Consider the following 70,497-nt stretch of genomic DNA (forward strand, 5'->3'; position numbering starts at 1 on the left):
TTGATTTTTCTTTTTCCTCCTTCTTTGAATGACACCGAGTAAAAAAGTGATCTGGTTCTGTAGCATTGCTGGGATTCCTTCGTTTCTTTTTTTCAGGGGAAATAGGACTTGGCAATAGCAACAGTTATGCAGAAAAGGAGGGAAGTGAGCAAATGTGCAGAGAAAAATCACTGGACAGAAATCTCTCCCTTGGGCTACTAAACATATTGCAGATGAACTCTGCATAAAAGCTCTGTATCGCTTGGCTCTCTGATAGCAATTGTGATCAACCTGCAACCAAGCAGCTTAAAAGACTACTCAGCAGCTGCATTTGCTTGGTGTTCTCAGAGGCAGCCATGAGTCAAAGGAAACAAACCCAGACTGTGTGACTCTGTGCAGCCTTCTGCTGACAATTACAATCAAGATGGATGGGAGATGTTTCTGTGATTTTTCTCCTCCACAGAGGGTCCCTCTGGAGACCACACATGCACTGCTGCAATGACACCATGGCAGGTCAATAGCAGGACAGAAAACTGTGGTTATTGGCCAGTCCGAGATCATCATCAGAGCTGATGCAATGCCACTGAACAAGGGATGCAGACCTACTGCAGAGCAGAGTCATCTAAAAAATACTGCCCAGAGGCTCTGTTTCCACAGAGATGTTCCTTTTCCTCCCTTTCCCCTCACTCCCTGAACAAATCTACGATAAAAATATCCAGACCTCTCCGTATTTAACTCTGACACCAAACACAATGGCCATAAAAGGAGCTTGATACCAAATGTAATATAACAATGCCTTTAGATTGCATTACCACTACATCTAAATAGCAGCCACATGAATGATTGCAGTGCACTAGTACAGTTACAGTGCTAGTTTAAACCCCCTGGGTACCAGCATCAGGCTGGATGCAGCTTGGGACTCGTAAGGGGTAGTTTACATTTATTAAAGTATATTTTTTGGTGGTGTTTCAAGTCCCACTGAGCTTTGGGCTATTGCGGTTGGGCTAGTACCATGACCAGAAGCTAGACAGTTGATAGCATCATGGGTCAAGATTGACATATCAGCAATGCTGATTTAGGCTAAGTGAGATTCTGACCTATTGTCTGGTCACACTGATACAAATCAAAATTAAGATATGTTTTTTCCAAATGAGGATCCACAAGAGAAGACTTGGACGCACAGTGTCCAGGCGTCATCACACTGTGCTCTAAAACAAGAGTTCAGCAGGCAGCTGAACAAGCTTCCGGTGGCAATCAAGACCAGTGTCAACTGTTGCTCCACCCTACCTTTCCTCCTTGTAGCTCATCCCTGGGACCCTCTGCCAAAGGGCTGCAGTGCAGTGTACATCTGAGAGGTCCACCATCCACCATATCCAGTTTAAGGTCTGCTCTTCTTCCTGGTGTCCGTGCTTTCCTGTCATGAGGTAAATACAAGCAGGCTCAACCAAAACCAGTTTTTAATGGGAACTGAAAGAACAACAGGAGCTGTTATAAATGTTGCCCCCAGATATATTGCATGTCACACTAAGGACACTAAGGCCATCAAGGGATGAAGCACTTATAGTCCACACAGATGAGGGAGAAGGGAAGGACATTAAAAAAGGTCCATGATGAGAGATATCCTACCACATTGTCTTTTTCCAGCACAGCAGAACACCAGAGGATGTTCAGAGGGGGGCTCTTGTGTCAGCATCAGACTTGTCTACAGGCAAAAAAATACAAGCTGAGTTACTCAGACACAGGCTGTTCACCCTGTGTTGCCAGGGTACTGCAGCCAGAGCAACAGCGCAGCAACCAAAGCATGCATGAATAATGACTACAAGCTTCAAGACATTGCACACAGTCCCACAGCTGCCAGCGAGGCCAGAGCTGCACTGTATGTGGACTGAGTGAAGCTGACTTGAAGAGCTCCTGCTGACCCCTCCCTGACAACACAAAGATGAACCCATGCAACCCATGTGCTTGGCTGTTACCCGTGGGCCACAGTACTGTGTATTGTGCCGTTTTGTGATTTGTTGGCTTCCTTTTTCCATGGGGTTTCTACTACGACAATTTCCACTGGGTATACTGCCCAGCACTGGTGAGATGTCCACACGCTGATATTGCCAGGGAAGTGAATTTAAGCCAACACAGCAACCATTATGAAGAGTTTGGGGAGGACAGTGCAGGGGTAAAACAAATGCTTCTTAATATGGATAGACAAACATTGCTGGTAGCAAGTGTGCTGCTGAACACGTTACCTTTCCATGGCTCAGGCCTGCCCATGTAAAATATTGCAACCGAGGCTCAGTATGTGGCTTTAAATGAGTCAGCAGGGCTATGATTGCAGGGTCTGTAGGCAGACCTGGAGCAGCTTTTCGTTAGCTACTGAAAGCAAGTGAAATGCTGGAACGTAAGTCCCAGGCACTGTATGCACAGATGGTACGCCAAACCTGGCTGGCTGGCTGTAGCTTCATTGCTACTGGTACCCAAAGAGATGGGGAAGGTCTATTTGTGCTGTGGTCACATATCAATCTGACTGCAGAGGAGACTCACCCTAAATCTCTTTGTGCTCCAAACTGCAAATGCATCTTTTCTTTCCTGCTCTGTTTGGGGACAGACTTAGGAGAAACCAGGCTGCTTGGACAGTAAATTATTGGAGGTGCCAAGAAGAGTACAGTGTTTATAGTATATCTGTTCATTGAGTACCCTGTGGAAACCTGTGTTAACCGAGAATGCTCGATATTAAACAGCAGCATCAATAAATAGCTGCGAAAGGGGAGGCCTGTCTTCCAGCCCCTGCAGTGTGTCTAAAGGCAGCTTCTGTCTAGTTTGCTCTCCTGGCTCTGCTGGTTTTGCAATCTCAGCTGGGCAGCGGCCCTGTTTCCAAGGGAGAAACAGAGAGTGCCCTTCTGCAGTCTAGCCTGGAAAATCTAGTCTGAAAATTCAGATGGTTGGATATACTTTTATAAACCATTGTTCTGGTATTACTGCATTGGATAATTATTGCTAATACATGTCTTCCTATAGCACAGTGACATCTACAGTCCATGTTTAAACATGGAGGATAATATTTTACTAATGTCATATTGTTATGCAGGCTAGGGCCCTCCTGCTTAAAACGAAAAGCTGGCGTTGTCTGGGATGTCTAAGTGCTGTATTGAAGGATGCTGCCAACTGAGTGTGCTCAAGCTCTGGACCAGCAGGACGTGAGCCAGCTCCAGCCTAAAAGCTGTATGATTTATTACTGCTGTTCTGATCCTGGCTGATGACACTTAGGCTTCCCATAATAAAGATACGAAGCTTCTATATGCCTGATGACCTTCCTTTTCTATATAAGTGTATTGATGTTCAACTCTTGTTAGCGTCGGTAGTGTGTCTCAGATGTTCTGTCATGACTTCTAGTCCATGCTATTTGGACATTTTTGCCCTATAGCACTTGCTGGTTATTGACAGAAACAGCTCCATGAGATGTGTTTTCCTGAGGTATTTTGCTGTTCCAAGGAACCTTATTGCCCTTCCATTTTCCTGGGACAGGCAGCCTCTCTTTGCATATCTTGCTGTATTAACTCTTCCTCCCCTCTTTCACCTGTACAAACTTAACTTCTTGCCTTGTTTATTTAGCATTAACTCATCAGTATGGGTTTTTTTTCTAAGTTGCTCAGAGCCATCTGTCATACTTTCTGCTATATAAATACATAGTCAGATCAAAATGTCATCTGTGCAAACTTTAGACCCAGCTGTTAAAAATATAAATACAGAGAAATCTTGTGGTTTTTGGTGAAACACCTGAAGCTCAGCCAGCTCACACCATGCATGGTCTGAGACACAGACAGTGGCTATGACTAAAGAGTTGGATGTGAGAGATCTTTCAAGAACTTAGGTCTGCGTGCACTTTCCAGCTTTGGCCTGACCTTATATCGAGTTAAGAATAGGACAGTCAACATTTTCCTCTGCGCCTTCCATAGCTTGGTTTCTGGTAGGTCCCCAGTCTGGACAGCAGGGAAATAGATACAGGGCTCAGGAATTTTCACAGACTGCATCTGCTGTTCATTTGAGATGCAGACAGTGTCTCCCAAAGGAGGTGCTGAATGAAAACAAGTATGATCTGTTTTTTTCTTAACCCACTCGTCAGATCTGTGCTGACACAGCAGTCATGGAAAAAGCATGGACATTGATCATCTGTCCTTACACTTCTCTTTGTCAAAAGCTGAAAATGTTCCCTTTCTATATATTTGATTAGGCCTAATTCCAGTAACTGACTGGATGGAATTCAGGTGCTTGTGTCCAAAACACGTGAACATGCTGCTCAGCTGCTGCCTGACTTCTTGGGATGAGTAAATTCCATGGGCATCTCACATTTTGTCCTGGAAGACCTAGAATAATACCTTTGCACCCACCTTCCTGAGCAGTCTGAACAATTTGGCATCTAAGTCAATTCTGAGCTCAATCAGAAGCCAGAAAATAGGTGCTTCTCTGCCTGTATTTTTGACATACTCAGCCCTGCTGGGGTTCTCAAAATACATGAAGAGAAGGTGCTGAGAGTAGGATCAATACATCATGAAGCAGTGACTCCCTTTTTTAAAAATGGTGGTGAGGTGGCCTTTGCCATACTATCCAATTAGACTGGATGAGGGTTGGGTTTTTCTTCTTTTCAAAAGCTTTTGTTCTATGATGTCTTCATCATGTGAAGCAGCAGTGCCTATTGGTCATAGTATAATTCTTGTTAGGGTTCCTCAGAAAGGCATGGAGCATACCTCCAGCATAACTGAAGGGATGTGGAAATACTTAGTGGTAAGCAATAAGGGTTATATTTTTGGCAAAGTTCTTTAATCATAATAAACACATAATATGGTGGGTAAGGAAAAAATAAACTTAAATTACCTGCTCTGATCAGAGCTCTTTCACTGCAGTGTTCCTCCAAGATTGTTACAAAGTGCAGTGAATCTTAAATATTTCCAAGAAATTGCCTTGTCCAGTCTTTCTTATTATCTGCACGTTTAAGAATCTGGAGGCAGATCATTTGAGGATAGTCATTCATAAAAATCAATACATGGTAAGAAATTCAAAGTCTTGAGGAGACACATCAAATGCTGAGTCCATTGCCGTTGGTTTGTCCAATTATAAAACATAAAAGGTTCAAAAACTTGGTAAAATAAAGAGCTTTGCTTCATCTATGGTAAAGGAGATGAAATATTAAAGTCATAAATCTATTTACCTCCATAAGGAGTGTAAACATGTAGCTGGAAGGAAGGAGGTCAGGAAATCCTGCTCTCCCCATTCATTTTCAATGTTGATGCTCTCCCCATTCATTTTCACAAATGTTTATCGGATTTGGGAGACATTGATTTGGATCTCAAAGGATAAAGTTGTGAAAGTCTTGGAGGCCCACAAGCATTTAAAGGATGTGTGCATCAGCCATATCATGGAGCCATTAATAATTAGGTAGCAGAAACTGCATCTATATCTCTTCTGGCATAACTGTGCAAAACCTCCTTCTGGTTAATGTGTAGCCTTAGGAGACAAATTGTCACATTACCTATGCAAATTTTTTACCCTTTAGTTTAAGACTTTGAGAGTAGGAAGGATTAGACCTTTTCTCCATAGTGTTATGGGAAATTTAGTCTGTTGTTGTAAATGGTATTGGAATAAAATGGATTTTTCTCAGATTCCCCAGCTGAATTCCTAGTTGCTTGTTTTCTGGTCCTTATTAGTTTGTGCCAGTCACAGTAATTTCTATTTCTTTCCTAACTTTTTGTAATGAAAGAGAGCAATTAAAGTGTCAATTACATCTTGTTGTTTTTCCCACAAATCTGCTCAAAAGACAAGAGCAGTAAAACAGTAGAGAGGCTGAGGCAGCGCATGCTTGAGTTTGAAATCACTGCCATGATTTGGCTTCTGCTGACAGTAGACAACGAATTTTGCAAATTCGGAGTGTAAAGGGACAAAGTTACAGTGAAGAGCCTTTGTTTTTGTACTCTGTGGTCCTCAGGCCTGAAGATTATCTTGTCCGATTTCAAGTAGGACAGGTCAGAGAGGGAAATATTATAGCTGCCCCTGGTCCAAAGCCCTTTTAAGGCAAGGAGGAGAGTATAGAGTTTAAGAAAACTCAGCTAAGGAATAGTGAAGAAAGGAAGGTTGTTCAAATGCTGCATGCTAAGTGTCATGCCAAGATTTTCAAAGTCCTTAGGAGTTGTTAATGCATAACTTACTAAATAACTGTATGCACCTAAATCACTTCACGAGTCTTTCCTTAGGAAAATTTTTGAACTACTTCTGCAATTTCTTGTTGAAGATAGATATTAACTTTACATTAACTCACGCTTTAAAATTGTCCATTTTTTAAAATATATAAACTTCACAATCTCATTAAATATAGCTTCTATCCCTAAATTCAAAATGACATGTTTTTTAAGTATAGGTAAGTTTGAGTGTTTCCTTTTCTGTTGTCCTTCCAAAACAGCTGATCAGACAAATGGGGAGGTGAAAGTACAGGTCAAGTCAGGTTGACAGGAGAGGTCAGAAGTCTGTGGTTTTATCCAAATTAGAGATGATGCACTGATGATCTGTAAAATTTTCCACGACCAAATAGTGCCACTAATCACGGATTTTCTCAGAATTTGCTTTATCTACTATTCTAAAATGTGCACAGGTTGGTTTATATTTACCTCATGCTAGGTCTTTTTTGGTGTGTGTAGGTTTTTTGATTTTTGTTTGTTTGGTTTTTTTTGCTGTTCCATATTTTCATAAACTTGTCTATTTAAAGATTGTCATATGTGGAACAGTCACACTACTCACTGCTATGCTTGCTTTCTCTATGGAGGTCTTGCCTTGAAATGTGTACAAATTTAACTGTTTTGTTTGGGGAACTGTAATCAAAAGAGAACCTGGGGTGTTATCCAAAGCACAATTTTAACTGTCAAATTTTGCTCCATAAATGGCAATTTACTCTTGGAAGAAGACTAGTGATTCTGTATTCCAATAAAATCATATGAGCAAGAGGCAAGTAACTTGCTTCTCTGCAATAATAATTTATAAATGCAGAACGATTTTTGCATCTAGGTTTCCAGTCTAGTCTGACTAATCCATTAAAATATATTTTAGTAGGAGATTATATCTCTCCTGGAGTTAGGAAGTATCTGAATATCATGAAATAGTTCTGATGGCTGAAAACCTAATCTGAATTTGTTTTGTTATTTTATCCTTTAAACTAATATACTTTTTAAAATGAATTTTAATTTGTTCTACTAGAGTGGTACAGAAGAACCCTGAAGTCTTAAAATAAATATCAGAAAAGAACATGTTGGATTCAAGAAACAAAATTATCCAGAAACTTTTAATAAAGGTTTTTTCTTTTAAATTCTAGTCATCTTTTTCATAAATATGTCTTAAGTGGAGTATAAATATGTGAATGAATGCAGAGTTTTTGATTTCACAGCATTCCAAAGGTTCCAAAATTAGGACCAAAATTAGGAGAAAGTTTTTAGCTAATTCTTAATTCAGGCTTTAATGCTGCAGTTTGTTTTTGGCCTAGCTGAAAGACTGGGACTCTGATATCTCAGAACTGCTAGCCTAATCTGCAATGTTATGACAGCTGCTATATGAAGCATATCCACATTCATAAATCATTTCATGAATGTCATTGCCGTTTTAAATAAAGAAACCAAGTTAGCTGTCTTTTATGGTTACTTAAGGTAAAGTGGGACATACTGTCAGATTCCCGTTCAGACTTAAGTTTTGCTATATGGTAAATGTCTAACTGTGAACAAAAAATATACAAGAAGCAAGCAGTCAAACTTTTTGTAAGTTACGGCAATTGCAAAGAAACAGAAATCAGCAAGACTTTCATTCAAGAGATCTTATGCAGAAATGACTAATCACTAATTAATGATTACTTTAAAAAGAATCTACTAATAAATATGATGTATGAAGAATATAAAGCAAGGCACCGTCTTCTTGATAGAAGGTGAGGAGGATAGAACAGGAGCTATGCAGCACAAAATGAAGGCATTTTCCACTGTGATTCTTTGCCCTCTTCAGAACTAGAAATTATCTAAAATATTTTCAGATCTTTCTAAAACAGCTTATTATTTTCCAGTCTAAGTTCTGAAAAACCGACACTTACGGTTTCCTTGGTAATTGAAAGCATGAGTACAAAGTACTACTTTTCTTTTAGCATGATAACAGAAAAGATGTTGGTACGTCAAAGGATGTAGCTGTTGCACCATATTTGTTCAATTGGCTGACCTTCTTTTGGTCCTATGCACCCACTTAAACCTTAAGGATTTACCTACCGTGCAAAAGATTTTATTTACCTTTTTCAGCACATGTCTGTATTTGTTCTAAGCCAGCATTTGACCCTCTGACATTGATGCGCACCAGGCAAATGTAGCCAGAATATTGTGGCAAAGAATTATTTACTTTGAGTCACGCCAGTGAAAATGTTGCTTTGGAGTATCTGTAGAGGCTTTTGAATATCACACTGCTGTGAAACAAGACTCCACACTTTGCTTTCATGAAATAACATGCCACAATTACTCTGTGAAATATATAAAAACTATCTTAACTTTCACTTTCTCTTAGGCTCAGAGACTAAAATTCTAGGGCACTTTTGGATGCAAATTCAACTCTCTTAGAATTTCCCTATTTGAACAAATTCAGTAAACATCCTCAGAAACTCATTAGGTCTAGAAGCAATGGATATGCTTTATAACTGAAAATAGAAAATTCTTTCAAAAATACTTTAGTAAAAGGATTGAAGTTTCTTTACAAATTTGGCCAAATACTGAAAGACTGGCAGAGGTAAGGAATTTTCTTGCTAATGATTGGTGGAAAGACAAAAGCGGCCAAACTGGGCAAAAATAGGTTTGCCTCTGGCGGACTTTCTCTGCTTAGGTGGGGCACTTATTGAGTATATACAAGACATCCTGTAAAAATGGTGATAAGAAGTATGTGGTAGAAGTATATTTTATTCTCAGGAGCTCAGTGGAAATTCTTATGTTAAGATATATCTGTATCTGGGTGTGAGTCCTGAGCTTAAACCATAGAAGGCTGGTGGCCATAGGCCTGGGACAACTATAAGGTCAAACTTGATTGCAAGTATAGGTATAGGTACAGCCTAGATGACTAAAATGAACTTATTATTGAAAGATATGCAGAAGTGCAATACCAACACCCATTTCCTCAACTCTTCCAATTCAAGAAGAAGCTTACAAGACCTTCTTAAGAAAAAAAGATTTTTTTCTTCTTTTTCAAATTTCTAAATGTTATTTCCAGATAATGAATGTGACCCTTCCTTATGTTTCAGAGCCTGAAATTGCTAATTTTTCAGTTTACACCACACAATTAAAAATAATATGTGTTGTTCCTAATTCCATGCCTGTTAAACAAGTCCTTTGATGTCTTCAGTATACATACTGAAAATAAATGCCATTTAGAGGAAGGTCTTGCTTTGCATATGTGGGCTTCATTTTGAGCTTGAGCTCTGAAGCAATATTTAACGGGTAGGTATGACAAAAGCAGCAAACATCTGTAAAATCAGAAATGAATTACCAAGCTTGTGGATACATAATGAGATCCAGTCCACTGATTTAGTTTCACACATTTTTGATGCAAGGCCAGTTTCAGAAACCTTAGCTGGCACAAGCTGACTTCATCGTGAAGTCTCACTGAAATAGCAATGACTACTTAGGGACTTAAGTGCCATTCAGTGTGAATAAAGCTATCAGATTTTAAGGTGTGAGTTGGGAAAATGCAGTGTGGAAGGATCAAATAAATCTGTCAGAGAGAACTGTATTTGGCTCAGTAAAGGTGCTTAAAGTAAGAACAACTTTTTCTGCTAACTAAAGCTGAGTTTTCAAGAGCAGGGTTACTGAAGAAAAGATAGTTGGAATCCTCTTTCTTCATTATTTTCATAGTAAGAGTTATATGTCTTTAGATTTAAAAAATTTAGCCATGAAACATAGCTTTTCCTCTCAGATTCAAGGAGAAAGCCCTTTCCATCAAGTGTTTTCAAGTGCCTTCTTCCCCTCCGCTTCCAAAGAGCTGTTTTTGCAATTGTATGACAAAGGAGCAAGTCAAAAAAAAAAGGTCATCTAAATATTGTAAAAAAGTATGACTCACATGAGCTGAGAATTAACATTTGCATTTTATTTCCAGGTCACAGGCTTGGTGAGGGTGAGGACGGCTAAGAATAATCATTAGGGTTAAGCATTTTATTTGTTGCTTGAATGCAGTCATTCCACAAATCTGAGTTGCAAATCAGTCTACCTCTCCATGTCCGCTCCCACTTGTTTGAGCCAAGTTAGAGTGTAAGATGACTCAGAAACAAGACTGGTTTCAGAGAAGGTACACGATTTAAATATAAGCAGGTAGAACTTAATTCACATAGTCAATCAGGAAGGATAGTTCTGTGCTGGCCATAATAAAGATGTGAAGTATGAGATCATATAGCTACATCCTGTGCTCTGTACAGATTGGCCTGCTGTAAGTGTCACCACACAGCATTTTGGGGAGGAAATGGCTGCAGAAGCTGACATAGAGCCATTGTTCTCGTGTTTTCCTTCAGGCATTACAGAGGCAATGAAAAGGGACTGTCCTGGCCCTGCCCTGTCATCTGCGTGGTTCCCAGTTTGGAGGAGGCGAAAGTTGAGGACCATACTCAGAGTTCAGCACCCACACAGCCTTTGTGCTGATCAGCAGGATGCCTGGGCACTCAGAGACACTGGGAAGACCACAATCACATGCCAACTGTGTTAGTTCATTGGTGGTGCCAGTTCGCTGGGTCATTAGTCTAAGCTATGAATACAGTGATCTCCACCGTCTTGCTTTCTTCACACTCTCAACTTCTTAACTTCTCATTATCGGTGTAAATCAGTCACCCTGAGCTGTACCACGGATTCCTTAATTATTAGTTCTTATGCGTGATTTGTGCAATATTCTTTTTTGCCACTCAAACCCTGTGTTAAATTTCAAGTTCAAAATCTTTTGTTCTCCTACTCTGCACAACTTTGATTTCCCCATGTGTAGAGTTGCCGACTTTGTATAAAAACAAGAGGTAATGTTTTTCTAGAACATCCTCCATATCTTTCACGTGCTGCAGATGCTCCTTGGTTTCATTCAGAGGATCTCCAAAAATATCACCCAGGAAACTTCTCTTTAAATTTTGATTACTTCATTAGTGATATTTAATAGTTACCTCATTATCCTAAAAGCTACATTGCAGCTCTCTGCCTTAGTATGTGATTGGCTTTATTCAGCCATCGGGAAGCCTGTGGTCTGGAACTGGAAGCTGCTGGCCACAGCAGTGTATTGGAATTGTTGCTGAACCAGTACATTGCATCACTATGTGTTGGTCTTTTGCTGTGTTCTTGGTCTTGGTTCCAGGGCTCTGTGACCTGTCAATTTTTTCTGTCATTCTGTGGTAGTGGTGGGAGGCAGGGGAGGCCAAAGTTGGGTTCTGAGTCTTCGGTGGTTCTTGTGGCCAAAACTCTGCTGCTTTGTACAGATTTTCAGAAGAAGCAGTAAGGACTGATTAAAAGGAGGTATGTTCCAGATCAGCACTTAATACCTACTTTACAAAAATTATCTGAATGCACACCCAGACTCCATATGACCCGTCACCCTTCATAATGTATGTACTTTACCACACGTGGTACTCTGCTAGGCTCAGGAGTAAATCCATTTCAGGATAACATTTATTGCCTTTTTAAAAGAGTGTCCGATTAATGGCAAAACCGTGAATAAACCATTTTTGTTTTCTTTTCTATCTTATTTATTAACACTACTGCCAAAAGCATTTCTCCAGTCTTGACACGACTGATGAGATAGACTGAAGAAGGAAGATTTTGAACAACCACAGCGAAAACTTTCTAACAAGCAAGGCAAGGACTGAAAAAGCATTCCTCATTCACCAGGAGAAAGTGAATGACAAGAATTCAAGATGCTGTAGACTTCAGTGCCAGAAAAATGAAGAAATGCTGAAGTTGCTGATCAGAAACATAAAAGGAGGAGAAATAAGACATGCCATTCTGGTTCCTGTTTTAATCAACTTTTTATCTTCTATATTTTATCTAAAAGTACAAACCATTAGGCATTAGCCCATGGCCAAAATGGGCTCTAGTTTGTTACATAGTGGAGACTGTTTTCCTGTTCTCAATAGTGAACTTTTAAATGTACCATATCAAAAGAAAGCTAATAGTTTTTGTTTTCTGAAATATTTGTGTGTGTGTGTGTGTGTGTGTGTGTGTGTTGGTGGCTAGATGGCATGCTCAAGGTGTTTACTTTCTCTTCTGTTATAATTTGTTATTTGCATTGTGGTTTAAAGAGTGTAGTATTGTAGTACTGTACAAGGCACAGGGAGTGCTCTTCAGGGATACCCATGGCAACTGATTGGCTGAAAGCAAAAAGGGAATTGTTTTCTGTCTGGCTTGAGATCAGTCAGCGTTTTATGGATCAAATCCAGCATTACTGGATTTGTAAATCTGGTTTGTCTGCTGTATCCTGCAAAGCTTTTGAAAAGATGGGGAAAGGTTAAGAGCAAAACCTGGTCTCTAGAGGACAGCCATATTCAAACTCTTCTTCGTACCTTTTTCATGTCTTATTCTGATAGGCATGCTCTGAACCTTCTAGTGAGGAACAAGGAGCATAAGAGATGTCATTTTGGCTTAGGAGACACTCATAGTCAGCTTTTTGCAAGAAGACCTGGTCAGGTGAGTGCACTGGTGGCATCTGGGACTATGATTTTGAGCCTAAAATCTCCATGAAGGGTCACAAAGCTTCCAAAGCAATGATGCTGTTTCTTGGGAAATAATGGGTCAAACCAACAAAGTAGGATGGGGAAAAGCAGATGAATGAATTCATCATGGTTCATTCATGTTCATCATTACTTAACTTGTCTCCTAACCAGATTTTGATCTAGTGAAGACCATATCTTCTGGAGAAGAGGTTAATATTATGTTTCTATAGCACTTACAATCCAGTCCTGGATGCTATAGAGCAGCTTTTACCTCTTGCTTCTCCATGACTGAAATGTAAAAGTTTATATTTAAAATCCCTGCCTCTCAATAGCTGCAAAGAGTGCTGCACCGAACTCTAAGCAGGAGCTACAGAAGTTAGCAGAGTAATAACCAAAATAGTGTAACATATTAATTACAGTATATATTTTAAATATAATCAGATTTGTCTCCCATTCTGAGTGGAGGTTTCTGAATATCTTAAGATATTACTCCAAGCCTAAAGAAAATCTGCAGGAAAAAAGGGAATGGGAACAACCTCTGTCTTCAAACTAATTTCAATGCATTAAACAAATTGCCTCTGGGAGAGGGATTGTTATATACCCTGAAGCTCAAATGACTGAGTTCTTTCACTCAAATGACATTTCAAATCATGCTAAAATGATACAAAGCATGGTCACTGCAAGTCACCTCTCTCATAGGTGACATAAATAACTACATTAAACAGAAATATTTTGTCTAGACTTATTTGTCTGCTTCCAGCCCTCCTGACCTCTTAAAAATCTTATTAAACACTTAATTAAATTCACTTAGACTAATTGCTGTCTCCAAAACAGTAAAGAATGTCTGTGGCAGATAAAAGAGAAGATACTAGCTTTTCTTCATCTTTTTTCCTTTTCTTATTGTGATTTTCCAGCTTCCTAAACAAAAAATCTCTTTCTGATTTCTACTGTTTTAATTCTCAGCAAAAAGGGGCCTGAAATGACATATGGTACTTAATTTTTCTTCAAAATGTATTTCTTTATTCCATGTGGAATATAATTCCATCCATCAAGATTTCAAAACTAAAACTTACCATTTCTTACATAAGAAAGCCCGTCATGTATTAGCACAATTGATTATCATGTCTTGAAGGGATTATTGTTAATTCTCTCTGAGTTAGCTTTGACCTTTAATAATAAAGCAATATATTCAAATATTTTTGCAATTTTGCACAGGGACAGCCAGGAAACCGTGTTGTATTTTTTCAGTCAGAAGGATTTCTGCCAGGCTACCTGATGGGAAACAAAGAAAGACCAGGAGCTCTGGCTCCAGGCTGTTCTGTGGTGCAGATCGCTTTAGAGCCAGGGATGTGGTTTTTCCTAAGTCTCAGCATCAGGCATCTTTGGAGCCTGGAGACCTCCTGGAGCGATAAACTCTTTGGAGGCTGGATTTACTAGAGCCTTGCGTCTCAGGCTGGTGGTAGGGAGACGAAGAGGTCAGCCAAGTCTTGCTCTCTAGTTCCGTGTTGGCCAGAGAGGGAGCACCTGGGGTGTGTAATTCAGCAGAGCTAAGCCTCATAGGCCTAGAAAGGCCTAATCAAGGCCAGAGTGTGGAACCTGAAGACAGACAAAATAATGTTAGGACTACAGTATCATCCTATTACAGGCTTAGGAGATTTCTAGTCCGAACTCCCACTCAAAGACTCTGAGGTCACCTCTGAGGTCAGACTACGATGCTCAGGGCTTTATCCAGTTAGGTCTTGAAAACCTGCAAGGATGGAGGCTGCACAACCTTCCTAGGCAACCTGCTCCACTGCTTTACTGTCCTCACAGGGAATAAGTATTTCCTTACAAGAGGTAGGAACGTTAAATGGCAGACACATTTTTGTCACTGATGACTACTGGGGTAGATCCGCCACTAGGAAGTGTTGGACTCCTTGTCCTTTGGTACCTTCAGGACTAGATGATTTTCTGGAAAATATGCTTTTATTGAAGATAAGTTGTTATTTTCTGTATATCCAGCAGTTCCTTGTGGCCGTAATTTAAGAAGCACATGAAGAGATACACTATTGCCTACTGGGAAGATGAGGCGAATGACTGTTTTAATAGTAAAGGAATTTTGTTTTTCTTTGCATTTTTCTTCAAAATGCCTTTTAAGTTAAATTGCTAAAATTATCTTATAGCAATGGAGTTTACATGAACTAAAAACTTAGTGTGAAGAACTGTTGCTTTCTCTAATCTTTTCATGGCTTTTGAACTTCAATACTTCTGAGACATTCCTATGCCATTTAATAAGTAGAAGACTTAGAAAAGAACAAGAATATTCTCAGAAGCAGAGGAATAACCTAGTTTATGCTTATACAAAGCCATTTCTTAAAAAAAGAAGACTACTGTCTTTCATGTGATAGTGAAGCAGGTGGTTCCCTGCCCCAGAAAGCCCAACAGTGTTCAAAAACTTGAGTTGCTGAGTACACATCACAAATAAATTGGTTGTTAGGCTAGAGTTGCATACTGAGTCACAGAACAGCAGCCCTATACTGGCAGAGACGAGGCATGTAGAGGCACACAGGTGGTTTTAGGCTTCTCTAATATTTTCCCTCTGTGCTGCTACTATAGCATGGAATACGCTAGGAAAAAGGGGCTATCCTTGGGACACACCTTTGTCATGCTGATGTCCTGATGTATCTTAGGCCCTTTTGTACCTCTTGTTACCCTCGGGTTACTGAGAGGTTCCATCCCTGAAGAAAAAAGGCAGAAAGACCAGAGAAATGCAATACTGAAGTTTGTTATACTATTCCATGTTGAACCCCAAAACCAGGAATGCAGTGGCATATAACTGAGTAAACTCACTTTCCTAAAATTCAGAGGTGGACATTGAAAATGTGTAAATTTCAGATGAACCAATTAGAAATGGTCAATCTTTGCTTACCTGCTTTTTCCAGTGACCGCAATTCTTACTTGAGAGATTCCATCCAAAGTTGACTATTTGTCACTCGGCTTTAGAGAAAATGGAAATAGGTGGGTGGATACATATGGTACAAAATTTACGCCAAGCCGTACTGAAAGAATCTTCTACCAGTTTTTCTTCACTTTGAAAATCTCCAAGATATAGGGTTAGAAATGGGAGAGCAAAACATTTTATTTACTTATACCTGTATGCCCTAGATCAAAAGCATGAGAAGAGGATGGTGCACACGCTCTAAAAAGGCATGGCAAAAAGAGCTTTGTCTTTCAACAAGACTGAAAGTTATCAAGTGATTGCTTTACTGTTGCATTGACATTGCAGTTCAGCGCATGTGTTCATGCATTTTCAGGAGCAACTTAATTGATCTTAATGGTTATATAGAGAAAAGTAGGGCTGTAGGAGAGTAACATGACATACTAATACTTTCTCCTAGCCTCATCCAGTTTTGTGTGCTATTCCTATTTGTCATGAACCAAGGTTATGAGTCTGCTAGGGCAAGACTTGCTCTTTTGACTTCATGTGGCCACAGTATGTAGCATCATGGGGGTTTCTATATCTGATATGGATTTCCAGAAACTCATGAGCATGAGGAAAATCTATTTCTGTGTGATTAAAAAAAAGTGGAGTGGTTGTTAGCGACAAGTGACTCCCAAAAATTTTAGTTCAGCTGGCAAAAGTATTCAGGATCTGAGGTATAATTGTGATCTAATTCTCTGTTGCTGATAGCACACTGCTCCCACTTTTGAGTGCTACAGAGTTATATTCTCAGAGTTTGTCTGAAATGCAGATGCAGGCTAATTCTACAATATAAAGAGATTTGACTTGCATGAAAATTTAGGAAAAAGGAATCTTGTGGTAATGCCTGCACAATTATAAAAAGCCTTTTTCTGGAAAAACAAACAAGAAACAAAAAAAGCTTGAATCTGACTCCTAGTCAAGAATTCTTTTCATAAAAAGAACTGAATGGGTGCTAGGGTGGAGATAAAAATACAGATAAAGAGAAAACAAATAATTATTCACAGCAGAACAGAGAGATATGGATCTATTCAGCATGTGCCTGTGTGGGCAGCTACAACTTGGCAACTGCAATGATGATGCTTCCGCTACTGGAAGTCTACACAGAAGCTCCATAGCCCTTCTCCCCATCCCACACATTTCTGGCTGTGCTGTCACTGAGGTCCTCATGGTTCCCTCCTACTTCCCTAGTCAATTAGCAGATGGGCAATACTTTGCGCCATGCCATGTTGGCTGTTGACAACAACCACACACATGAAGACGCGCGGTTGGTAGCAAAAGTGGACAAAACTCTGAGAATTTTGATATTTCCTAGGAAGAGCTAGGCTATAAGTAAGGCTCATCATGAAACAGGAAAACAGCTATTTTACCTGATTTCTTAGCTAATGGTAGCTACGGACCTTGAAAGTAGATTACTACTTACTTTTTGCTCTGTTCTCATTGATTCTTTAATGAAGATCACACTAATCATATTTTTCTTCTGCTGAAGAATACTTTTCTTTCTTAAAACTGTAAAGCATCTTCAGACACTTCATAAATTTTAATAATCTTTGAAAATATTTTTCATCAACATTTTCAGTAGTGAATTTTGACTCTGTTGAAAAACAAAGCACATATGCACATATGTTCCACTGAGATTGCCATTGTACTTAAAAACACATTCATTTCATTGCAGTGAAATGAATTTAGTTTGGGCTTGCCAAAACTTAATCTTTAGTTTAAGTAAACACTGAAGGTAATAATTCTGAATAGGAAACATCCTGGGGGGAAAAGTTGTCTCTAAATGTTTTCTTTTTAACGATCATTTTTGATGAATATGTTTTCACATGAAGTGCTCTTTGAAATCCCTGCTACAGACAAGGCTACAGCTATGTCAGTGTGAGCAGACACAGCCAGTCATGGGTTTGGCTTCCACATGCTCCAAGACAGCCAGGTAGCTTTGGCACTAAAACTGAACAGGGGGTTTGCAAGACTGAGCTGAAGGCTCCGATCTTGCACACACAGCCATCTGTGTGGCTCTTGCACAGCCATGAAGATTCAGGTGTTCAGTGTGTTTGTGCACAGAGAATCTACCACTAAACAAAAATGGTGTAGAGCCACGGGAGCACAAGGTGGCCCAGTACCCGAGGGCTGTGTGATGTGTTGAAGAGGACGTCAGTAGCTGTGTCCAAAAATCTACTGACAAACAAATATGCATTATTTTCAATGAGCAGTAATAGTTTCCATGATCTTTGTCAAAGTATCTACTGTAGCAAGGCAGCACAGTTTTCTGGCAACATACACAAATTCGCGACCTAATGCTGATCTGTTAGGAGAGTTGGAAAACTGTTAAGGACTATTTTACTGTGTCTTTTGTAGTCATGTTAGATTATAGTTGGATTTTGAAGATTAACTAGAGCGAACAGTTATGATATATTTTAAACAAGGCTGTAAAATTTTAGTGCTCCTTGATATGACTCAAACAACTAGAACCTATAGGAAGAAGTTTTTAATCTTTTAGCCAGAAATAAAATACGTCACTGGAGAACATGAAGTTTATATCCTTGTGGCTGCTGGGTTAAGTGAGATAATTCAATTTATTTTACGATCTTGATCTAAATTTTCTGGGTGATAAATTGGCTAAAAAATTTTTATTTTATGTTAGCTTTGGGTGAGGCTGTGGAAGACACATGCTGGTGAACTCCTCCCACATGATTTTGAAATATAAACAAAATCAAAAACAAAGGACAATAAGGAGCTACATATTCGTGTTAGAGTTCAAATCCATTTTCCAAGTGATGTGGATTCAAGCTTGTTCTTTGTCTGAGAGAGAATTCATGAGAAATGAAAGTACTTTATCTATATAAATAGATATATTTGGTCAGCTTTTCTATTTTGTCAGCTGACTTCTGGGCTTTTGAAAAGATCTGAGTCAGAGTGAATGCATGTATCTCAGTGAGAAACGCGCATCCTTCAATAAAACTCTTCCAAGTTGCAAGCTTGGTTCAGCCTTTCTAGAAAGTGAAGCAGCAGTCACTATTAATCTGGGAGGTTAGGCTTCAGTGATGCAACATTTCTTTGGGGATGGAAGATTTGGAGGTTCATATGCAAGAAGTTACCATTCATGCTAGTTCTGTTCACAGCTGTGCATGACAGCTCACTCTTGTTATTTTGCCCTAGGTAGCAGCTGAGTTCAGGGCTACAGAGACTCAGGGCTCTGGTCTGGTAGACACTATGCCAATGAACAGCAGAAAGGCTGTTCCTGTGTCAAGGAACTTACGCCATGCGTGTGCCATGGAGAAGCGGCTTTCAGCCTCATGGGACCAATATTCCTACACTCCCTTGTTTTTCTATGCAAGCTGAATTTAGGGACTTAAAAGGGATTTTCATTCAGACATTTTGACTACCCTTTGTAGAAGTCTACCTCTCTCTGTTAGCTCTGGAAGAAGATTTGCTTCAGGAACTGGAGTTAACCTCGAAGAACACTCATGTATATATCCAATCCAGTGGAGAAAAGAAGGAATTTTCAGGAAGGTAGGAGACAGGAAATGGTTCCAGATGGAAGCTATCATCCTAGGTACCAGGCATACCACTGCATGTGAATCCCTCACAACTTTCCATTCCTGTACCACACTGTTATTACAGCACAGAAGGGCCTTTCTTTTCTCTTATCTATGCAGAAAGATTGGGATTTAGTGAAATCACCTTTTGCCTTTGTCATACTGCAACTTTTAATTTGCAAAGTGTTGATTTCATCATAACTTTGATGAAGAAGACATGAATCTATGACTTTTTAATAGTAAAAATGTTTTTAAAAGATGTTGAGTAACTTGAGATCTTTATATTGTTTTTTTCACTCTTCCCATGTTCGAGGGGTAGCTGGGTTCCAGAAGTTACTGGATATTAGGACTTTCAGCATGGGATTCGTGTTAATCAACTTTAGACATCTATGCTGCCTTTGAATGTAAGTGATATAATCATCTAGACACCTTTAACAGCCATTAAAAGATGAATCAGTACTTCTAGGATGCAGTGCATCTAATCTTAGCATAGACATCCAGTATAGATGAGCTGAGTGATCCTCCAGACGTGCCCATTTCTCTCCAGTAAGTATAACATGAATTTAGACACTTAACTTCAAGGTCTTGAGTTAGGTAATATAAATTCCACCCAAAAGTTATGGGGTTCTCTTTTAAATTCAGCATATCTTACTACAGAGGATGCTAATAATACTCCCTTCACTACCATAATTCTGCCACTTTGGAAGATGTAAAGTATTTAATAGAGAAAGTAGCTACGATTTACGGCCTAAATGGCATCAATGGCATCCAAGTGGCTTTCACGTTACAGGGAAAAAATATATGAAGAATGTTCCTGAAAGAGGGAAAGGGAACTAAAGTATCTGTTCAGTTAAATAAAAAGTTGACAGTGTGCCAAGGAATGAAGTAGCGAAGACTCAAAAATTAGTAGAGAAGAAATACTATTGCTCCTGAAATCTATTCATCAGAAGTGTTTGCATTCGTGGGTCAAGTGACTGTGTGACCAAACTGCTGTGACTGTGTTGAGAAATGAAGCAGATAAGTAACCAAATGCATTACTTTGCACAATGTCTGTAGCCTGATTTTCAAAGGAAACCCCACTTTCATGGGAAGGCTGCCCATCCTCCCCGCCTCAGTAACATTTGAACCTGTACACCCAAATCTCTAGGGAATGGGCTGTGGTGCCAAAGCCTCTCCACTGCTGCTGACGCCCTGCAGATCCTCCCCTTTCCTGTGTGAGCCACGGTGTGCTGCCAGGCTGGGACACTGCATCAAGGCGGGAGCTGGCGATGCCGAGATGGGACTCCCCAGGAACTGGCTAGCTGGGCTCAAAGGGGAGCATGCTTCACACTTGGTGGGGGAGACTTCACTAAGGTGTGTACTATAAAAGAAAGAAAACCACAGAATGGTACTGATAGGAATTGTGGAGAAACTCCCTTTTTACTTTGTCACAGCTACCACAGGGGTATGGTGGCACCTGGAAGACCTAGATGTTTGCAGCAGAGTAACCTGCTGCCCCAAGGACATCATGGTCCACCCAGAAAACAGACTGGGCAAAGGAAGAAGTATGCCCAGTCAGCTGGTAGGGAACTGAGGCAGAGATAAATCAGAGCATGTCCTCAGAGCTTGATGACCTAAGTCACCAAGGGTTACTTCCATCCTCAGCAGCTTACACGACTATTTCAGCTCATATTTCTTTTCCTTTATTCAAAGCTCTGCAGCAGGACTACCATTTTAAGAATTCAAAGGAAAAACAGGCAAAACTGGACAAAGTTTTCTTTCTTCTTATTTATCACTCAGAGATATGGCAGAAATGTCAACAAATATTTTTTAACTTATTTTTTAATTGTAGTCCCTCATTTTCTCATGTCTCATCGACACAATTTGTTCCTACATCTTATTCTGTTATCAAAATTGCACTCATGAATATTTAATACTTGAACTAAGCTAAGTTGCAGCAGTATTTTTACCACATTGTAGGTTACAATTATATGGAATGAATTTAACCAGATTAAATGAGTAAAAGAAGCATCTGTAGTGCCAGACCACCTCTCATGAACTTTTGTGTATTTGTGCAGCTAATCTCTTCACTTTATTTTATCAGGAATGTTTGCATATCTATTCAGCTTAAATATTTTTAACTATAGTCATACCCCTGTTTTCTCTGTATGTTTCTAGACCTCTGTTGAGCACCATATATACTTTCATGCTCAGAAAACATAAATATAAACAAATCCTATGGAAAATAGCAATATACGGAACAGTATGTGGGACTAACAATGTGCTACATTAGTACTCAAGCCATTACTATCTTACAAAATTGCCTCTGTGAATAGTTGCATTTTTCATTCTTCATTCATTGCACAAAGGGAGAATGACTGAAAATGCTACTAACTGGCCTGGATTCGTTCCAGCCTGTGAGGGCATTGTTTGCAAATCTCTGCTAGGCATAGCGCAGGGTGGCACTGAACCAAAGCAAGGCGCTTGCAAGATTTATGCAAGGACATGGAATTTTCCACTGACCAAGACAAGCTCAAAATCATACACAGGCATACTTTGGTAGACGACCATAAAAATAACATCATGATGTGTTGAGTAACATTCAACTAAAGGTTAATGTAATTACCAGGAAAAAAACCCTCTGCTAATTACAGGCTGTCCTAGCTTTTAAAGCTATTATAATCACATTGCTTTCGGAAATGCAGCTAACGCTCAGTTAATGTAGTCTGTTATTTATGTGTATGTGATACCCTGAGCCAGCTTGAGCGTCCTCCGAAAGTATGTAAAACAATAATTTTCCTGCCTCAAGGGTGAGGGACAGGATCCTGGCAGGGTCTAATGTGCTTCTGTGACTGAAAAGGAAGGGATAGGAGCAAAAAGGAGGGCTGAAAATGGGTGCAAAAGGGAGAGAGCGAAGGTTGCTGCAACAATTGCTTCTGCTGACGGGAGGAGGAGGTGGACCTCTGCACACCTCCCTGCCCGCCACCCACGGCCCCGCACACTCCCATCCCTCTCAGCTGTCCAAAGCTTGGGCTTAGGTAAAACAGGCAGCAGAAGCATACTTATTTTGCTTCCCCCAATATCTGCCTAGTTCAAGTCTTCAGGTACTTATTAAACAGACAAGAGGGCCTAGTCCATAAGAAAGCATTTATTCTGCAGTGTAACGCCTAGTCTCAATGAATTAACACTTAAACACACAGGCTAACTGGAGAAAAAGTATTGCAAGCAAATGCTGTAGTTTACTTCTGAGCAATTTTCTTGTAGTCCAAACACTGCAATAGATTAAAAAAAGTGCCATACACAAAAAAATTGTGCATGTCTTTTGGTTTTGCCTTGATCCTCCAGATGAAAAGATATGAATACAAAGGAAACAAAGATAATCACTTTCAAGACTGATATTAACAACAACAATAATAATAAGAGAATATTTTAGACATTTGCTGCTACGAAGAGAGTCAAAGGGCAATTTCAGAATGCTGGAAGTAGGTTGATCTTGTCTAAGACAAACAGGAACCCCACTGAAACTCCATTCTGTCTTTGTTGGTAATGACTGAAATAATGGAAACTGGCCCCTAAAAACAACACTATATAAAATCCTGGACAGACGCTGGGACATGCGGACACTGGGGGTTTCGTGGGAGCTTATAACTAACACAAGGATTGGAGATTAGTTGTTTTATCTGTGAGTCAGGGTCAGGTAGAGTCCCCAAATAGGATTTGCTCACAGCTATGGCCCTGGAAGAGCTTAAGGAATGATTTAGGCCCAGAGAACATGGAAGAAGCTTCTGGGAGCCGTGATCAAGAGAAATGCTTTCTGTTTTTTGACTTCCTGGTGTGCAGGAAAGCAAGACTGCTCCACACATACTTTGCAAATCCTCACTTACGTCCAAAGAAATGCCCGCTTCCATCACCATTTTCCCTCCTTCTATAAACCAACTGCAAATGACTGAATATCTACCAGTAAGTCAAGTGGTTCACTTCTGTCCAAGTACGCACTTCTCTTTGCTCCTGGAGTCACTATTGTTATTGCATTTTGGCTTGAGTGAGTACCTTCTCTTTTCTGAATTTTCCATACATTTTTAGGCTGGTTATGAAGCATTCTGTATTTCCAGTCCTTAACTTGTAATGTAGAGATTATTGTGAGTTGGAAATCCAAGTGTTAGCCATTACACCCTTATCTGACTTAATTTTACCAACAGGTTAAATTGGAAGAGCTGCTGGGAAATATTTTGGTGCCCTTCACCTCTCTTTAGTAGACTCTTTCCAATTTCTCTGCCCCTCCAGGGGTACCCAGGAAGCTGCTGCAGCAGCAGCAGCAGCAGCCGCCTGCAAAACGTGCTGTACCCTTAGGTGCCCCTGCACCCGGGAACATGACAGAGAAGCATGACAGAGGAGATCTTCCAGTGAATGCAAAAAATCTTTCTCAGTAGAAAGGCCAATTTAAATCAATCTCAAGCAGCTTTGATTATAAGTGGTCGTTGGTGTATGGTGGAGAGGAAACACAATGTTAAAGAACAGATTTTCCCTTGCAGCTTCCCCACAGGTTTAATGCTCCCTGGACTGTTATATTTGAAATAAATGTTTGTACATGCAGGATGCAATCTTAAGGATGATAAGTTTATTCTGATTCACTGCTGTGCTGGCTGCTAAAATCCCATGAAAATCTTTGTGCTTGTAATAATGATGAGGCTCCTACAAAATGGATACAAAATGGAAAGAGACTGAATGCACTGCTCTGAGTACTTTCACACATCTTAATATGGCATTACACTCCCCCTTCAAGGGCCCTATGATAATCCTGTTTGAACTCACCCACTCATTTCCAGATCAAGTCCACTACGGAGTTTGCTGACATTTAGCTCTGTCTAGCCCCAGGCAAGGAGCTGGGAGGTGTGCAGCTGTGGTGGAATCAAAAGGAGACGGAAAGGCTGTGTGAAACATTTCCCGTAGAAATCTTTGTGATTCCAAGATCTGTATTGTCAAACCTTAAGATATCAGAAATTAATCTGAAACATAAAAGTAAAAATGCTCTTTGTTCGCTATCAGCATGCACCACATCAAGCCTCTGTTTATTTGCATACACATATCCCGCATTTTTTACAGTATGCTTCATAGGTTTCCATGATGACAAGTCTGATGTGTAGCACACTGTTAGTTTGCCATCTAGTGGTATAGTAAAGAACAAGTTTTACGTTGTATTTCAATTAAAAAGTTCCTCACAGATGCCCAGAATGCAAACATGAGCTGATTTTGCTGCTGTTTGATTTTAGAACTCTAGTAGTAAAAAAAAAGTCCATTACCATCTGCTCAATGATCATTAATTAACGTATATTCTTAGACTTTCCACTTGGTTCTCCACGAGCAGATACAGGTTCCTCAAGAGGACCACCTGTGTAGATCCAATGGCTGCTCTCTGTCTTAGATTTTATTGCTTTTAGTGTTACCCTGGGCTTTTGTTAAGGGTACAGATATGAGAGTAAAATGAATCTGTTCTTATGCAAATATCAGGGAATCTCAAAAAACAGAACTTGAATGGTACTTCAGCAGGCATTGTCTGTATGATAGTAGGCCTTCCATGAGAAGACTTGTCAAGATAGCATTAATGAAGCCTCAGAAGATCTTGACAGGTGTTTTTTCAGTCTGTTCTACAAAACTTTCTATTCTGGTGATTTCACAGACCTCTCTGGGCATCACAGTGCATCGATATCACTGCTACTGGAAAATGTTTCTTAATGTCTAAACTATCAGACTTTGAACCTGTAACTTCTTGTTCTGTCTGTCATGGACAGGGAGAACAACTTCTTCCATCTTTTCAGTAATCTTTACAATATCTAAAGACTGTTATTATGCCTCTTAGTCCTTTCTGCCCTAGATTAAATAAACTCAATTATCATAAGTTATTTTCTTTAAATCTTCAGTGTAGATTTTTTCTATCTTCTAGATTTTCACTAGTTTCTCCGCCACTTTCTTGAAATGAAGATTTTTTAAAAGTAGCTGCATATACTTTAATTATAATTAAAAAAAAATAGCGTCACTACTTAGTCTAATGAGGTGGAACATTCCTTCATAGAATAAAAACTACCACTTTCCTTCCTTGCTAACACAGTCATAAGCATTCCTGTTTCAGGGATGAACAACCATTAGGAACGTTAAAATTTCTGCTGACTGTCCTCTGATCCTGCCTCTTGTATGTTATACTTGTAAGTACTTATATACAGGAACTCTACATAGTTCACCAGATTTTGGCCTTGTATGTGCAAACGGTTTGTCAATGTACAGACTTCAAAGATTGTTTGCATCTTCCATTCTAGTTTCACTGATGTCCTCTTCATGTATATTCTGGTCACTAGAGAGCAGGTATTTTGTTCAAAACAAAAGACTTCCAAAATCATTCGCGTGCAATAACGTAAAGACAAACAAATACATGTTTTCCATTGAAAGGGCTAAGAAAAGTTTCTAAACCTTTTCTTCGGTGTTGCGAATATCTATTTTGCTTCACTTTCTGGGCTACTCAGATCTGCTTTTCCTATTCCTGAGGCGCTCAGGCAATTTGACCTAGCTGTGCTGAGAGCTGGGTGCTGCCCGATGCCCTGCAGAGCCCCCGAGCGGGCTGCCTGAGGCGGTGGCCGTTTTCCCCTTACTTCCCTGTGAAGCCTGAGAGCAGTACTAGGCCACTGCTGAAGGGCAGCTCATCACCTCCTAAGCGAGCGACTGTGGGAAAAGGGACCTAATGATGTCTGAAGTGTTCCCCAATTAGTTTAAAGAGGATTAAAATGTCAAGGGAGCCTGGCTGGGTTTTGGCATAAGCAGCAACCCATTACCTGCAGTTGCCAGAACTGAGAAGTAGTGAAAAGCAAGGTCAGGGCTTAGGCAACACTTGTATGTTACACCTGTTTTTTGTTTTACTCCACCATGAGAGAACAGCTGGAAATATGTTCCCCTCTTATAATAACCCCCATGCTCTTTCCTCCATTAAATATGATAGGTACATGGACTAGTGTTATGGATAGCCATCACTTGGGTATTGCTTATTTGTTGTTGTGAAGAGACAAGCTGCAGAAACATCAGCACAGAGTCCCAGCGCAGCCAGACAATCACGGTGTGAAGCCATGGTCATCGGTTAGTTTTAACTCCCTGTCGTTTCAATAGCTGTTTTGGCAGCATGCTCAGCCAAACAAGCCACAGTGGACTTCGGGCAATTTTGATCGGCCAGTCATTTCTAGTTTAAACAGAGAAAAAACAAATGAGCAGAAAGAAGAAAAGAACCTTGCTTTGAGAAAATTTGGCTTTGTGAAAAGACTCTGATGTAAAACACCACAGGGAAAGGAAAACTGGGGAGAGAGACTTGTTTTTATCTCTTTGTACTCAAAAGGGCAAACAATCATTTTCAGCTGATTCATAGCTTAATTTTCTCACCTGACTGCGCAGTAGTTGGAACAGGAAATTAACTTCACAAATTGTAGGACTGAGGCTGTGAATGGAGAGGGATGCTAAATGCATGTGATTTGTTATATGAAGCTACTTTTATTATCCCGTGCATTCACTAAGGAGTGAGATGGGAAGGAGAGAGGAGCCGGACAGCCACTTTAGGAAACAGGTACTGATAAGTGACAGGGGGAAATTTCAGTTCAGTGCAAATTCATTTCATATGGGCAGTTCATTTTTTCTGCATGTTTTATGCAAAATGGACTGCTCCTCTATTTTTAGGGTGTTTTTAAAAGGGATGATTACAGGGTAGTGAAGAAGGCTGGAACAGCAAGTGACAGTGCGAACAGCAGAACAAGGACCATTTCTGAGGAGTATGAGCCATGCAGAAGGACAAGAATTTATCAGAAATATTGCTGGCAGTTTAAGCTTGTTTGGAAGTAATATGAGAGAAATAAATACAATTTTGGATGAAGTGTACTGTATATTTAGCCTCAGAACTGACAACAATGGGTTGTAGATCTTGCCTTTAACAGAAGAGCAGCTGTGGTGTGCTTCACCTTGATCCTTTTCAGTACAAATCACTTCTTGGGCACTGGAAAGTTCCTGCAGGGAAAAAAGACAGGATGAATCCTCTGCAAAAAATACTATGACACTATACCGGGGGAAAAAAACCAAACAAATAAACAAACAAACAGTTACAGTGCTGGCAGGATTTCTTCCTGGAAGAAACAGAGGGGAAGCGATGGATGGAAAATAAAGTCTTTTCTTGAGGAACTGACATGGCACCATCAGAAATATCTTATAAGAGATGGTGCCAATAAGACAGTAAGCTGTGTTAAAATCTAAGGCAGATCCCTCAGGCAAGATGATGGCAAAGCAAAGCTAGAAGAGCTGGTGAAAGCAAGAAGTAGCAGCAAATGATGCAACTGCTGTATGCGGTATAAACTTCTCTCCCAACAAAAGAGAGTCAATACATTTGCATCCTTGTATACTAACTACGGCGAAAGAGATACAGAATGACATTCAAGGAAGTCTTCAAGCTGCTCATTAAAATGAGAACAGGTCAACACTACATTCCTTTCTGTTCCCTTTGAAGAGGTGTAGGCCTGTATCATTTCCCACTGGAGAAGGGATATGGAAATGTGACCTTCCAATGATGATCTGAAAGGCAGTTCTCAAAAGCTCAATTTGGCAAGGTACTTAGCAAATACCTGACTTTAGGTATATGAGCAGACAGATCAATAAAATGGGGCTGGTCCCACCCTACCAAACTGAGAAAAAGTGGGAATAGTCCTTCTCCATGTATTTACTTGACTCTGCTTTTTTGAATTTGATAGCATTTCAAATACCTAGAGAAGAAAACTTGGAAGTTTTCTTAGAAATTCAATTAATTGTATTTACATTTGTGCATACTGTTCCTAACTGTGTACTACAGTGCTTTTAAAATGCTATGTTCCTTCTGAGATTTGCAAAGGATATGATTCTCATAGAGGATGGAGATTCAAAGGGAACAAGTGAAAGTCTAGCCTTTGTCCATTTAATTCAAGTTTTATTTCACATAATACGCTTGGAATACACTTCTGAGAAGTAGCATTGGATCACATGCTAGAAAGTAGTCATACAGAAATTAGAATAAAATAAAAATGTTTCTTTAGAGCCATATAATTTATATTCTTGCACTTTTAAGATTACTGTTTAGGGTGAAGTTTACTTAATTCTAAAAATATTCCCAGTATACAACTAAGCTGACCTATCAGCACTGGCACTTCAGAAACAATCATATAAAAGAACTACTAAATAAGTATATTCATTATTTTTAAGCACACGTTTTAATTAAATAGAAACACTAAATAGTCAAGATATACGTTTTTAAAACTATTTTTTTAAGAGGAGAAAGGCTTTGTAATGTTTGCAATTCAAATGCCTCTGTTAGTGTTTATCTGATATGTTGATTGGTTACTATTAAGAATTGCCTTTACCGTTGCTGCTTTGTATTATGTTACTCCATTTTGCCGCCAGCATTTTTCATTTGCTTCTGAAAGGTCCACCATGATGTATTGTGATTGATGGATCATGTATATTTGACAATTCAGATTGTTTGGTTAATGAATGAATTTTTATCTAGCCCTAGATAAAGAAGATGTCTCAGCCAGCTGTCCATGCCACCGAACCTCAAAAAGACCCGAAAACAAGACACTTGGTTCATATTTCAAAGGTATCTTGCCAATGTCTGCATTCAGTGCAACAAGTTGTTCCCAGAGGAAATTAAGGTAACAGCCATGGTGTGGTGAAGAGAGAACAGGAAAATCAGAACTGCTATAGCCCTGAGGGGAACAGATGCATAACAACAAGGAGAGCGAAAGATCACCTTTATGGTATTGAATACCAGTTGGCTGATCTGGTAATCGAATAAACTTGCATGTGCTGGGCTTCCTGGTATTACCTAGAGGTAGAAAAAAAATCCTGTTAACTACAACAACAAGAAAAGTTATCATCCTTTTTAGTTTTATCAGGATGCAGAGGCAAAAAATTAAATGGAAAATAAGGAAGAAAACTGCATAACCTTTGAAATCTCTATGGTACAAAATTTAGAGACGGGAAATATATTTAGCATGAAGTTTACATACAATGTATCTATAAGAACCAAAAGACTGTAAGAGAGAAGAATCCTTTTTATAATATAACTTAGTCAATCCTGAACTCTCTAATCTCAGTTAAAAACTACAGGAGAGCCATCAAATTGGGCAGAAAATTCTGTATGTCTTCTCAGTTATGCCTGTCCTTGTCTTCTCACATTCTGTTTCATCTCATGGCACAAGAATATGGTGTAGCTGTTGCAGAGGGTCTTTCTGAGCTGCTTGCATTACTCAGCAAACTGGCCGGAATTCAAATCAAATATTAGGAGTTTTGGTAAAGCGAGTCCCCTACTAGCTGCTTATGTGCTGACACCAATACTCTGCGTAAGTATTCTCTACATTTCTTTCCTCTTACAGAGGAAGAAAAGTAGGAGGACAGAAAACAAAGAATTTGCATGGGCTGGTACCTCCTTGAGATGTGTCTTTTAATCTTGTAGTGGCTCAGAGCTAAGCACTGTTATTGGCGGGAGAAAAAAGCTGTAATTAAACAGAGGGTCAGAGTCACCTAGATGAGGGGAGAGCTGCTGAAAGAGGATAAAAGCTACATCAGTTCTTTTATTTGAGGGGAGCCTTAGAAACCCTCCCCTCTTCTGTTAAACTTTCCCCATTATACTTAGCTGCTTTAGGTAGGTTGGAAATCTGAGCTACTCTTCCCAAGAGCACAGGTGGAGAAGCCACTTGAGTTACTTGTTCTTATTGCCTCAGTGAGGCCCATTTACCACTGTGTGAAAAACCCCAGGAGGACTCACCCAGGTTAAATTGCCGACCTTAGCTGAAAAGGACTTTTTGATTGGTTTAAGCCAAAACAAATCTGTCCTCCTCATTCAGCTATAGCTTAGGTTCTTACAAAGCTGATTATAAAATCTTCGGAGAGCTCAGATATTTCTGCAGCACTCTGCACAGAAGCTCACTTTGGAATTGCAGCTGCTGAGTCACAGAAATCAGAGGGAGCAGTAACCTGTTACATCATTTATTTCTTAGCCTTACATTGAATTAGTCCCAGGAGATATTGTTCCCACTCCTTCCAATGAGTGGTTGTTTTATAATCAACAGAGTTCGTTATCAGGAAGTTTCTTCTGATGTTCAGCCACGTTATTATATTGTGTTTTTTTTTCTGTCTTTTATGTAATCATATCATTCTGAGTGCCCTAAAATAGCCCTGTAATGCTGATAGGAGAGCTCTGAGCAAGGGAACAATGTTTTGAAAGCAAAAAGGGGTTTAGACAATCTTATTAATTGCAAGGAAGGAACTGGTGATTAAGGTCCTGATTTTGCCAAAGCTTAAGCACCTGTGAGAAAGCAACAGAACTACTCATGTGATGCAGCAGCTTTTTTGTATCTATGTCTTTAAAAGTGTCTGATTGCTGACAAAAAAAATACTGCTTGCTTTGTTGTACTTACACTTTAATTTGGGAATTGCATGGCTTAATGTTTTCCCAAAATATAAGTTCCAATATTGCACAGTCTCCATCTGTTCTGGAATAAGCAACATGGATTCTAATACCCTCCCATCTGTACTGATATTTTTAGCCACACATTCAGGTTTGTAATCTCTCTGCTCCAGTCCACGTTCCTGGCATGAAACATAGTACTTGTTGTTTGTTGACCCAAAATTTTAAATTATACTTGTGCGTGCCTGTGTCTGTATACACGAACAGCGTTTTTGAGTTCTTTTCTTAGCTCTAGGGAAATGATTTGAAATTCAGGTGTCTGCAACAAGATATTTTCTCTCTCTCTTAAATCTTCAAAATTTCTATTCTTGATTTGTGAGCCATCTAGTTCCTAGATATCAGTCAGGAAAACACCGCAAGATGGAGAAATGAGAGGAAACACAAATATGAGTTTAAATGCCACTGGGCAAGGTATATTGGTAAGTATTTGTTAAACACAAAACCAAGTTATTTTCTTTTCACCTTATCATGCTCATGATTTATTTATGCAGGTTGGGAGAATAAGCCTAAGGCTTAGCGTGATGGACAGATGACCAAAGGAGGAAAAAAAATCGCAGATGAGATTCTGAGTTGTGTTTCTGTGGAAGTTAGGCAGAATAAGGCAATAGTAAACTAAATTAGGTGATCAGACATGGGGTGAAAGAAAATTAGGATTTTCATTGAGTAAAGAAAATGCAATCACAGCAGAAATGCAGCCTGCTTTCAGAGTTCTTAATTGTTTGCATAGCTCCACATTCATTCTGGTGAAACTCTTTCCATGCTTAGAGCAACTGCCTATATGAGGCAGTAGTAAACAGATATTCCAACGGCTGATATATTAAGACAGCACTTGAGAAGAAACCCAAGGCAGATCCCTGTTCCAAGATTGTTTTAAGGCAGCAGGAACACCCTGGTACCCTGTATTCCAAAATTACAGAGTAAGTCCAATGTATCAGATATATTGTGCATGTGCAAACAATTCTGCATCGTGGATGCTATATAACCATTACTCAGGTGATAAGCCTGGGCTTCCCAGTTCCCTGGTCTAGGTGCATTTGCTGGCCTTACCTGACAGCATAGAGAGGAAACATGGATGCATGGACTTGGAGGTGATGTAGAGGTTCCCAGTCTGGATGACTAGAGGAGTGTAAAGCCTCCTATGGAGCACATTGGCCTTCAGCTTGGTTACAGCTACTGCCTTTGTCCAGGGCAATTGATCCAACGCGGTGGACACATACGAACCAGCGGCCTGGGATCTGTAGACCTGAGCTGTGAGATAGCCACACTCGACTCTGCAAAAGGCATTTTGGTGGTTTTGAACAAATCACTTGGTCTTTGTGCTTGAGCTTCCCGTCTTCTTATTTTAGAGAGGTGATGTGAAGATACACACTCAGGATTCTCATGCACTTGTGCAAGGACCTTAGTCCTTGACTGTGTAGGGGTGATGATTCCCTGCTGATAGATACCAACAGAGCTGTCTCAGCCAGACAGAGCCATCCTGGCCCCAGCACTGGCTCCTGCCAGATGCCTTATAGGAAGGAGCATGAGACTGGGTAATAAAGAGTAACAGAAACAACTTCCCATTAAGGTAGCTGTTCTTTCCACATAAATTAGCAGCTGCTGTATGCCCTGAAACGCAAGTCCTTCCATCCCTTTATTTTTCACATTATATCACGTATATCTTGGGAAGTTCTCATTACCAGGATCATTAGCCAATTCTTTCTTTCCCTCTCATCTGCTAAGGCAGCTATGCTGCTTTGACAAAGTGTTCTATCACTAAATAATGCATCAAGTAAAAGTATTTCTCTTTGCCCATTTTAAATTGTAGCATTTTACTGGAGTTCCCTATTTTCTTCTACTATAAAAAAGGCCAAGCAGGTAAGTCTGGTTCACCTTCTGTCTGTCTCCTCCTTATTTTTCAATGCCTTTAATAGCTTACTTTAGGATGAAGAGTTATCTCAGTTGTTTCATTCTACCCTTCTGCAGAGGTTTTTCATGTCTTTGATTCTTTTTATGGTTCTTTGCCATATCGTATCTTCAAACAGTAACTTCTTTTTGAGGTGAGGTTGACAGATGTGCACCCAGTATTCCAGATATGCTAGTCTAATGAATGTAGAGAGGTACATGTATATATTTTCAGGGTTATTTTTCATTTACTTCCCTTAACATTCTTGTGTTTCAGTTGCAACTGCTCTTGGGACTAAAGTTTTCAGTAGAATGTTGCAGATATGCTGAAGCTCTGTAACTACCAGGAAACCACTTGCCGGAAAAATGGCCTAGTGAATCTCATAGAATGCAAATATATTTTAGAACACACAAGAATCCTTAAAAGTATCAGGCCACTGATTAACATGACCAGATCTTTTCTGTCTGACGATGGATATTACCAAACATTTTGAGCTAAGCCTTTCAAAGAAGAGAAAAGAAACAAAGTCAAAAAGAGAACTTCCATTGACTTCACTGGGCTTTGAAACAGAACTTCACACCCACAGAGTGGACATTGTGCAAAAATACACTAATTACCTAGTAATCATTCTGCTACCTCCCAAGCTTCCCTTTTTCTTTAATTTAGCACTTGAATAGTTTTGGCTTTAAATGCCATGATAAGCTTTGAGAAGCGCAAAATAAAAACCTAGCATTTGAAGATCTCCAATTAGAATAATTACCACAGCATCTTTTTGTGCAACTAAAAAACTAGGGACTCAGAAAAAATATGAAAAAGTACAAAGATTACAAGCAAATGAAATAACTTTAGTTATAGCATACTCCAGATGAAGTACTTGAAACACTGTGACAATAACAATACACTGCTACCTGTGCTGACCACATACATTGTGATTTAATGGTCGACTTGAAAAGAGAATATCACAAGCAAGTTGAAAAGTCAATTAGCACAACATTTCCTAATATCCCACAGATTCATTTCTTCCCCTGTGAGTGTTAGAGAAATGGAAAATGTTGCACATTTAACCCACTCTCCACTAATTTAGTCCTTTCAGGCTCTTCATATTTTTTTCTTCCATCTTGGTCATTTAGAAATAACGTTCTATCAGAGCGCAAAGGAAAATGGGCATATACGTGGACTGCTATTTCAATATTACAACGCGTGGGAGGAAATTATTCAGAAAAAGCTACCATGGTTTAAATTCACACTCAATATAAATTTGCGTTAACTTTCAAGTGTGGACAAGTCCTTATGCTTTATTATCTCCATAGGGGTGAAAATTGGTGTGAAAACAGCAAGGAGGAAAAGAAAAAAGACAAAAAAGGAAACTAGACTTCGAACAGGAAATATACTTAAAGAAACAGCTGTTTTACCCAAGTGGGAGAACTCCTGTGCTGCTGATTCACAGTTCAGGTGTGAAGAGTGAGGACCCAGCAAAGCGTTCAGCAGAGAGAGGCGTCTTACCAGAGGCAGCGTTGTTGTTCTATGGCAGTGCTGGCCGTCTCTCAACTACTTAACACAACAAAACGCTCTGCTCACCTGGCTTCCAGGGGCTAGATATCTCTGTTTGACGTGCTGTTGTGCTGTGCAGCTGTACTCTCTGTTGTCATGTGCATCTTGCTAAACTCAGCATCCTCTCTGCAATGTCACAGTCAAGTCAGGAAATCAGGGTTTCACGTATGAGAAAACAACGAACAGAGTTTAAGCAGAATCACGTTGATTTAATTGTTAGGTCTTGTGAGTCTGTAATGATTATTGAACCAGCCACACTGATGGTCAGCGAAGGATGTTTGTCTGTGCTCACACCCAACCCTTCCCCTTTGCAGTGATCACAACTGTGCTTTTGGGGTCTCCTCAAGTACCTACCCCACAGGTCCCGGTACACTTGCTGAAATAAGCTTGCAGCCCCTAAGCTAAGCTCCCACAGATTAGCTCTCTCCACAGATTATGACCTCTCTGTTGTTCCTGAGAATGTATGACTTTCCTGTCACCACAGCATCCTATGCTTTTCTGTGCTCTAAAATCCCTTCTGAAACCTGGCAATCTTATGGCATAAAAATTTCCTTGAAAAAGAGAAAGACTTTACAGCACTGGCACTATATAATTTTAAGCAAGGGACAAGCAGTAAATTACTCTGGTGCCAGATGTGATTTTATTATGAGATTTTCCTAGAAGTTGCTTTCCTCTGGGTTTTCAAGAAGTCTATAGAAATCTCAGATTTTACAGAAAAATAAATTTCAAGCTGGAACGTAAGGAAATTTTTGAGAAATTATTCAAACCCTGAATGGAAAGCTGAAGTTAAGCAAAAAGAAACTCAAACTGTCTTAGTTATACTGTCATTATTTTAAGAAAAATCTCATGATTATGCAGTAGAAGATGTTTACCCTGAAGTCTGAATGTCCTGTGTGAGTAATATTTAAACTGACTGTACGGAGCTACCACGGGCTATGACCGAGTATTTATAAATCTTCTTCCCAGTGTTTTGCAAGCCTTCTAGATGCTTAAACAGATCTCAGAAATTTTTAAAGTTTTGCAAGATTTTTGGATGAAAAAAGTCAGCTATCAGAATTTCTCAAAAACATCCTGACGTGTTTAATTGAAAATACTAGAGCAGCCTCTTGTTTTACTGTTGAATATAGTTTCACAAACCAGCTGTAGCCTCTTTTCCAAAGGATGGGACAATGGTCAGGTTATGTAACATTTGAAGGGATACAGTGCTGGACTGCTGTAGCATCCCTTTAAGGTGGAGGCGATGCTGATCCCTTGCTGTAGTGTTATGGCTTCATTCACGTGCTCGGACCTCCTCATGCAATGCAGGAAGAGGTTCAAAGCGCCCGGTGACCTCCTGTTTCTCTGGTTTTGGGGTTACAGAATAATATAGGGACCAGGAAAGCTGTGCTGTAAAGGAGTACAATGAAGAAGAGTAAGCAGTAGCAGAGTAAGATGGAAGCCAATTTTTTTGTCTCGTTCTTGTTGCGTAAGCTTCAACAGGTTGTGCAGTTTACAGACTTCCCATATCCATGCCAGTCGGGGAACGCCTTTTCTGTGTTACATTTACCTTAAGGGCAGATATTTAGGATTTATACTGGAAGGACCATGATCAGCCTTTGGCCCTAGAAAAAAGATGGCAAGTGGCAACTTCCCATATAGGCCTGCTTCATAGAGGAAAAGCTGAATGGAAGATAAAGCAGGTAAACAAGCTAATGTAGACTTTCAGTTGTGCTAGTAGTGTTGTGCTAGTTGTGCTATTTATACTTTGGGTCTTGGTCTGAAAGCAGTAGAACATTTTGCCAACCTTTTGAAAGTTTTAGTTTTTCTTCCCTCTCTTGTTGAGCCACGTAATTTCTTCTCTCCCAAACCACTAGAGGGCCCTAAAGTCCACCTTAACAAATCAGCTTGGCCGTTTGATGTGACTATGCTTTCCAGAACTCTTGCACATCCAGGGTTTGCTCTTACCAACGCAACTGCTATGTAATCTGAATACAGACTCAGGAAAATAAGGATGTGGAGGAGAATATGACTTGCAGGAAAGGCAAGGCAGTGTCACCAAATGACTCCCACATGCTAGGAAAGAGTTACGGCTTTCTGAAATTTGGAGTGGATGATATCTCCTCAGCAGCATCAGGTTTTCACCCATGTCCATTCTCTTTTTTACCTCTCAGACGTATATGGAATAGTGTATGTGTGTGTGATTGTGTGTGCAGGAGGCTTTTGATTTCATATCAGTTCACCACTGTGAAGATGTCTGCCTAACATTAAGCCTTACCTACATAGCATGACCTTTGGTTGTTCAGGAGTGAAACAGCCCAGTCCCCTCTGCTATTCAGAATGAGGAGTGGGTAGGACAAATAATTTCAGGAACAGGAAAAGGCTCATTTTGAAAAATGTACCTTTCTGCTTGTAGATAGGGTAGGTGGGAAGGCTGTTCTGTTCTGGTTTGGGATTTTTTCCATCTATATTTGTGGAATGAAAAAGTGGATGTATAAGAATAGAGAATTTCTTCCTGTCTTTGATTATCCTGCCTAGACTCTATTTCCCTGGGATCTAGGATAACATCTTGACCTTTGAACATGTTCAGAAACACACAATTTTAAAAATAATTCCAAAGCAATATTCCTTCTGCCTCCTCTTCCCATTTGCTCTTCCCAGTCCCTTTATGAATATGCCATAGTTTCAGCTCTGAAATATTCAGATAGGTAGGTGTAAAACGCTGTGAAGTTATTGGCAGCCCTTTCAGGACTGAAAGTAAAACCCAGGTCATAGGAAGAGAGAGGATATCAGTGGGACCAACTGTTCACTCACTCCTGTTCCTGGAACAGTCTGAAGTATTGGGAACTAAAATACAAAAACGTCACAGCAAGTTTTATGGCTTTCTCTGAAACTTATATCATTTGATGGATGATAAGCTAAAGCAGCTGACTGCATGGGCCAAAGAGGGCAAAATGGATTCCAATAATAAAATGCTAAAATTGCTTAAAATGTTCCTAAAATGTTTTGCCAGTGACATATAAGAAAACATACTGCAGAGTAGAATGGCTTTATTGGCATTTGTTTGAAATGACCTGTGTGATACCAGTGGCCCTGTCATTCTGGAGTAACGAGTAGCTATTCAAACTGACCTCTGTTACCCACTTAATGTACCGCGCTTACCCAGCCCAGTCTTTTGGAGGGCTTGCACTGGGTTTAAGTGAGGCATAAACTATGTTCTTTCCCTCAGGGTTAATTTTGCCTTTCCAAAATGAATTACACATTAGGGTAAGAAATAACATTTCAGACAGATATATGGCTGCCAGGCTAGTGATTGTGATTAGCGATAATGAATGAACACTACAGAATGAAAGTTCCCTTGTAATATTTTTAAGCAAATTTTTTCCTCATTAGCAGTAATAAGGAAAATACTAATGCATGTATGAGTGGACACTGATATAATCTTGTTTATCTTATAGAAAGACTTGTTAACTCTCCAGCAGGGTAGAATGGATGGGATTCACCTCAGGTAACTTTAGCATCTAAGTTAGCCACCTGAACTCCTTCTACGATAAGCAGAGAAAAAAAAGGCACTTCTAAGAAATGATTCACTTCATCTTAGTGTAGATGGCTAAAATATGTTGTGTAGCTCATATTTTAAAAGTATACATTTCTCTCCTTTAACCATAAAGGATATCCAGATGACTACATGAGTTTTATATTATCTATATCTAGACTTGAGTGAGATGAATCTCACCTGCCTTGTCAATGTGGTCGTGCAATTCTCACATTCATTTGCTTTAAATTCCTGGGTAAAGTCTCTGAGCTACATATGTGGTAGCTGCAGGACTTGGAAGAGAAAAGATATAAGCAGCAGATAACTGCCAACATAAGCAAGGGTTGGGAGAAACCACAGCTGCTGGGAACATCTGGGCAGAGCTCAGTTATTTCAGAGGAGGTCCCTTTCCCAGCTTTGGACTCTTCGGACACACAGGGGCAAGTTACCCCCTGCAGGCACCCTTTGAATGGCTGCAGAAACTGTGTAGGCAGCTGAAGCAAGTCTAAGAGAAGGGGAAATACTGGCTAAAGGGGCTTGGAACATGGATAAAACACTTCCATGTCCTGAGCACCTTCACTGGTTTCCTCCTGGGGCCCTTCTCAGTCCCATCTGCCAGGAATGATTGGTGCTCTCTACTTAGCGCGCTGCCCAGACTAGGAAAGAGAGCATACATGGTGGGTGACCTAGGAGGAAATGGAAGGACGGAGAAAGAGGACCCTGCTGAATCATTTAAAATACAGTGTCACTCTTTAAGGGGTAGCTTAATCCACTCTGTTTTCTTGGTTAGTCCTCTATTGCAGAAGTCTTATTTGTTTTATGGGGGAATGTTCTTTTCTCAAAATAATACAGCTTTCCTGTTAAGGAGTGGTTTGAATTAGTGGTAATTCAGAACAGTTTTTTTTTTTTTTAAAGAGTGCATAAATGGAGTTATAAAATGCTCTGTAATATTTTAATTCCTTCTACATTTCTTTCATAAGCATATTCTGGGTCTTGAGGGATATTCGTACCAAACATGTGGCTTAGTTCCAAGTAGTTTTCTTAAAACCCTTGTGTTTTGGGGCATAGCCAGACAGGATGACAGAATATCTATTATTTTTATATCTCTTATGTTGAGTTGACAGTATGAAAAATGTTTTTCCTTGGGAGAAAATTAAAAATTCCTGTCTAATTTAAAAAGAGGATTGTCTTAAGGACTTGCTTGCTCTGAACCTCTATATGCTTTTGAGAGCCTGCTCCTATTCTTTTGGAACTATTGAGTATTCTTTTGCAAGCAGCTCCCATCATTTAGGAACTCATTTTGTGACTTCAATTGTAAATGGTTTACAAATTCCTAAAAAATCTCCATGGACGTCTAGTGTGTGAATTAGATGAGGAAGACGTTGGCGTTTGTACAATGGGATATTAAATATGATATAAAATATTCTTGGGTAACTTTCTGCAGTTTAGTGGCTGATTGTATGGCTCAGTCAATACTGGAAATACTGGATAAGAAACAAGATTTCCTTCCAAGTATAGGGTGTCTGCGTTTTTTTTTTTTTTCTCCTAATAATGCCCCAGGGAAGTTTAGAGAAAAATAGCAAGCACATTTAATAAAACCATAATTGCTTTATCAGAAAGGAGAAAGTTTTCTGAAATAGCATTGAAATTTATTTCACTCTCCTTCAGGCTAATCAATGATAACATATTCAGTTGGAGAAAGGTATTTTTAGAAACGTGACATCATTATAGCTAAATCATGTTGATTGATCCCATGCAGTAGACAGGACACTTGTAGCAGCCTCATAAAAATTAGTGTCTCCTTGAACTTCGCATCCACTTTACATCTCGTCAGATTATTTTTCTCCAGCATGGCAGATTTTGTTGCCATTTTGTGGCTTGGTTTCCAAGGTAGGTGTTGCGTAAAAGTACTCAGAGGCTCTAACGGAGCCAGTAAAGTCTCTGGCTGAGCAATCTTGATGCGTTGATGCAGCTGTAGTTTATAGACAGGCATGAGGTTTTGAAACAGATTTTATGCCAGATTATAAACAGAGAAATAGTCCCCCTCATTTCCACAGCTAAATAGAGCCTAAGATCAGAAGGGACAGAACAGATATCCAGTCTGAACCCCTTTACATTAAAAATATGATATTTAGTCCACATGAATTAGCAGTAAAATAGAATTTTCAGAGGTTGTCCAGTTCATCTTTTTGCCCCATGGCAGGGTTAACCATACTTAAAACATTCCCGGCAATGTTTCCAGTGACTAATAAGCCTTATTATTAGAAAGGGTTTCTTATATCTAAGTGAAATTTCTGTGCCAGAAGACTTTAGAAACATCTTATTGTTAGTTACTTCTTGCCACAGTGGTCACTTTCCTACTGCAAGAGCCTTACACGCTTTGCAAGACTGCTGCTCATCCCTCCTCAGTCTTTTCTTGTCTAGGCTAAACAACCCCCCAGGTCTTCAGCCTTTCCTCATTAAAGATGCAGAAAAATCACTAGGAACTTTACATCCAAAGAGCAAAACATGCCTGTGGGCTAACTGCCTAGTCATAAGTGCTACCAAATGTATCACAGAATAGTTGGGGATGGAAGACACCTCTGGAGTTCATCTAGTCCAACCCCCCCTGCTCAAGCAGGGTCAACCAGAACACGTTGACCAGGACTGTGTCCAGTTAGGTTTGAATATCTCCAAGGATGGAGACTCCACAACCTCCCTGGGTAACCTGTTCCAGTGTTCAGTCATTCTCACAGTGAAGAAGTGCTTTCTTGTGTTCAGGTGGAACTTCCTATGTTTCAGTTTGTGCCCACTGCCTCTTGCCCTGGGCACCACTGAGAAGAGTCTGGATCCATCCTCTTGACACCCCCTGAGCCTTCACTTCTCCGGGCTGAACAGTCCCAGCTCTCTCAGCCTCTCCTCATATGAGAGATTCTCCAGCCCCTTAATCATCTTAGTGGCCCTTTGCTCGATTTGCTCACTGGGGAGTCCATGACCAGACCCAGTACTCCAGATGTGGCCTCACCAGTGTTGAGAGGAAGGATCACCTCCCTTGAACCCAGCTTTCTCAGATTGACCCTTAAGAAACAGCCTATGGTCTTATCAGTGTCATATATTGAATCAAATGAGCTAGCAAGCCAGAGCAAGGGCTTCTGGAACATTAGATCAAGATAGAAGCAATGGTTAGATCAAACTTTGATATACCCCAAAACTAAACAACATTCCACACTGTAAGGGACAATGGTGGGTATGTGGTCCCTCCTGTTCAGTGGTGTCCCATCGCATCAGTAGGTACATGAGCCTTCAGACAGCAGCTCAGTGCACGTTCCTGACAGAGACGCTTCGATACCTTCCCTTGAGGAACCTATCTCCCTCTGTTAGTTATGCTGGGAGTCTGGGAAGAGTTGTCTTTAGGCACCTCAGAGAAGTACCCAGAGTTAAGGGAGGAATAACCTCCTTCGAATTAGCATCAGCCCCTGTGGCCCTACTGAGGAAGGAGCCAGTGAAGGGCAACCACTAGGCGATCCTACCGGGTGAACCATGGCTGTGGAGCACAGGACAAGCCCAAAGTCCCCCAAACCCTCCCCATCAGCCTTTCTCAGGCCTGATGGGAGAAGAAGGTGCACTACTCAGGCACTTGAGAAATTTTCCCTACTACCTCAGAGCACCAGATGAACCTTTGCATCCAGCCCCTGCCAGCCTGCTGAAGAAAGTAGGAGAAAACAAACAAAGACAACCTCCACCCTAAAAAGGAGGAAAAATTATGAGGAGGAGACTCCCCCACCCCGCCAGTATCCTCTCCTCCCATCCCTGTTAGGCAGTAAAGGCACTGAAGGACGAATTTTACTTCTGGGTTTGTTCCAATAAAGATCTGAAGAAGTTATGGACATACTAAATTCAACATAAGCAATTCCACTCTCCTTCAGGAAGAGTCATATTTACACAGGGGCAACTTAAAAAAATAAAATGAGATAAGGCTTATATACTGAGTTTATGAAATCTGTATCTTCTGTAAAGATGATGAGACTATAGACAATAAACTAGGAAAACTTGTAAGAATTTGCAATCACAAAAAATTTGCTGCTCTTGGGAGTAGCAAGAGACAAGAGTCCGTATGAGGGTTTTTTACCATTGATTTCACTCTGAAAACATCAAAAAGTGAAATGCTTTGAGAAATAAGCTATTTTTAATAAGCTAAAATTTTTACTTTCTGATGTAAAAATTCTGAATCAGCACAAATTCGTAAGAAATTTCAGTGTCACTAAATCTATGCTTTTATTCAGGCAGTCTCATTTAACAAATGCAGACAAAAGAGGAATCGTGCCCAAAGTACTCCAGTGGATATAATAATTTAAATTAATTAAATGCAAAGTTTAGTCTACTAAAAGTAGAGTACACATATATTAGGAAATGTACTTGAACTTTTGGTCTCTCACATATTACTGAATAATATGGCATAATATTTGATTCATAATTGTTGTGATCTAATTCTTTTGTTAAACTCCATCGATTTTAATATGAAATCAGTGTTTTAACTAGGCGCAGAATCAGAAAAAAAAAAGTTGTTCTAATACATGCCTTTACTTCTACAGACGTCCTTGACTATACTTTGCCATGATCTTAGAAATCATCTTCTGAATCCCACTCTTCAGAGCCTAAAGGAGTTTTCCCAAACTCCTTAGAGAATACAGTTTCTGTGCACTGGTTGAAACGGGCTCACATGGTAGTTTGCAGAGTTAGCAGTTCTCAGTACATCAGTCACATGGGCTGCGATTGTTCACGTTTGTGGATACAAATGCATGACAAACTAGTTTCACACCAGAAAGTCTAACTTTTTAAGTGGAATTTCTTAATGTCTATTTTAACTGCTGGTTATGAGAGATGACTATATAAATGCAAGATCATCTAGGAAAGCCAAAGCCAAATAGACTTGATAGTCCAACAGAATGAAAATTATTTGAGAAAGGTAAAGGATTTGAGCTATATTTAAGATGTGTGGGGTTTAAAGTTCTCACTGGCAGAATATCTATTGTAATATATTTATAACTACTGAAAAAAAGAATATAATTTTTCAGTAGTTTGAAGAACGAGACATTGGGGGAAAATGTTTCTGCTGGAACAGGAACAAAAAAAACCTTGTCACAGACCATAGGCTCAGAGCACAGTCACCTCACTTGCACAGTATCAGTGATCTGGCATAAAATTATGTTTGGGACTAGTATCAGCTTTGCTTTGATTTCTTTTCTCACCATTTTACAAAATGCAGTGCTGGGTGAAGACTAGAAACCAATTATAATTATTTTTTCAGATAAGCTTAGAGAGCCAATGCTTTTTATTTGGCATCCATATGTACCTTCTGCTTGTCTCAGCAATCAAGAGGTGAAAGCAAAAAATAGACTTGGAAAAAACAGTTAACGGTATGGATAAAAGTATAGAAGCTATGTAATAGGGCACGTTTTAGGTGAAAAATGTAGAAAAAAGGCTTGAGGGAAAAATGCAGCTGGAGAGAAGCTGAGTGGTTTTGTGAGTTTGTGTTATTTTGCAGATATGAGTTAATAATCAAAAACGTTTGTCACAATGTTTCGTTTCAACATTTTCAATGTGAAATGTGTCACTTTTCAAATTGAAATGATTTTTTCTCTCCTTTAATTTCATTAAAATCATTACATTGTTTTAAATGGACAACACTGAAAGCATGTTGTTTTATTATGCTTCCACAAAAAAGAAAATATCCTGTTCAACTAGATAATCCTGTTTCTCCCCCTTGATTCAGCAACATTTTCAAAATTTTCAGTTTTCAATCTGGCATGAAACTACTACATCTTGTAGTTGCTAATGAATAAAAAAAATCTGTTATTTTCTTAGCTGCTCGTGTTAGGTGGTAGCACTGCATATTATCATGAAGAATAAAACAGGCTATACTCAGACTAATAATTAGGAAGGGAAAAGGCAAAGAAAAAATTCTGCGTAAAGCCTAGTAGCAATCAAGTGTGTCATAGGAAAAACAGTCACACTGATTTTGAAGGTGATGTAAACAAAGGGGAAGGAGCAATCATTCACTGATATAGCTGTAATACAAACACTCCTGTCTTCTTGGAGGAGAAATAAAAAGACAGCTTTCTAACAGTAATAGCTAACTCTTCTTAACACAGTGGCCAGCAATTTTTTCACTTCATTTCAGCAGTGGTAAAAAAATAAAAACAAACAAACAAAATCACTGAGGTAGAGAAAGCATTGTTGGAAGAGGGAGGACAGATAAAGTAAGTGTTCATCTCTCCTTAGCCCCTAATGCTTGCACTATGGAAGAATATTTTGATTTGTGACCTGGGCTCCAAAGGGAAGCTCTCTGCAGCCGCCTCCGTGATTCCTAACCAAGGCCATCCCCTCCAGCCATTGCAGCATTCGCAGTTAGCCCTGGAAGAAAAAGAAAAAAGAGAGAGATTTATGAAAAGTTTTCTGAAAGATGCATACTTTTTTCCCCAACAGTTGTCCTCTATCTAGAGCTGCCTCCCAGCTTGGGTAATTGCAGTAGTGTCTCTAAGGCATAGTGGGAACTACAGGCACCTTGAGCACTCCTGTCTTTTATTTCCCTACTATGTAGAAACTCAATTAGCAGAGCCCTTGTTTCAGTAAGCAGTGCATTGGCCCTGCTCTCATGTTCCCCTAATGGGGCCCCCCGCCCAAGACAACTGCTCGCTGCAAGACACAGCATGAAGTTTGCAGGTGGTCTGGGGATCTACCTCACTTCTATAGATTTTATTAAAAGGGTGGTGGTAAGAACGCGCAGTGCTGTGTGAGAAATGAGCAGCGCTCTATAAAAGCTTTTTAGTTTTCACAGTGTGAGCCTTTTATTGTTTATACACTTAATTATCTGCCTTGCATTCTTATTCCTCCATTGCTTTATCGTTACCATTGATTTTTTGTCATTGTGATAGGTTAGATCAAGCTTACCTGCCACAAATTTCTGTCTCACATCTTGATATTAGATCCTCCTGTTGTCCCATCTTTTCACATGATGGGAAGGGATCGAAGCTGGAAGTGGGTTGTAATTTTCCCTACCACAACCTACGGCTGATAGAGACCCCACTGGGTGCTACTTCTGTAGATGATGCTACACAGATATCATACAGCAGCAGTGCAATGAGACCTCTGTGTCTTGTTTTACAAATCATAGATTTTTATGCCTGGAAGGTTTAAATGCTGTCTGACTACGTGAGCAGCCAGCATTCCCTCTTTCAGCTGATTTCTGTGGCGCAGAGGCATAGTTGCTGCTCTACGCTAAATGGATAAGATGTGCTCTGTACCTGTGGGAAATAAGCAAATGAATGCAGTTAGGTCTTCCATGGAACTAGAACTGAAATTTTTTTAATTATTTACAATGTAACTTTGATGAGATCATATTGAGGGAAGGAATTTTTTCTCTCCTAACAAGAATGCTTGTCTAAGCGTCATGATATTTCTTTTGAAAACAAACAAACAAACAAACAAAAAGGACAGTGGAGTACCTAGGCTATTTTGATGGGGTTTCCCTGACAAAAAGCTGAGAGGGATGAGGAAGACGGAAAAGAAGGGGTAGCAGTCCTGTATCTCATATGTTTTTCCTTTCTATAAGGAAGCAAAAGTTAGAAGTCGGAGTAACAGGAAGGAAAGCTGCTCTAAGCAGATCTTCGATCGAAATCTAGAAACTCGTCCGACAGATGCAATTAAAGCTGGAAATGCAAGTAGAATCTGAAAAGAGTAGGGTTGATCTAGCTTAAAGAGGAGATTTGACAAAATTATGTAATGTAACACATGGTACAAGAATAGCACTTCTATTCAACTCTATAGCACAAGAACAAGGCAACTTACTGCGAAATTGAAAGAAAGCCATTTTAAAGCTGATAAAAGAAAATGCTTTGTTACACAACACACTATTAGCCTGGAAATCATCATGATTCCCGCCATAGGCAGCTTTTGGCTGGGGTAACCATGACTTGCTGGAACACTGAGATAGCTGATGGTAAGACACTAAAATAAAATCAGCACTCAAATGTCCATAGACACTAGTGAATATTAAATCATATATTCTTGTCTCTTACAATCTGCTTATTAACAAAGGTAAATGGATTTTGCTTTCAATGAAGTATAAAATAAATCAATAAAAGATCTTGCCCTTCAACAGAGCTAGTCCTTGTTTCTATGAAATGCTTGCAAAAATGGATATTTTTCCATTGTGCTCTAATTTCAGGCCAGTTGCTCAGACTACGTGCCCAAACAGTTGGATAAGATGACTCAGAAACATATCACTAGTGTTTTAGATGACAATAGCAAACTCTTACAATAACAACGAACTTTATTATTTTCTTTTCTGTGCAGAAGGCATATTACATTATACTTCTATTTCAGATTTCTAGACTTCTATAACCAAATTTCTTGCTTTATTTTATTTATTCAAGGTTTTTATCATGTACATAGAGGTTATCATATATAATCAAATAAAACTTATAGCACGGAGGAAGCAAAAAGGAGTAAATCTTGAAATATCCTGACTTTCCAAAGGTTAAAGGAGCCTGTAAGAGAGGTGAACCCACAGCTTTGTTCTTTTCCACTGATTTTTGTTTTACGCTTGTGTCTCACTGCCATTCTCTATGTTTATCTGAAGTGTCTGAACAAGACACTTTGGAGACCATCTGCCATCGATTTTATTTTCATTGCACTGCACTAATAGCAAAGTCATTTATCTTTGAGGGCCTTATCCAATAAAAAAAAAGTCTAGCTGTGATTGCATGTGGAGTGGATGGCTTTCTTACTGAAAATGGCTCATAGAAATAACTTGGATTTCCATCTAGTGAAACGAAATTGAAATCTGTGTCCCACTGACTTGTGAGCCCTATGTGGTAGCTCCGTGTTTGTCAGCTGTATGCGGAACGTAAAGATAAATGGCTCCGCTGCCAGTGATGTGCACTGGAATGAGGTAAGAGGCAGAGAGCCGCGGCTGAGCTCCGCACCTGGAGCTCACTGCTGTGAGGTGCTGCTTGTAGGGAGTTCAGGGTACCTCCAGCTTGTGTGAGTGCAGCTGAACGCTTACTGCAAGTGCGGGCAGCAAAAACAGCACAACTGAGGTAAGACAAGATCACTGCAAGGGAAGGGTGAACAGTCACCTCCGGTTCAGCTCCCTTCTGCCCAAATTCTGAACTTGGAGGCAGCCAGAAATGCTGTACTACCTCCTCAGAAGAAAAAAAACCCTTTATTTCCATTTTCTCAAGCTCCACATCTTACGGAATAGATTTTAGAAAATATTCTCCTTGGGTATATGCTAAATTCGTCTATTTTACATTGCTGCTTGTGGAGATTAGAATGATAGAAATGTTTTCTTTTGCCTTCTTAGCTTATAGGCAAGGTCCTTTAATTAACAGAGTTTTTTTTTTTTTGTCCATTTTATAACTTTGTGTGATTTAATGTAACCATTCAATTTTATTCTATATCTACTATTGTGTAATATATGCCTATTATTTTATTTAATTCCACCTACTCTAAAAAAGGAAGCCAGCTCTCCATTATTGATTTAGAGCTTAACCTTCAAATAGGTATGCAAACAATAGGATCAGTAAAAAGGGTGCTTACAGAATACTGAGCAGAATTAAACAGATCAGAAAGCATCAGCTGCTTCCAAGGACATTTTCTCTCACCTAATATTTCCAGTGAAACAAACACGGAAGATTTGTTGTGAAGAGCTCTCTCAGTAACAGAAGATCATCTTAAACAATATCGTCTCCCGCTACGGACTCTTGATGGGCCTTCACTTCTGCACAGAGCTGAGTTAGCTGGAGACGCGCGTGCCCAGCCTGCTCATTACCAGTCCCCTTGCTGGAGGCTGCTTTCTTTGTGTTCCCACCAACAGTGCAGTTTGCATGAGCATTTGCTGCTCCGCTTTGGTGAGCTTCAACATTTTCAATGGGAGGTGAGTCCTAGCCTGATGGAGCAGATTAAGAAATGCTTCGTATGAACCATTCTGCAGGCAGAGCTAGGGAGGCAGCAGTCTCCAGGAGGGAGTGACCATAAATTTGGCAAAGTGAGTCATCTTTTCCCCTGACAGAACCGGATCCAGAAGATGGTGTCTGGCTGTAGTCTTAGCATGGCTTTGCTGGGAGACTGTCTCGGGGGAGAGCAACCCTGAGCCATGGCCACGGTAGGATGGTGCTTCCTCCACTCCCCAGTGCCCTGGAGATGCCCAGGGACCAGCAAGGACTGCAGTGTGCAGGGGCCTGGGTAACCCAGCAGAAATCTAGGCTCAAATCTACATTCAGCAGGCATTTATGCCATAGGGCAAAACAAACTGTTGAGCTTAATGGTCTGTGAATAATTTATCGTTAGTTCCAGGTAGTTTTGCTTAAGAAGAGTGAAAGGTCTGACTTCAGCAGCCAGTCAGCCAGGGAATCCTACCACTCCCATCGTAAAGTGCTCAGCTCTTAAAATAATAATCAGATTTTGACAGGTACAGTAGTGAACTCTAATGACAAGGTAAAATTTCCTTGAATTCATAAGTTTAAATAAGACTTGGAAAAATATATCAGTTACTATTTTGATTTTATCATTTATTATTTATATTCTGATGTGAAGTACATGGGGGCACTCCTATATGATTGAAGAGATACGATTAATGGACACCAGCTTATCAGCTAGGCCTCAGTCCTGAATTATATACCCATATGTTTATTGTTTCCACTCTGAAGCTTGTGTGTTAGATTTTAGAGGGTTTAAGCTGAGGCATGAACAACCACAGCGGGTGACCTAAAACATAGTAAGGGTTGTTACACCATTATATTTCCATATTAATATGTATAGGTTTATTTTTCTTTCAGAGCCTCAGTGAAGGTAGGTAGCATACACATTAAAAAGACAAGCAAGCAGAAGAAATATTTAAAGAAATACAGAAAAGAATTAAGAAGGAAGATACATTGGCTACTCCTGTAATGTATTTGAGGTCCTAATGTCACCTGGCAGTGCCGCAGACTCTACTGCCCGGAAACACCTCTCAGAGAGCTTCAAGAGAAGCTGTAGAGAAGCTCTCTCTTCAAGAGAGCTATAGTCAAACCTACCAGTGAAGTGCATATGATGCTCATCCTTCTTGTTCTGCCCCGAGCAAGACCGAGGAGATGTTTGGCCAGAGGGACTTAGTGTGCATTTTCCAAAGGGAGAAATGATGTGTACCATGGTAAAGGTGATTCTTATTTGCATCTCTTGTGACCTTTCAGTAAGACCTACTGCACACACGCTTGACCTTTCAGGAGTCCAGCTGCTGCAGAGCTTGCAAAGTACATGTTTAACTCTGCTGTTTGCAAGCGGAGTTGTTGTGTATTTATAATGCAGGATAAAGTCTTGGACAAAAACCCGAGGGCCAAGTCACCTTACATGTTCTAGAACAGGATTTCTTTAGTGTGATTTTAGAGCTATGTTCCTTAAAGCAATGCAGTAATTATTTTTAAAAGTTAATTTTATTAGTACCCATTTTGAGCCAATATGCAAAGCTGTCCTGGGTAGAACTGTCCAGGCATGAAAATACCTCAGCTGGGTAACCTTTACTGTACTACTTGCATTAAATAGGAAAATCAGTGATTTTTAATTATTAATATTGCTGATTATTATAATTCAGATATCATATTATATTCCTATATGTTAACTAATGCTTATTAATTGCTTGGGGGAAGTATTCGCTGTGCATAATAGGGATGCTGTAGCCTCCGAGGGGAGCCCTTCACAGCAGGCTCTTTCCTCTTGTTATTGAGTCAGTCTCCTACTTGAGAAGGAAGCCTCCTGGGCACAGGCCATAACATATTTTGTGCTGTTGTGGGAAGTAGTGATGACCTCAGTCTCTCACGCTTTCCTCTTGTGCCACTTCATTGTTGTGGCTTTTGGGAACCCAGTGTGTAGCAGCCGTTTTTTTGGTAGATGTGCTGCATTCACAGGTTGCCTGTGTTTGTCGCTTGAGGACTCAAGTCTCAGTATCTTTACTTTAGTAAAGAAATCCTTATAATAATGGAATTCTTAAAAGAAATATGCTATGAAACCTTTTCTTGCATAATAATAGTCTGAATTCATGTTATCGGTGGTAGCAGCAGAATGAGGAGGAGTGCGGCTAACTTGGCTGATGGTAGTTCCACCTTCTGGGAGCTATTTATCTGAATTCCTGTTTGCTCTGAATTGTCACCTGACCTTCCTGTGAGAAGTTAGTTAATGCCTACTTTTGCTGTCTCTGTCTTAGATTTACAGAATATGCCACTGGACCTAATATATGGTTCTTTTGCATTCTTTCACTAACAGGTGGTGAAGTCCAGATAGGCCAATGTTAAGGCATGAATTACCCAACTTCTTTACATTAGTACCCATTACATTAGTTACCGAGCCCAACACTTAGAATATTTAGTTTTAGAAAAAGAATGGGGGAGCTTATAATTGCTTATTGTAACACGTCACTCATCATGAGACTAACAAGCAATTTAATGTTTCAGTGTAGGATCTTTTATGCCTAACTGTAGCCACCAAGACTAAGTGAGGGACACCGAGAGGATCTAGACTAACAGAGAGAACCATTTAGCCCCTATTATGTAAGTGGAGAAAAATAGACAGTTTCTCAGAGTAAATTTCTCAAAGATACCTAGATGCTTAATTTAGATATGCTTCACTGGTTATGGAACAAGCTGCCTGACTAGCTTAGACTAAATGCTGAACCTTTAAATTAGATGTGGCAGATCCTAGTCTCACTATTGTAGCAAAGCGGATGACGTGATAGGACAACAGCAAGTTAGTAACAGCCATTACTAGCAATAATGACATTTGAATCACTGAGGTAAGAGTTATATTAAATAATCAAGGAATAAAGCCTGAGGAATCAGCACAAATGTGTCACTAACTTACCTGTTTATTCTATCTTGACCTGCATCTTTATTTACACCACTGGTTCACGCTCACAGAGCCCGAATGCCTCCTGTGTCACCGGGCGTAGATATCTTTCTTTGGCGTCATCGGGTCAATAGGAAACACTAAACACAGGGGTAAGCTACATGGAAACTAGGTCCTCTGAATCTGGCCATTGTGCCCACATTGATCCCCCTTTTTGCATTAAATATTTTTCAGGTATAATTCTATCAATGTAAGTGGTAAGAGGTAGACTCTTTTTGAGAATTCTGCAGTGAATCAATTAGCAGTGACTGGAGGAAACAGAAAAGTGCTGATATGGAACCCAAGAAGACTTCAAAAAACCTGTTATACTCCTATTTTTCAATTAAACTCTGAATATCAGGTTGTTATAAATGGGCACAGTACTCAGAGTACTGACCAGGAAAAAATGGTCGACATTTCTAACTGCATTAAAATTAGAAATGCTTGTTTAAAAACCTTCTCTCAACATAGACTCTAATACAACATAGACAAAATACTCATTTTGTGATTTCATAATCTAATAGCCTGATTGACTGAATATTTGTCATAAGATATTCAAAAGCTATTCAAAAATGACACATTGAAAGTTCCAGTGGAATGATGAGGATGCTCAACTCCTAGGAAACAACATTTCAATAGCACTAGAATAGCAATATGCTCTTTGTATGAAGAAGATATGTTGCTGGCTTCTTTGCTTAATGACTGTGTTTTTCAGTTGGGAATTGGAAACAGAGTTAAGGAGCCAGTGGTATTCTTTTCTTTCTTTGTAGATGGATAAGGAGATCCTGAGGCTATGAGAAAGGTGACATTTCTGAAACTTCAGTTTGTAGTAGGGGAAGGTACTCCTTTGAGAATTGGGGGAGGCTATTTAAAAGCTAATGCATGGCCCCAATTTATCTGGAGCATTAAATACAGATCTTGGAGAATATCGAGGGTAAAAGAAGGAAACAATAGGAAATTCTCGTGGCATGATTCAAATTTGCCTATGGGTAACGGACGTCATAGAATCAGTTGAGAGTTGTTTGAACTCAGCTCTGCATTGCATGATGTCTTTTGGCCTCTTTCAAACTGCAGTGTGAACCTGTGCATTTAATGACTATATTTTCATGTTGACTCTAATCAGTTCTTGTATGCCAATCATTTTGTTACTTTATTAGAAGCTAAGCTTACATAGCAAGCTGTAAGCAAATCTGACATTGCTGATTTTCCATATGAGCTTGAACTAGTTGATAATGCAGATATAATGCCTGGGGTAACATGGCTTACTGAGGGTATTGCGTCATCAGAAAACATTTCTGCATGCAGTTCATGAGAAGTGCAAGATGCATAAATAGCTGGCAAAGGAAGTGAGTGTATCTCCAGAACAAACACAGCGTAGAAGTCTGTGTTTCCTTCCGAGTGCTACCCTATTGCCATTTTTAAATCCAGATTTGCGGTCCATCTAGATGGTAATTCCTGCTGTTGTTAAGCGTGTCTCCAGGAGAGCATGTGAAGAGGCTGCTGGGGAGCTCAGCAGGTCACTGGGGCTGTGGCTGCTCCTTGACCAGTCTCGGAGTGCACTGGGGGCCCAACCATTTTTTCCTCCAGAACAGCAGCTGGGGAAAGAAAGGCTGACTGCTTTCCTCTAGCAATTAGGTCTTCTCCTGAAGTCAGAAGAGTCTGTAGTGCCTCAGTAATGAAGGTACGTCTGCTTCCTTCAGTAGTCAGGCTGGGCTCTTTGTACTCTTTTGCTGCACTCCCCTGAAGGTGGTGATCTTAGAGTAACAAGGATATCTGCTGCAGTTCCCATCTTTCTTCTGCTGTTTCTCTCTGCGTATAGAAATTCCTGTATTGATTTTCCCAGGGTCAGCTTTGCTAATGTTTCTGTTTTTCCATGATTTTTTTTTTTAATTAATGAAAATTACAATTTAAATGTGATCATGTGTACCCAGAAGCTGGGCCTAAGGGTCTATAAGCTTCTAAAAAAGGACCCTAGAGGGACACCTATGCAAATGGATGGGACCTGGGAATATCGACAGTGACAGATTTCCTGGACCTATCTAGCTGGTCCTTTGGTTACTCTGCTTCTTTGCCAAATCCTATGCTTGCACTTTGGCAGTGCATACATACATGTCATTTTGCAAAAAGGCTAGACAGAGCTATAATATTTGTTATGCAGATGTAGCTAATATCTATAGTTTATAGTGGAAAACTGATGAGTCTTTCATTATTTTAAGTCATGATAAAGAATGAAGTTCAAATCCAAATAAAGATTGGCAGTCTACTAATTTGATAAGAATTGTCTAATGTATATGAATTTCATTCAAATAGACCAAACAATTTCCTGGATGTCAGGAAGGGACATTCTCTTCATTGAGAAGAAAGGGGAAAAAGCCAGCAAAAATGTTATAGTACTTGTGTAAGAGCAAATTACATATTGCTTATGGATATGACTTCTTAAGGCAGTAAGTCTTTATTCTTTCTGTTTTACTTCTGTTCTTCTGGAGGATCATTTCAGATGTGTTTGGCTTGGAACTAACCCAAACTTCGGGTTTCTTGTTTCTAGGAAGTTTGATATTTTCAAATTTTGCTCTGGAGAGATGTGGAATAAAACAGGGTTTTTTTTTTTTTTCCTCTTAAAACTTTTCACAAATAAAAATAGAAAGATAGTAATGGTTATTGTTATAATTTAGAGAACTTTAAAACTTTTCCAACTCAGCATGTATTTCCCCAGACTCTCGCATCAACTGAAAGGGACTGACACTTTTGTCAGCTTTTTGCTTTGAGCAAAAAGAATGCCAAGTAAAGTAGCGGAAATATTGAGTTCAGGCAATAGCTGAGGCTTCTAGGGCTTCAGAAGGTCCTCCACTATGAGAACTGCCTTTCAGCAGCTCTGAGATGTTTAGGCTTCCCTGCAATGTAATGATCGTGTACATTTTTGTAATATTTTGGGCCTGATGAATCAGTATTTTGTGAGGAGTATCTGAGTTTTTTGTTCTGAAAGCTTTCCTCTAGCTCTTATGCAATTAGGAGTGAAGGTACCCTATAAAAAATCAATGCCAAAGCCTGATTCTGTGGGCAAACCTCAAATAAAGGAGCAATGTCTATTGTGGTGGGACCGGACTTTCTCTTCAGCTTGTAAACAGGCCACACAGTGTGCCTTAGCTATTGTCCTGAGCACAGAATAAAAGAGGGGCCTGATGCTTCTTCCAAATGTAGTTTTATGCCCTGATGGATTTGCAGTAAGTCAGATGTTTTAGGTGGGATATGTTTCCCTTCAGTTTAGATCTTTGTAATGCAGATATCTACATCTGATTGAGTGATGGAGATGTACTTTCTAGTCAACAGAGCAAAGTAAGCATTCCTAGGGCATGACACATATGACCCATATCAGGCAACTATTTCTCTCCACTATCTACAAAGAAAATCTAGATAACCAGCTGAGATGTAGGCACAAACACAGCAGAGGACATAGTGCTCTGGAGTATTGTCTTGATCTGCTCACAGGCTGAAATCCCTGATGATTTGCTGACTACAGGGTACACTTGATTATGCAATAATAACAAAAGTTTTCTGCTAGAGATGTGTGTGTCATTAGCACTTTGACAGAGATCATAACAAAGTGACTCTTGCACAATTCTGCCTGTGCTTAGGGGTTTCTTATCCAATGCTTGATGAATGTTATAATTTGTCATGAGAGTCTAGTGGGATATTTTTTTTAAGGTTTATGTCAAGGCCCAGTACAGATGGAAGTGTATCTGATCTCCTCTTCTGGCTGATTTCCTGAGACATATTCCTCTACTAATCTATAAAGCAATGGCTTTTATTTTGAAAAAATTGTCATGTAGAGGCAAATCTGGCCCCAGCACTGCAGATGCATCAAGCACTTTGGCAGAGGAACGAGTGTGGTTCTGCTGCACGCTTCTCTCTGCAAAACACAATCATTTTCTCCTTAGGAGTTCTGTAGAAGAGAGGGTGGTGCTGATGGTGGGGGTGAGTGAACTTGCAGCTATTCACATTCATCCTCAGGGCTGATTCATTGTATTTTCCCAAAGCCTGTGAGAAGGAGAACTCTGAAACCACTTCTGCATTTAATGAAGATGAAGGGCTATTTGGAGACTTCAGAAAAAGTCACATTGTTATTAGTGAAGGGGTGGAATAAACATCTGCTACTAATGCCTTTTTTGCATAAGATAGCATTTAAAGGTTGTTTCATGCCTCTGAAAACATATCTGAGAAACATACTTACCTTTAAAAGATGTGATACTGGAGAGCGAAGTTTCATCTGAATGCATCCAAATGAGATACAGTAGAACAGTAATATTTCAGATTCCCTGTGAAAAAAAGGGCTGAACAATAGAGAACAAGGCCTAGGATAGGGACAGCATTATCTTTAAGTGACTTTCTTGTCAAATTATTGAGGATCGAAGTGAAGAAATATTCTTCTCATGGGGGATCTGAATATGAAACCATTATTTTGTCGTCATGCTATTATGACCTAGGTTTAATGATTCTTCAGAGGAACTCCTTCAGCTGCAAATACATTCATAAAAATGGTCTGCTTATCCTACTTCGCTGAGCTTTCAAAAATATAAAATTTGAAAGAGCTTACATTTATTTATTTTTCATAAAAATAAGTGGAAATAGGTTAGTGTTGCTTAAGATGGGCGCTGGAATTCACATCAGTGAATAAGAAGACATTGATGTTCCTAAATGTAACTGAACGTCATGTAAGTGAACGTGTATTTTGATGACAGCGATACGCTCACAGAAAACAGGATGGAATTTTGAGTTCCATGTAGAGATCTGCATTAGTGAGAAGCATGTACAAATTATCACCAAATGTGGAGGCCCTGCCCATCATTTTGGACAGAGCTTCATGAATTGTCAGGTCAGAAGAAACCACTTAGTTTGAGAATAGCCTCACTCAGATAGGCTGGCTGAAACTTCAATGTGTATGTTAATGTGAATTGCCCAGCGCTCCCTTTGGAGTTAGTGGAAAAAAACAGGTGCCTCCAGTAAACGATTTGTCCGACCTGTTGTGAAGATTAAATGCATCACCCTCTGCAGGTGCCTGTTTTCACGATAAAGGAAGACTGAGGTACTGAGTTTAGTTTTAAATGATGTATTTTTACATCCCTAACTTTGGGCAAATGAATCTCACTACTAAAATGACTTTTGGATGTGAACTGCTGGACTTCTCTGCATTATTTTTCCAAGCTAAAGCATTTTAGGAAAAAAAAGTTAATTTTTTTTTTAATAATTAGTCATGACAAATCTACCACTTTTTTTAGTAATTGATCCAATTCTTAATTATGTTTATTGTGTTTTTAAAAGTCTTTATTTACAGTTTGAATTTGTCTAACTTCAACTTTTAACTAGCAGAGCTTGTTAAACCCTGGCCTGTTCCGGTGAGCTGTTGCATGAGCTTTTTCCCCAAGCAGTGCAAGCAGAATCAGATGACTAGTCTGAACTAATCAGTTAGTTTCTCCTCAGTAGCCAGCAGAGACTGATAGTGATTTATCCAACCTGTCTGGGACATCTATTTTGTGCTGGCGTAAGAGCATCCTGCAGTAATAATACCTTCTCTTTCCACGGATTACACAGGGGCATCTGGAATAGGTAACTTATGCTAAATCTTAAATACCCAAAATCAGGTGAAATAAATTCCCCTCTGAGATGGGTTTACATCATCTTTGACCTTCACTTTGCTATATTAAACAGACAAATTTGCTAGAAACCCTCTGTATAGGAATTTAATTTTTTTTTCTCTCCCTCCCCTTCCCCCTTAGTCTGCTACGTTATTCTTTGAACTCTCTTGAGTTTCTTAACGCTCCTTTTGAAGAGCGGACACCAGAACTGGACGCTATTTCGGAAAGTAACATATCGTCCTACTCCTACTTGAGATTCCCAATTTGAATTGCAAGAATTACATTAGTGTGCTGCTCTGGGATATTGGAGTGAGTTAATTATCTGCCACGACCTCCAAATCCCTTCCCAATAACTTCATCACAGAACCTCGTTCTCCATTCTTCGTAGAGAAAAATCTTCTGAGAGACTAAGTTAAGCTGATTTTATTTTTAAGTTGCAGATCTCAAGACGCATAAGGCAGACATTTTTCAGAAGGGTAATAATTCATCTGTAAAATTTGACCTGAGCTGAAATCAGAGACATGTGGCTCAGAGAATAGGTGGTGTTTTATATATAAGAGATATAATCTCTTCTCATCTCTCACACATTTTTTTTCAGATTTTCAAGTAAAATAATTCTGATTTTTGCCCCGAGTCACAGTATAGCCACAGAAAATAGTCATAAATGAACTATTTGAATATCTCGTAGAATCTCTGCTGCAGAGGAATCTGACAGAATAAGCCTCGCATTCACACATTCCTTATATTTGCAATGACAGCTCTTTAAAAAGAGGAATATATTTTCTATGTGTGCAGACACCTATTTCGCTGGAATCTGATCTCACCTGAACTAGCCTAAATCTAGAGTAAGAGCACTGATTTTGCAGCTGTTACTCTAGGTTTACACTGAGACCAGAATCTATCCTGAAATCTCAGAACTGCTGTATTGCCCTTAGCAGAGCATATTGTTTACTGGAAGTTTGTTTGCAGATGAAGAGAGAGAGAGAAAAAATAATACAAAGGGAACCCAGCAAAGTTTTTCCATTTCAAGGATGTCCACAGAAATTCTGGAAAGTGTACAATAGTTTTAAAGAAAGGATAGAGAGCCTGATTTGGCATGCTTTATTCCATCTTACTGAAGGCGTACGGGGGTTGCTGGGGGATGCCTGCGTACCTGCTCACAGGCAGATGCAAGCTTGCTGTTCTTCAGCTCCTGGCCAGAACCCAAATGTCCATTAGTGTTGCTTGTGCTAGAAATATTAAGCCCTGCCAAGTATTTTCATTATCTGGAACTGGGCATGAGAATGAGCAGTCTATGGTGACAGAGGATGGGGTTTCAATATTTTAGCCAGAATTTTTTTGAAAAAGGCCTTAAATACTCTGTTGCCTGGGTGTGTGTGCAGGAAATCCCAAAACAACAAAAAAAAGCTTAAAGGTGTGTGGCTAACGTCAGCCCTTAAAACCAAACCATGTAATACCTGAAGCTATATATATATGAACTCTTATTTTCCATATCAGTGGTCCTGTAGGTCATTTATTTTTATGTCCCATTTCTGTTATATTCACTAAAGCCTTCTAACTATAAACAAAACATAAATGTTTGTTACTATAAACAAAAATGTTCATGCCATTTAATGCATTATTTTAAACACCTCCTATATACAAAATAAATGTCTCAAAATGTTTCACTTGGCTTACTTATTCTTCCTTCTCTTGCTTCCAATATGTGGCTCTTTTATGTAGGTTTTCCTCTTGTCATGGAACCAGATCAGTTAGAGATGGCATCGTTATTAAGCTATTCATTTTTAATCCATATCCCCCACAGTTTCAGACTTACTCCTCTGAGAATGTATTTTACTTTAGCAAGCTAGATTTGGACTGTAGTTACAGGTGGTTAGCTTTAATAAAAGTGGCTGAAGTATTTTCTAGTGAGTAATTTGCTTTTGGAAATGCTCCAGAGAACAAGCCTTTCCCAGGAATGTATCAAAAGGTGACTGAAATCATAAAAGGGGGAAAAATAAAATTGTCATGATAGTGTCACAATGTTTTCTGTTGCTCATACAAAAATACGGAATTGTTATTGTTTTTCATTTCAATTCGCAATATATTCAAAGCTTGGGTGTAACATTAATGTAACATGAAATCCATTTTTCCTATTATGTAGTATTACATAGTTTCAAAAATACTTTGAAATTATGACTATAAAATCTTAAATCAAAATAAATGCTAATAACTGTTTAAATTCATGCTAAGTGCATGCAGACAAGACAATGATTCCTTTGGTACACTGGTGTAATGAATGAATTGGCGCGGCAAAATAAAGCACCAGCTCAAGCAAAGCTCTGGCTGTCAAAGAGGGCAGTTTCTCTGGGATTTCCTGTGGCACAGAGACAGTACCCAAACAACAACCGTTCTGCGTGCCTTTTCTGACCTTACAGACTTTTTTTTTTTAATACAATTCCTCCTCTTCTATCATGGTAGCCTTTTCCTAGACTACTTCTTTTGTTCCTGCCATTTCTTATCCCATTCCTGTTCTATATGTTGCCTCCTTCCCCCTGCCTGTTTCTCTCTCCTTCCCTCTTGCCTGGTTGGGTCGGTGTCAGGAGTGGGAAAGGCTCCATCCCGCCCTGGGCCCGCCCTGAAGACGGGGCTGCGAGAGCCCAGGGCTGACGGCCCCTCGCAGAGGTGCCTCTTCTCCTGCCTTCAGCCCTGGCAAAGCAGAGACTCGGGGCTGGCTCTGACCCGTTTTCTTATTATGCAAGGATTTAGGCTCGAGGAAATAAGATGAGAGCAGGTGGTTTTAATGAAAATTGTTTTGGCATGATACAGCTCAAAAGCCCTAGTGCTAGCTCCCCTCTGCCCGTGGTTATTTTTATACTGGTATCTAAAACAGGCTCATTCGAGTCAATTAGCAAGCATAAGTCACAGCTGACTTTGGGAGGAATAACTTATCCACTCGAGACTCTTTAGATGTGTAACTAATAAGAAGTTGTCAGCTTACATTAATTTTCACACGTCTCAGCTACATCAGGGATCTAAAGGCAAAATCTCGTGTTCAGAAAAACGACATGGAGTTGAGGACTCCATGGGGACTTAATCAATACATACGTTCCATTGATCACAAATTGTTTTGCGTTGTGCCAGACTACTGATGAGCTTTTTCTCCTTGTATAACTTTTTCAGAATAATGTGTAGGAGAAAAGATAATAGAAAGGAAATTGCATCTGCAAAATACAAGAGGTAGTTGCAATATTTTGTGAAATGCTGCTCAGTGAACTGAAACATCTCTCACAAGATGAGTTCCCTGGCTGAAGGATGCACCCAAGGTACACAAACGCAGGTTACTTTCAGCCACAGGAACATGGATCACTTACGAAAGGCTGCAGTCTGATCTCAGTTACACCTGTGTGAATTGAAATAAATAATTTGACGTTACTGATGTGAATGGGTTCTGATTTTGGCACCATATTTAGACTATATCCTGAGGAAATTGTTGCCCTTTTCTGCAACAGTGTCATATTTTCAAGAGAAATTCTTAAAAAGTAGCATTTTTAAAGTATTTTTTTTCTTTACAGAATGGACAGAAAATGAAAAAAAAAAAAACTGTCCAGAGCAAGAACTTCCAGCCATCTGCCTAATACCAGGAAGCAGCTCTTCCAGATCTCCGCTTTTTCATCTGGCTTAGAAATGCACTCAGCACGGGCACGCACTTCCAGGAGCCTGGCAGAAAATGCTGAGACGAGGTCCCACTCTTGACTTGGACGGACCATGAAGGAATGAGTTGAGGGTATCCACAGACTTTCAAAGCTGGTGGCCTAAGGCCAGCCCCCTGCACAACCTGCTCTGTGCCCTCCATCACCACAGGTCCTGGGCTTGTGACAGTCCTTAGTATTTGTAACTATAGCACCACTGTAAATCAGTACCTTAACAGTCTCTGTGTTTTATCAGGCATAGATAAATTTAACCTACTTTAAATCACACAGATAATTTCAAGATAAAGGCTAATCACAAGAGAAAGGCTCATTCCTTGCCTAAATTTTGATATGGGACAATAGAGGACCTTAAACCAAAACAGAGTCAACTTAATTGTCAGTCTGGTGCCCTCCAAAGTTCACTTCTTCATTTACCATCCTCCTGTATAGCTTTCCACAAAGGGACCTCCGAGTGTCGCAAATTCAAAGTGTTCTTAATGTAATGGATGGAAAACATCATGTTATATAAAAAGACATTTTTCAGCTGAAAGTTGATAACTGTACATCTATTTTTTATTCTCTCAAGTATGTAAAATAAGTTGTTTAGAGACCCAGTCTCATGCTTCGGATGACTAAATGTGCCCTGAATAGTTCAGTGTAATTGAACATAAATAATGTGGGAAGCCCAAAAATTCTCATTCAGGGCTCACACTCAGGGTAAAAGTTGAAGAAATAAATTACTAGAGTTGCAGACCTCCATCTCATTGTTGCTTTGCTCTCAAAAGGTTACTGACTGCTCTCTGGACCCTAATTCCGCTCTCACTCTAGTTTATGGTCATTTCATTCTACTGCATAGTTTCTTCTGATGCAACTGCATGAGGGAGAACAAGTAAGCTCTAAATCTCTTAGAGGCTGATACACATCTTGTACTGTTTAAAAGCTTCCGATTTAAAAAGAAATGTTGCAATTAGCTCATAAAAAGATCTCATTATTTTAATAATAAAAAGAGCCACAGACACTGAGGTTTCAGAAGCGTTCTATATCACAAGCTTGTTCAGATTCTAATTCTGTTTTTGTTAAATGATAACCAGTAAGACATACTTACGATAGGTCTGAGAGAAATGCTTGTATGTGCTACTTATTAAGGTGAGAAATTTTAGTATCTTGCATTTATTAAGGTGAGAAATTTTAGTATCTTGCATTGAGACTGTGATCATGGTGATAGGTCTCTCTTTCTGTGGTAGTTCTCTGTTACTCTGCACTGTATACAGAAGTATATGAGACAGTTGTTTGTCCTAAAGACATTGGACTCCCCCCAAAAAAAGATGAGGAAGAAAAAAGTGTAAGAAGATAACTGTAAATAACCATAGTGAGGCAGTTCTGCATTGCTCTCCCAACAGACTGACATCGCCTTTTAGTGGAAGTGCGATTGAAAGTGTGAAAGGAGTGCCTAACGTTTGGAGGTGAAGTATTTTAATACCTGAAAAAACACCTCTAGTTGAACTATATAGTAGATAGTCAAATGAGGTATATTATATACAGTGAAGGCAACTCCGTGGTCATACTGTCTTCGAGACCTTATTACAACCATATAAATTTAATGGAGGAAGAGAGGAGTACAGTGATCCATTTTTTGGGTGCACTGTATGGTGACAGGCCCACCTTTTGAGCAGGGAAATGAACTTTCATTTTCAGAAGTCTAGCCGAGATTGTACGTTTTCCTGCTGCTGAGTAATACTTGGTCATGCTAGCAATCACACCGACAGCTCTTCTCACTCATAGTAGGTTTCTATCACTACAGAGCAAACTTAAGACTTACTGGAGGTCCCAAGAGTATTTGAAAAGTTTCCCATCTCAAGGCTACTTAAAACTGCCTGCACTCACAGAAACTATGAGAAAGAATAAGGTTCATCTGGAACCATCAGCATCCACAGCTAAGGCAGTATCTTGGTCCAGTGATCTGGCAATCTTTGAAAAGCAAACCCAAATGAAACTTTGTTTGTGAAGCTGCCTTACAAGTAATAGCGTGGCACAAGATTTTCCCAACCTGCTAGTGTTCAGTGTGAGACTTGGCTTCAGCACAGAATTCCTCCTTTTTCTCTGAAAACAGCTGCCAGTTGCATTCTCTCCTATGACAGAATGACCACAGTTTGTCCACCCACCAAACTTTTTGTTAACCTGTGTATAACATCTATTTCAGAGATACTATGGGGATAGAGTAAGTTTCTGAATGTGTATGAACTTAAGGAGCAAAACCAAAACAAACCTCAAGGTTAAAAAGTTTTCTTAGTTTCTGCTAAATTTTCTGTGAAGAACAGCCACACACAAACCATTTCCTTTTCAGGTCATTTTTATTCAAAATAATTTTTATTTAATCCTAAAGAGTCTTTGGTAAACTGCGTCCAGGACGTGAAATGTGCAACATAGGTCACAGGACGAGGTTAAGGGGACCCAAACGAACATTGCCTACGTAAAACTGGAAACGACCTTGCAGCTCCTCTAGTCCAAACCCCCTACAATGAAGAAAGATCAGGGAATCTACATCATTCCCAGAAGATGCTTGTCAACTTGTTTTTAAAAAATATTCTAGTAAAAAAAGATGCAGCAGCAGCAGTCAGTAGTCTATCCTGTTGTGTTACTGTCCAAGTGTTTGGAAAGCTGTCCCTATTATTCAACCTAGGCCAGTTAACTTGTCAGAGGGGAGCAGGGTCAATACGATTTGCTCTCGTCAGCTGTTTTTATCATCTTAGGAACCTCCAGGCACTTGTAAATTGGTTATATAACCACTTGCTCCAGAATCTTTCCAGGAACTGAAGTTATAGTGGATAATCCGTAATTCCTTGTTTGTTTTCTAAAAAGTAGGTACTGAATTTGCTTTTCTTGCATTATCTGGGACCTTTCCATTATCTGAGAGTTTTCAAAGATAATAGTGAATATTTCAGAGATTTTTTCCTACTCCTTTATGCATACAAGGTTTAATATCATTAGCCCCTGATGGCCTGAATTATGCTTAGCTTATCCAGATATTACTTTAATTTAATTTCTCCCTATTCTAGCTATACTCCTATTCTCACATTAAATTTAACGTGGTTAAGATTCTGATCAGAAATTTATCTTTTCAGTGAAGCCAGCGAAATCTATAGTGCTCTGTGCACTGCCTGCTGAGTAATGAACCTTTACTTTGCCCTTATTTTGCTCTTTATGTGTTTATTATCTCTTGTGTGTCTTTTGCTGCCTTAACGTTCCACAGTAATGTTACCACCTTAGCCTTTTTGACTTTATCCATACATTGTTTTGGGATTCCTTTTAAACTCAAGGCTAATTATGTTCTTTATTTCTACTTTTTGTATGACTCTCTTTGATTTTAGGTTCTTAAAAAGATCCTTGTGCAGCTGTAATGCACTTTGCTCTCTATTTTTTACCTTGTCTCCAGAGTTTATTTTTGTGCATTTGATGTAGCTCCTATCAGCAATTCCTACCTTTCTTGATCTGCTCTCTCCCTTAGATTATCTACTTGAGAGACTCTGCCTAACAGTTCCCCAAGTTTAGTGAAGCCTATTTTTAACTAGTCCATTATCTAGTTTTTTGCTACTCTTTTTCCCTTTCCTAAGATGTAAATATCTTTAACTCTTCACTAAGATTCTCTTCTAACCTACCCTATGTCCTTATGAATTTTAGAACATGTATGCATCGTCTTCAAACACAAGACAACAGCTTTTCACACTTTTTTTCTTGTGTGTCCTTCCTAAAGAAGTTACCATTTCTTCTTCCTCTTTCAGAGGTTGCAGTTAAGACTTCATACTGCTTATGTATGAAGACTTTTTTCTGTTTATGTCCATTCCCTTGGTATTGGGCATAGACATCTCAGATGTTTAAAGGCTGTTCTGCTATTTACTTTCACCTCTCCAGTTAAGAGTTTCCATTTCCCCCTCTTCCCTGTACTCCAGTCTTATTACTGAGTCATGCTTATTTTTACTTAATTCTAAGCTTTACTTATTGTCCCTTCCTCTCAAACTCAGTTTGAAACTCTTCCAGCCTTAGCAATGTCACTGATGTTTGTGATGTTTGGTTAGTGGGTAAGTACATTGGAAGGTCTTGCTGTTCACGTTCTTAAACTGGAAACAATGGTAGAAAATTGCAGCCGCTTTGTGCTTTGACTGCCAAAATTAACATTGCTCACAGACATGTATATTTATGTATATTGTTCATGCAAATATTACTGACAATCTCAGGGGATTTCTGAAACATTCCAGATACCCGACTTTGAAAGACAAGTACAATTTTAAGCTTTGGCCTAGATCGAGCATGTATTCCATATAGTTAGAGCTTACAGGAACAGTTCCAGACTATTCACCTTTGCGAGGACATCTTGGGGGTAAAAGACCTCTTTGGATCTTCCAGGTCCTCTTCGGACCTCTTGCTGGGTGCACACCTCAACCTCAGTCTAGCCATGCTCATGAGATACAGACAAGAGAAAATAAAGAAAAAGAGACTGCACAGGGGCAACGCAAGTCTGTTTTACATTCACGTGTTGTGAAAAAAAATACCAAGGCACAAAATAATGCTTCCAGATTTTGTTATGCACAGAAGGAAATACAGTTGGCAGAAAGCAGAGCCTGAACTTGAGTCTTGTCAGTGGATTATTGTCAGTAATATGCCACAGAGCACTTAGTGACAACTCTTTCTCAGCAATGAGGGGCTCAGAAAACATGCGGCCAAAATCAGCATTTTTGGCAGCCCAGAAATGTCAGCTGGCATTGAATCTTCAGAGATCAGCTAGGGTTCAATTTTGGCTACTACTGCACTGAGCCAGGTTCCATGGGTTGGCTTTACACGTCTGCTTTTGGAGAGTCATTTAGCAGGGGTGTTGCAGAAAAGTGCATGCAACTGCCAACAGTGTGGCCTTTGAGAGGAATCAGAAAGCCAAACTTAAATGTTCTGTTATGGGAACTAGTTTAAGTTCAATGACATTAGCCTCCCTGGTTTCCCTGTGTAGTCAATGGAGAAAGAAAGGTTTTTTGAAGCTCTGAACTGTCTTCTGGTGGAAATTTTTTCTCTTTAACTACAGAAGGAAGCTAAGCAGATGGCAGCAGGCTAAAGTTAGAACCGGGCAGTACTTGTGTGAAAATGTTATGGCCACAGCAAGGGGATTTTCTCTAATATCTTACATTTGAAGACACAGTTGCATATTGGTAACTGCCTCCCTGTGAAAGCTTTTTCTCCTTGAAGTACACTGCACACTTGCTGCATTGCAGAAATGTATTCAAGAAGCATCTAAAATGGGGAAAGATCGTAGTATAATATGAGCTACTATAATGCTTCCTGTCCCAAAAAATCAAAACATTCTTCAGCTGTTGATGCATCAAGCTCCACAACATTGTTTGGAGTCAGATATTAAACTAGGCATTACCAATATACCATTACACAGTATTTCTGGTTATAGATGGAGTCATAAATTCTGCCTTACAGTTTCCTGCACATACATACTTTGTCAAGTCTTGTACAAGTCTGGTCAAACTCCTCCGATAGCATTGGGAAGGAGAAATGTTCCTTGTAAGAAAGATAAAGCCTGTCCTACTTTGCTTTATATCAGAGCACTGGATCACCTGAAATTTGTGGCATCAATCAGTTCTGGTGACAGCTACAGTTGGTCCATCTGGGCACAGTTAACAGATGGAAGTATTGTGTTTCTGGTGATGTTTTTCCTCTGACTTTGACAAGAACGCTTATTCCAACACCAGGAATGTTTGGAGAACCTTGGAAAGTCATCTTTAACTTTTTATATTTAGTCTCTAGAGATGTACATGAATTTCTCCCTTTTACTGTGCCAGTCCTCCTCCCACCACAATGATGCAATATTAATTGGCTAAGCTGATAGCAGCACATATATTGTGTTGCAATGTCACACCCTTTAGTGAAGACATCGTTAAAGGAAAAAAAAGTTACATTATGCCTTTATGCCACAATTAAATCAGTTACTTGATTTTCTGAAGGGGGAAAATAAAATCCTAAACACTCCTACTTCAACGACAAGATTTTTGCATCTTTCCTGAAAATTATTTATTTTTTCAAGCAAGGGTTTGGAGATAGTTAGCGATCTACTCAGAAGCACAAAAACTTAAAAGGATCGCCCAGATCACGAGTCCTTTACTGCCACTTACAAATCTCTCCAATTATCTACTGCTTCTTAGTCAGATCATGGATTACTATTACCATGATTTTCCTACTGCGAGCAAAGTAGCCTGAGCTCATGGCATAATGGCAATTAAAGATAAGAAACAAAGTACTCCTTTTCTACTAGTGATAAACTCTTCTCATTTCTAGGATAAATGATCTGCGTCTGCATAACTGCGACAACAAATAATCTTTTAGTTCATCCACAGGAGGAAATCACCGAGACAGTATTAAGATTTAATATATTTTTAAAAGCCTGAGTCCATACCAAGGTCTAGGTACTGCTTTTGTTTTCTATTTTGTCATCTGACTCCAGTATGCTATTTTCTCACCTTTAACTCATGGGTAATATCTTTCCTCTGGCAAAAAGTTCCCTCTGCAACATTTCTATTTTAAATGAATTGTATGGTGAGTGCAGCGAGTAGCCTGTGTTCCATAAACTGAGCTCACCACTTCTGGGTGACAAAGAAACAGTACCACTTCTGAGCCTCAAACATTAAAAAAGGCACATTCACAAAAATGTCATCGTAATGAAATGTATCCTACTTAGTAAAGCAGAGGACATATCTGCACTAATAATGAAAACTAATGCAGTCCGTGATTCTTGTGTAATAATCAAACACCGAATCTGCAAGAGTTATGCCTTCCAGTGCAAGGCCTGTACAAGAGCTACAGAAAATATTTCAATAACTCTGTGAGTTATTTGTATAGGTCTAATCTGATACTACTGTATATAAGAGGGAGCGAGAGATTTGCCTATGCTTTTGAAGCATATGAAAATATCACAGGAGTGACAGGGTAGATTTATAACCGTGCATGATGACGATGAGAATTTTAGAACTTCCTTCTGCTGAACTTCTCTATTATGAAACAATTACAAATCATCAGGAACATGCCAAAAAAACAGTACGTTGATTCCTCTGACTTGTTTCCCAGAGGTTTCTCTTCACTGAACATACAAGGAACGGGATCTGACAGTCCTGCAGAGCAGGCAGTGCGAAATCTTATCACTCTCTTGGACTTACGTGCCATGACAGGCACATGATTGAGTTAGGAAATCATCACAAGGAGTCTGAATGCAGCATAGATCACTTTGCAACAGTAATTTTACAGATGGAGCACTGACGAGAATTCATTTTCTCTAATACGAAATGGTAATGCCAACTGCCAAAACACTAACCCTATATTAAAATTCTTGGAGAAGAAATGACAAAAATACAGCTTCTACATATCTGTAACATTTCTTAAACCAGGCACAGACTGCAACTAGAATCACATTTTGTGACAGATCTTGTGGATGTAGGGTAAAGTATTGTTATTCAGAAAAAAGTGTTTGCCTAGGTTAAGGGAAGAAGCCTGTTTTCACAACTGATAGGAAGCAGGTGTTGTTGAAAGCCAGACTGTCTCTGGATTAAGTGTGAATTAATAGGTGGGACTACTGAAAGACAAAAACATAAAAGCTTTAAAGGACAAAAATGACTTTTTTTAGAAAATGCAGTCATTTCTGACATTTTACTGGATTTTTTTTTTCTGTAATGGGAAGGAAATTTTCAGAAAATTATATACCACAAACGTAGCAACAATAATAGCAGCATATCTAAATATATTTTAAAAATGTGAAATGATATGCAACACAAAATAGTCAACAAATCAGCTTATCTCTACAGAACATATGGTTCGTAGTTAGCATTCACTGCAACACGATCACTTTGCTTAAACTGTAATGCAGTGATTATCTGTGCTGGAAAATAAACAAGGTAGGAGAGGTACATCCACTGAAAAATAGATCAACTATCTCTCTAATATATGGACAAAAAAGGAAGGAGAGGAGATAAACTGAAAGGAAATTTATCTTCCCCCAGACTTACAAAACGGTATACACAAATTGCAATTGCAATTACAAACGTCATTCACTTGCCTTCATAAATGTTAGCTTAAAAAATAGGGCCTGAAAGGATTTCAAGCAAAAGCTCAAATACAATCATTTCTGCTTTCAGAAACAGCATCAAAGAAGCAATTAGGAATGAACCTACACCCTCTTTCCCTTTGCAAAACACTTCCTTCAGCAGGATCCGGCCTTGACTGACATATCTGAGCATATTAGCAGTAGCAGTTACACCATCATTATAATAACACTTGTTTCTGCCACGGCTGAGATCAGAAAGAATCTTAGTTCTGGCACTAAAACAGAGGAGAAAGCCAGCTTTGTTTCCCTTCCACCAAGGTTTAGGAAACAACAGACTGCCTGGGAAACGGCTCAGGATTTCATTTGCCCTGAACACTTGGTTTAAAAAATATAATAAAAGCATTGGTTTGCAGTGATTCTGGTGCCAGCGGAAAAAAAGAGCAAAGAGGACGAAAGTCAGAAATAGTCTGGTCTGAAGCTCTGTCTGGTGCTATAAAACCCTTTGCTCCAAGCGCAAAAGGCTAATTGAGCTGCTCCAGGCAACAGTGGTGCTTATCTGAATTAATTTATTTTGTGGTATGTTCTTGCCAACAGCACCTCAGCCATGACAGAAAATGCTAGAAATCTTTTTGCTTCTGTGAAAGGACATTTTGTCTTGTGCAAAGGGCAATGCTTACACTTGTTAAGGCTCAGTGGAAGGGGCGCACATCAGAGGCGTCAGACACGCCTGGAGACTTCTGAGGAAGGTCTATAAGGTTTGTTTGGTACTGGTGAGCTTTTTGGTTTTAATCTCTATTGCTTATTAACCCTTGAGGAGAGAAGCTGGTGCTGTAGCATATTAGGTAGCTTTTCCTCTCTCCTGTTATCCCTATCTCAGACACAGATTACAGTAGCTTACTAATGGTTTGCACATGGTTCAGAAGTTGAAAGAAATGCACTGAGCTCAAAAGACTACAAGTGGTAGGGCTAAATGAGGGTTTCAATTGAGTGTGTCGATCGAGCTAATCTGATTGAAGAAAACATCTTCCCACTTGTCTAGAAAAGGTCTGCATGATGCAATTTGGCTCTAGCTTGCCAGAGAAATACTTGCAAAAGTTCCTGGACTGTCACCAGAAATCATTATACGGAGTGGACAGCCACTCTGTGTACCAGAGTTGCCTTATGTTAACAGAGCAGTTTCACATTGGTGATGTTTTTAAAATTAGTGTAGTTAAGCTGATGCAAAAAGTTGTATCAATAGTCTTACTCCTTTAAAAAAGGCTTAAAAAGATTAAATAAGCCATTTTAAGTTAATCAAAACAGACAGAAAATTTAAGTTAAATTAAAATAACCAGTACGTGTCTATGCATGGTTAATTTCATGCTTTTTCTTAGCAAAGAAAACACTTCAGTTGGCACTTAACTTTTACTGATATCTTTGTCTTATCAAAACGATTACATCTTTCTTGATCCTTCCCTTCTCTCCTCCCCTACCAAATGTAGACTTTATTAGGAGAAACAATAAGAAGATACTTGTTCCAGTTAAGTAAGTTACTCTACAGAGGGAAGGAAAATATATTTGTATAAGGAAAGAAAAAAAAACCTAACATAATGAGAATATAAACCAGTAATTCACAATAAAAAGTTTTTCTCCACTGTAACTGTTCAGTTAACATTAAAATTAGAGCTCTGTATTAACTAAGGCAGAGTCATGGTCCTTTACCTACAAAAAGGTGACCTCTTCAGCAACTTTGGGATACCTCTACATTTTCCAAAAATGAAATCGATATTCTTACCCCTTGCCTTTGTACTGATTGCTTTCATACCTGCTTTCATAAGTGACAGAACTCTGTTAAGGGCCACGTCCTTCAAAATATCTATAAAGTCTATATTTAGGTAAACATATAAAGCGTCTGATTTGTTGACTTTAACCATGCACCCACTGAAAGTAAAAGCTTAGATATGATCCCTTTTTAAAGTATCAAGTGAACTTTGATCAAAACTGTTGCTTGCCCTTATTCCCTTAATCATGAACTTTGTATTCTTATCCACGTTTGAGACACATTGGACTAATAGCAAGATATGAACATGAAACAGAAAATTTTACTTTAACACATACTCTTTCTCTATATTTATAATGCTTCAAGAATTGTTTACCAGAAAAGAGCAAACAAAAAATAAAATCTAAATTACTCAATCTGTAAACGAAATGTATATTCTATCTTCTTATGCTGCTGTTTACTAATGCCGGTTCTCATGATTTACAACCCATCTGGAAGAAGTATCTGTTTTGATTTATCAGTTACAATGATCCCGTCCAGCAAGTTCATCGTATATCTAGAAATTGTTTTCAGGAAGTCAGTCTTTACGCAGAGAACTATTTAGGAACGGACTGGAAATGATCTCTGCACCTCTCATAGCCAAATGCTAAAGAATCAGCTATTAAAACCACCTTGACTTCACTAAGGAGAGCGAGTGTGTTTGGAGGGATGCTCAGTGGTTCTAGTCTGCAGAGGACTGTCAAGTCAGCATTACTTTACACAATAATACTGCAATAGCACACTTTAGCTTTACTTCCCGTAAAGGTAGAATTACTCTCAGTTTAGAG

At 39.4% G+C, this 70,497-nt stretch overlaps 1 long non-coding RNA gene across 1 annotated transcript; it reads left to right on the forward strand.

Moving 5' to 3' along the window:
- Nucleotides 1–12,488: 12,488 nt before the first annotated feature.
- On the forward strand, nt 12,489–60,567 carry LOC104147924 (uncharacterized). The gene is made up of 3 exons (XR_694997.2): nt 12,489–12,668; nt 28,725–28,814; nt 59,715–60,567. It is a non-coding gene; the product is annotated as an uncharacterized lncRNA (long non-coding RNA).
- The last annotated feature ends 9,930 nt before the right edge of the window (nt 60,568–70,497 follow it).

The sequence above is a fragment of the Struthio camelus genome, chromosome 1 (genome assembly GCF_040807025.1).
Source record: "Struthio camelus isolate bStrCam1 chromosome 1, bStrCam1.hap1, whole genome shotgun sequence".
Lineage (NCBI taxonomy): Eukaryota > Metazoa > Chordata > Aves > Struthioniformes > Struthionidae > Struthio > Struthio camelus.